The sequence below is a fragment of the Carcharhinus amblyrhynchos genome, unplaced genomic scaffold, assembly GCF_965287045.1.
Source record: "Carcharhinus amblyrhynchos unplaced genomic scaffold, sCarAmb.v2.hapA scaffold_934, whole genome shotgun sequence".
NCBI classification, from domain to species: domain Eukaryota; kingdom Metazoa; phylum Chordata; class Chondrichthyes; order Carcharhiniformes; family Carcharhinidae; genus Carcharhinus; species Carcharhinus amblyrhynchos.
In genome coordinates this window covers 1-52,329 of record NW_027650674.1, presented here as the reverse complement: position 1 = coordinate 52,329, position 52,329 = coordinate 1, and the positions used below count along the sequence as shown (strand labels likewise).

General features: G+C 52.3%; 1 protein-coding gene across 3 annotated transcripts; it reads left to right on the top strand.

Annotated features, from left to right (window-relative positions):
- Positions 1 to 7,673: 7,673 nt before the first annotated feature.
- LOC145340328 (serine/threonine-protein kinase A-Raf-like) lies at positions 7,674 to 38,506 on the top strand. Of its 3 annotated transcripts, none has more exons than XM_080184781.1 (17): positions 7,674 to 7,792; positions 15,818 to 16,043; positions 16,602 to 16,705; positions 17,885 to 17,987; positions 19,087 to 19,232; positions 19,875 to 19,967; positions 20,389 to 20,518; positions 23,229 to 23,256; positions 25,228 to 25,361; positions 26,422 to 26,539; positions 27,900 to 27,984; positions 29,425 to 29,601; positions 30,918 to 30,964; positions 32,022 to 32,140; positions 32,729 to 32,860; positions 36,463 to 36,597; positions 37,855 to 38,506. In XM_080184781.1, exons 2-17 carry the CDS (start codon positions 15,849 to 15,851, stop codon positions 37,993 to 37,995), a joined length of 1,887 nt encoding a protein of 628 aa, XP_080040907.1. In that variant the 5' UTR covers positions 7,674 to 7,792; positions 15,818 to 15,848; the 3' UTR covers positions 37,996 to 38,506. The 3 variants fall into 3 exon arrangements, with proteins under 3 accessions (XP_080040907.1, XP_080040904.1, XP_080040905.1); XM_080184778.1 differs by having other exon boundaries at positions 25,228 to 25,436; XM_080184779.1 differs by lacking the exon at positions 7,674 to 7,792 and adding an exon at positions 14,440 to 14,719 and having other exon boundaries at positions 25,228 to 25,436.
- The last annotated feature ends 13,823 nt before the right edge of the window (positions 38,507 to 52,329 follow it).

The window sequence follows — 52,329 nt, the reverse complement described above, 5'->3', positions numbered from 1 at the left end:
GGTCTGTTGCTGTATAACACTGGGATACAGTACTGGTGGGGACGGGTCTGTCATTGTATAACACTGGGGTACAGTACTGGTGGGGACGGGTCTGTCACTGTTTAACACTGGGGTACAGTACTGGTGGGGACGGGTCTGTCACTGTATAACACTGGGGTACAGTACTGGTGGGGACGGGTCTGTCACTGTATAACACTGGGGTACAGTACTGGTGGGGACGGGTCTGTCACTGTATAACACAGGGGTACAGTACTGGTGGGGATGGGTCTGTTGCTGTATAACACTGGGATACAGTACTGGTGGGGATGGGTCTGTCATTGTATAACACTGGGGTACAGCACTGGTGGGGACAGGTCTGTCACTGTATAACACTGGGGTACAGTACTGCTGGTGACAGATCTGTCACTGTATAACACTGGGGTACAGTACTGGTGCGGACGGGTCTGTCACTGTATAATACTGGGATACAGTACTGCTGGGGATGGGTCTGTCGCTGCATAACACTGGGGTACAGTACTGGTGGGGATGGGTGTGTCACTGTATAACACTGGGGTACAGTACTGGTGGGGACGTGTCTGTCGCTGTATAACACTGGAGTACAGTACTGGTGGGGACAGGTCTGTCACTGTGTAACATTGGGGTACAGTACTGATGCGGACAGGTCTGTCACTGTATAACACTGGGGTACAGTGCTGGTGGGGAGGGACCTGTTGCTGTGTAACACTGGGGTACAGTACTGGTGCGGATGGGTGTGCCATTTGTATAACACTGGGGTACAGGACTGGTGGAGATTTGTCTGTCACTGTATAACACTGGAGTACAGTACTGGTGGGGGCGGGTCTGTCCCTGTATAATACTGGGATACAGTACCGGTGGGGATGGGTCTGTCGCTGCATAACACTGGGGTACAGTACTGGTGGGGATGGGTCTGTCACTGTATAACACTGGGGTACAGTACTGGTGGGGATGGGTCTGTCACTATAACACTGGGGTACAGTACTGGTGGGGACGGGTCTGTCGCTGTATAACACTGGAGTACAGTACTGGTGGGGATGGGTCTGTCACTGTACAACACTGGGGTACAGTACTGGTGGGGATGGGTCTGTCGCTGTATAACACTGGAGTACAGTACTGGTGGGGATGGGTCTGTCACTACAACACTGGAGTACAGTACTGGTGGGGATGGGTCTGTCACTGTATAACACTGGGGTACAGTACTGGTGGGAATGGGTCTGCTGTATAACACTGGGGTACAGTACTGGTGGGGACGGGTCTGTCGCTGTATAACACTGGAGTACAGTACTGGTGGGGATGGGTCTGTCACTGTACAACACTGGGGTACAGTACTGGTGGGAATGGGTCCATGTCACAACATTGTATATGCATGCTTTCCGTTCCCTGCTCGGTTACTATTAAGGTGTAAGAAATAAACCTTACACTAAGATGTGCGTTGTGAACACATTTTCAACATTTTGAATTTTATTATCCTTCTTCCTGGTAATTGTACTTTGCTGAAGATTTCAGGCAAACTGCAGTGAACCAAATCGCTGACAATACAGCTCTGGACTGTTTGGTTTTGCATCAGAATGTCTGTTGCTGGGTGAAGCTCACAGATTTTAGATACGTCAGCACCACCTTAGATGTAGAGGAATGCCACCCGTCGAGGTGCAGTTGCCTCATTGAACGTAGCAGCCTCCCCTATCCTCTCCTTCCATTCTCTCACATCTTCTCTGATCTTTTCGGAGATCTGCGATCAGTTTACGTGACGTAATTTCTACTCATCTCTGCACTGTGCTGCCATGGGAATTCTGAGTCAGGGTCAAAATAGATTTCACTCAAATTTTTCACACTTCTCAAGCCAGTTTTCACGCTTAAACCCAGCCCTTCACAGCTCTTTCCCTGCATCTCACACAGGCAGGACCAGAAATTTTTAAAAACATGTTTCAAATACTCGGCAGCCCAAGCAGCATCTGATGACCTTTCATCTGATCTTCATGCTTTGCCTACCCCGTAGTGTTTGATGGGGAACAGTGTAGAGGCAGATTTACTCTGTATCTAACCCTGTGCTGTACCTGTCCTGGGAGTATTTGATGGGGACAGTGTAGAGGGAGCTTTACTCTGCATTAAACCTCGTTAATGCTGTACCTGTCCTGGGAGTGTTTGATGGGGGACAGTGTAGAGGCAGATTTACTCTGTATCTAACCCCGTCCTGTACCTGTCCTGGGAGTATTTGATGGGGACAGTGTAGAGGGAGCTTTACTCTGTAAATAACCCTGTGTTGTACCTGCCCTAGGAGTGCTAATGGGGGACAGTGTAGAGGGAGCTTTACTCTGTATAAAACCCTATGCTATTACCAATTCTGGGAGTGTTGATGGGGACAGTGTCGACAGAGCTTTACTCTGTATCTAACCCCGTGCTGTACCTGTCCTGGGAGTGTTTGATGGAGGATAGTGTAGAGGGAATTTACTCACTGTATTTGATTTGAATTATTTAGTATTGTCACATGGATTAACATACAGTGAAAAGTATTGTTTCTTGTGCGCTATACAGACAAAACAATCGGTTCATAGAGAAAGAAATGAGAGAGTGCAGAATGTAGTATTACAGTTATAACTAGGGCGTAGAGAAAAATCAACTTAATGTAAGGTAAATCCATTCAATAGTTTGACAGCAGCAGGGAAGAAGCTGTTCTTGAGTCAGTTGGTAGGTGACCTCAGACTTTTGTATGCTTTTCCAGAAGGAAGAATGTGCAAGAGAGAATGTCCAGGGTGCATGGGGTCCTTAATTATGTTGGTTGCTTTGCCAAGGCAGCGGGAAGTGTAGACAGGGTCAATGGATGGGAGTCTGGTTTGCGAAATGGATTGAGCTGCATTCGACCTGTTGAGGTTCCTTGCGGTCTTGGGCAGAGCAGGAGCCATACCAAGCTGTGATCCAACCAGAAAGAATGCTTTCTATGTTGCATGTTGGTGAGAGTCAGGGCTGACATTCTAAATTTCCTTAGGCCTCTGAGAAAGTAGAAGCTTTGGTGGGGCTTTCTTAACTATAGTGTCGTCATGGGCGGATCAGGACAAGTTGTTGATGATCTGGATACCTAAAAATTTTACGTTCTTGACTCTTTCTACTTCGTCCTCATTGTTGTGAATAGGGGCATGTTCTTTTTTACGCTACCTGAAATCGATGACAGTCTCCTTCGTTTTGTTGACATTGAGGGAGAAATTATTGTTGCCACACCAATTCACCAGATCCCCTATCTCATTCCTGTACTCTGTCTCGCCATTGTTTGAGATCTGACCCACTGCGGTGGTGTCATCAGCAAACTTGAAAATGGAATTGGCGGGGAATTTGGCCACGGTCACACGTGTATAAGGAGTATAGTAGGGGGCTGAGAACACAGCCTTGTGGGGCACTGGTGTTGAGGATGATCACGGAGGAGGTTTTGTTGCTTATCCTTACTAATTGTGGTCTGTGAGTTAGGAAGTTCGGGATTCAGTCGCAGAGGGAGGTGCCAAGGCCAAGACCATGGAGTTTGGAGATGAGTTTCATGGAAATAGTAGTGTTGAAGGCTGAGCTGCAGGCAGTAAATAGCATCTAACCCCACCCTGTATCTGGTCCTGGGAGTGTTTGATGGGCACTGTGTAGAGGGAGATTTTCTCTGCTTTTAACCCCTTGCCTTATCTGTCCTGAGAGAATTTGGTGGCAAAAGTGTAGAAGGAGCTTTATTTTGCAACTAACCCCATGCTGAAGCTGTCCTGGGAGTGCTGGTGGGGACAGTATAGAGGGAGGTTTATTCTGCATAAAACACCACGCTATAGCTATCCTGGGAATGTTAGGTGGGGACAGTGTAAAGGGAGCTTTACTCTGCATTAAACCTCGTTAATGCTGTACCTGTCCTGGGAGTGTTTGATGTGGGGACAGTGTAGAGGGAGCTTTACTCTGTATCTAACCCCGTGCTGTACCTGTCCTGGGAGTGTCTGATGGGGACAGAGTGGAGGGAGCTTTACTCTGTATCTTACCCTGTGCTGTGCTGTACTGTCCTGGGAGTGTTTGATGGGGACAGTGTAGAGGGAGCTTTACTCTGTATCTAACCCCGTGCTGTACCTGTCCTGGGAGTGTCTGATGGGGACAGAGTGGAGGGAGCTTTACTCTGTATCTTACCCTGTGCTGTGCTGTACTGTCCTGGGAGTGTTTGATGGGGACAGTGTAGAGGGAGCTTTACTCTGTATCTAACCCTGTGCTGTACCTGTCCTGGGAGTGTTTGATGGGGACAGTGTAGAGGGAGCTTTACTCTGTAAATAACCCTGTGCTGTACCTGTCCTGGGAGTGTTTGATGGGAATAGTGTAGAGGGAGCTTTACTCTGTATTTGATTTGAATGATTTGTTATTGTCACATGTATTAACAAACAGTAAAAATTATTGTTTCTTGCATGCTATGCAGATGAAGCAAACTGTTCATAGAGAAGGAAATGAGAGTGCAGAATTTAGTGTTACAGTCATAGCTAGGGTGTTGAGAAAGGTCAACTTAAAATGAGGTAGGTCCATTCAAAAGTCTGACAGCAGCAGGGAAGAAGCTGTTCTTGAGTCAGTTGGTGGGTGACCTCAGACCTTTGTGTCTTTCTCCTGAAGGAACAAGGTGAAAGAGAGAACGTCTGGGGTGTGTGGGCCCTTAATTATGCTGGCTGCTTTGCCAAGGCAGCGCAAAGTGTAGACAGAGTCAATGGATTGGGGTCTGGTTTGCGTGACGGATTGAGCTACATTCACGATCTTTTGTAATTCCTTCAGTCTGGGCAGAGCAGGAGTCATACCAAGCTGTGTTACAACCAGAAAGAATGCTTTCTATGGTGTATCTGTAAAAGTTGTGAGTCGTGGCTGACATGCTAAATTTCCTTAGTCTCCTGAGAAAGTAGAGGCATTGATAGGCTTCCTTAACTATAGTGTCAGCATGGAGGGACCAGCTCAGGTTGTTGGTGATCTGGACACCTAAAAACTTGAAGCTCTTGACCGTTTCTACTTTTTCTCCATTGATGTAGTCAGGGGCATGTTCTCCTTTACACTTCCTGAAGTCGATGACAATCTCCTTTGTTTTGTTGACATTGAGGGAGAGATTATTGTCACCGCACCAGTTCACCAGATTCTCTATCTCATTCCTGTACTCTGTCTCATCATCGTTTGAGATCCGATCCACTGCGGCAGCGTTGTCAGCAAACTTGAAAATCGAACTGGAGGGGAATTTCGCCGCGCAGTCAGAGGTGTATAAGGAGTATAGTAAGGGGCTGAAAACACAGCCTTGTGGGGCACCAGTGTTAACGATGATCGTGGAGGAGGTGTTGTTGCCTATCCTTACTGATTGTGGTCTGTGAGTTAGGAAATTCAGGATTCACAGAGGGAAGTGCCAAGGCCCAGACCACAGAGGTTGGAGATGAGTTTCATGGGAATAGTAGTGTTGAAGGCTAAGCTCAGACAATGAATAGTATCTAACCCTGCCCTGTATCTGACCTGGTCGTGTTTGATGGGCACTGAGGTGTGGGAGATTTACTCTGCATTTAACTCCATCCTCCCAATCAAACATTCCCAGGACAGGCCTGACTTTCCGGGGAGTGTTTGATTGGGACATTATAGAAAAAGTTTTATTCTGTGTCTAACCCCGTGCTGTGTCAGTCCTGGCAGTGTTTGATGGGCATGATGTGGATATGCCGGCGTTGGACTGGGGTAAACACAGTAAGAAGTCTGACAACACCAGGTTTAAGTCCAACCGATTTATTTGATAGTAAACTCTAGTCCCTTCGTCAAGTGAATGGAGAGTTCTGGCCTCAGACAGAGCATATAAAGCAAGACAGTTTACAGATTACTGTCTGCTTTCTTGCATCTCTGTAAAAACTTGATGTCTGTGTAGATATGCGCAATCTTCTTGGAGATCCTCTCCACTTGGATCCGGCAGTTTGCGGTGTCGATAGGTTGGACTAAAACGTGGTGTTATCAGACTTTTTACAGTGTTTCATGGAGACAGAGCAGAGTGAGTTTTACTCTGTATCTAACCCTATACTGCACTGTCCTGGGAGTTTTTGATGGAGACAGTGTAGATAGAGGGAGCTTTACTCTGTATCTAACCCCGTGTATACCTGTCCTGGGAGTGTTTGATGGCCAGAACTCTCCATTCACCTGACGAAGGGGCAAACCCCGAAAGTTTGTGAGTTTACTATCAAATAAATTGGTTGGACTTTAACCTGGTGTTGTGAGACTTCTTACTGAGTTTACCCCAGTCCAACACCAGCATCTCCACATCATGTTTGATGGGGACAGTGTAGAAGGAGCTTTACTCTGTATCTAACCCCGTGCAGTACCTGTCCTGGGAGTGTTTGATGGGGACAGTGTAGAGGGAGCTTTACTCTGTATCTAACCCCATGCTGTACCTGTCCTGGGAGTGTTTGATGGGGACAGTGTAGAGGGAGCTTTACTCTGTATCTAACCCCGTGCTATACCTGTCCTGGGTGTGTTTGATGGGGACAGTGTAGAGGGAGCTTTACTCTGTATCTAACCCCATGCTGTACCTGTCCTGGGAGTGTTTGATGGGGACAGTGTAGAGGGAGCTTTACTCTGTATCTAACCCCATGCTATACCTGTCCTGGGAGTGTTTGATGGGGACAGTGTAGAGGGAGCTTTACTCTGTATCTAACCCCATGCTGTACCTGTCCTGGGAGTATTTGATGGGGACAGTGTAGAGGGAGCTTTACTCTGTATCTAACCCTGTGCTATACCCGTCCTGGGAGTGTTTGATGGGGACAGTGCAGAAGGAGCTTTACTCTGTATCTAACCCCATGCTGTACCTGTCCTGGGAGTATTTGATGGGGACAGTGTAGAGGGAGCTTTACTCTGTATCTAACCCTGTGCTGTACCTGTCCTGGGAGTGTTTGATGGGGGACAGTGTAGAGGGAGCTTTACTCTGTATCTAACCCCGTGCTATACCTGTCCTGGGTGTGTTTGATGGGGACAGTGTAGAGGGAGCTTTACTCTGTATCTAACCCCATGCTGTACCTGTCCTGGGAGTGTTTGATGGGGACAGTGTAGAGGGAGTTTTACTCTGTATCTAACCCCGTGCTGTACCTGTCCTGGGAGTGTTTGATGGGGGACAGTGTAGAGGGAGTTTTACTCTGTATCTAACCCCATGCTGTACCTGTCCTGGGAAACAGTGATGTCTGAGTGAGCACCACCATTTGAAGTATCTCCTGTAAACCATTTTCCTCAGCCTCGATCTGCGGAAGATTGCCACAGCTGCCCTAGTTTGGTACCCCTGTGTCCCACCATATCCATTTGTGCCGCTCTCTCGAATTAAAATTGCTTTTATGAAATTAGCGGTCACTTTTCTGAGCCTGTCGTGGACCAGCTTCCCAGGAAATGAAAGAGTTGCATCTCAGCGGTGTTCTTGCATAGTTCACAGTTGTTGAGGAGCCTTCGTTGTGTTGTACAATTGGGCTGGGGCAGCTGAGATCCCACTGCAATCTGTAAAATGATGGAATTATCAAGTTTAGTCACGGTTCGGGAGGTTCTGTTTGGACAAAGTGAGGGAGATCTGGAGTTGAGCCCCAATCAAGCTTGGGCAGTCCTATGTCGAGTCCGAGCTCCGGTTCCCGTTAACAAGCCTCCCTTGTTTTTTTCTCCCCCCTCCCTGTTCCAGGAAGCTGTGGTTTTCCCCAATCCCAGTGGTCAATTCGGCATCGTTCGTTCCGGAGTGAAAGAGGTTGTGGAGTTTCCCTCACGGGCAGCCTGCTGTCGATACCATTCTCTTTGCTTTCTGCTGGTAAAGACCCCTCCCTGCTCAGTTTCCTGAACGGGATGGTGGGGGAGCAGGGGGGTTGTTGTAAGGTGCAGTTTTCCTCGTGTGCCCTCAGTTAGTTATATTCAAAAGGAGTTGTCACTCGTGCAGAGCCTTTTCCCTTCCTCAGGACAGCCCAAATCTACGTCTGTTTGAAATGCACTCGATGCCAAAGTGTTGGCAGCAGCTAAACTGCACACAGCAAGATCCCATAATGCAATTATGACCAAACTGTGATTTGTTTTGTATCTAACTTTGTCCCTGGACAATGGCGAGGGAGTCCCAGACCTCAACCAGTACCCACACCAGCCCTCCCCACTCCCGGTCTGTGCCCCACAACCCTACACACACACACCTATACACTTTTTCTGATTGTGGCCAAGGAATCTGTTACAGCCCCTCACAGGACTTGGTTTAACATCTTGTATGAAAGAGCAGTACGTCCAGTAATGCAACTCCGCGAGTGCTAGCCTTCTATATGTGAGGCATTGTTGTACTGTACATCAGATCTGGTACAGGCGAAGGATTATTGTACTTTACACTGTGTGTGGTCCAGGAGAGAGGCTATTGTACTGTACACAATGTGGTTCAGGCGAGGGGTTATTGTACTGTACACTGGGTGTGGTACAGGTGAGGAGTTATTGTACTGCACGCGGTGAGGTACAGGCAAGGGTTCATTGTACTGTACACTGGGTGTGATACAGGCAAGGAGTTGTTGTACTATACACAGCACGGTAAAGGCAAGGTGTTTATGGACTGTACACAGTGTGGTACATGCAAGGGGTTACTATGCTGTACATGGTGTGATAAAGGTGAGGGGGTTATTGTACTGTACAGTGAGTGTGGTACAGGCGAGGGATTATTGTATTGTACACTGGATGGTACAGGCAAGGGGCTATTGTATTGTACACAGTGTGGTACGGTGAGGTGTTTATTGTACATTACACTGTGGTACTGGTGCAGGGTTATTGCACTGTACATTTCTTGTGGTACAGGTGAGGGTTATTGTACTGTACACAGTGTGGTCCAGGCAAGGGGCTACTGTACACAGTGTGGTACAGGTGAGGGGTTATTGTATGATACACTGGGTATGGTACAGGTGAGTGGTTTATTGTGCTATAAACAGGGTACAGGTGACGAGTTATACTGTACATGGTGTGGTACAAGTGAGGGATTATCGTACTGTACATGCAGTACAGGTGAAGGGTTATTGTCTGTACATGGTGTGGTACAGGTGAGGGATTTGTGTGCTGTACACTGGGTGGTACAGGCAAAGGGCTATTATGCTGTACACAGCAATGTAAAGGTGAGGTTTTTATTGTACTGTACACAGTGTGGTACAGGCAAGGTGTTATTTACTGTACACGGTGTGGTATGGGTAACAAGTTCATTGTACTGAACACTGGGTGTGTTATAGTCAAGGGGTTCATCAAATCCCTACAGTGCAGAAGGAGGCCATTCGGCCCATTGAGTCTGCACCAACCACAATCCCACCTAGGTCCTATCCCCATAAGCCCTCAGATTTACCCTGCTAATTCCCCAACACTAGATTAATTTAGCAAGGCCAATCCAGCTAACCTGCAAATCTTTGGACTGAGGGAGGAAACCAGAGCAGCCGGTGGAAACCCATGCAGACACGGGGATAAAGTGCAGACTCCACACAGACAGTGACCCAAGGCCAGAATTGAACTCAGGTCCTTGGTGCTGTGATGCAGCAGTGCGAACCACTGTACTACCGTTCGTAGTGGAATTGTACACTGAGTGTGGTATAGGCGAGCGGTTATTGTGCTGTACACGGGGTGTGGTACAGGCCAGGGATTATTGTACTGTACATTGGGTGTGGTACAAACGAGGGCTATTTTACTGTTGACTGGGTGTGGTACAGGTGAGGGGTTATTGCACTTTACATTATATGGTAAACGTGAGGGGTTATTGTACTGTACACTAGTACAGGCGAGGGGTTATTGTACTGTACATGATGTGGTACAAGCGAGGGCTTATTGTACTGTACACAGTGCAGTACAGACGAGAGGTTATTGTACTGTACACTGGGAGGTGTAGGCAAGGGGTTATTGTGCTCTACAGTGTGTGTGGTACAGGTGAGGGGTTATTGTACTGTACACGGTGTGGTTCAGGCAAGGGGGTTATTATACTCTACCTTGGATGGTTTGGGGAGGGGTTATTGTATTGTACACGGTGTGGTACAGGTGAGGGGTTATTGTACTGAACACTGGGTATGTTACAGACGAGGAGTTATTGTACTGTATGCCCTGGTACAAGCAAGCCGTTTATTATGCTGTGCATTGCGGTAAAAGTGAGGCATTACTGTATTGTACACAGTGTGGTACAGATGACGAGTTACTGTACTGTACGCAGTGTGGTACAGGTGACGAGTTACTGTACTGTACGCAGTGTGGTACAGGTGACGCGTTACTGTACTGTACGCAGTGTGGTACAGGTGACGCGTTACTGTACTGTACGCAGTGTGGTACAGGTGACGAGTTACTGTACTGTACGCAGTGTGGTACAGGTGACGAGTTACTGTACTGTACGCAGTGTGGTACAGGTGAGGGATTTATTGTGCTGTACACTTCGCTACATGCAAGGGCCTCTGCAGTGCAAGTTTTGAAACTTATGTTCTGGCCGTGTCTGCCTTTATCTTGCACTTCTCGCTTGTCTGGTGCGCATTCTTCTCAAAATACTTTTAGAACAGCCAACAGGGCTATTTTTGGAGTCACTTCGTACTTCCTGTATTGCAGAAGGTCACGAAGAGGCATCTGAACTCCGGAGAGTTGGAGTGAAACTTGTGACAGCTTGGGGCTGATTGCTCAATGTAGGCCACAGTGTGGTAAATGTTCGATCCTCGCCTTTGGTCTGATTTAGTCTTCCTGCTTCCCGTTTACAAACTGAACCAGTGAGATCAAAACCCGCTTCGATTGCAAAAGATCTTAGCATAATTCCTTGGTAGAAGCTGAAGTGAATAAGGAGCAGTAAGTTTTTGTTCTTAAAGGCAAATTTCACTCCATTTTCTCAGTTGAAGACAGTTTCCAATAACATCCTTCAGGCTTTCAGAGCTGACCCTGAACTTGTGCCACACTCATCCTGAAGTCCACCAATTGTCCATGATGTGTCCTTTAAGCAGCACAGCAACCTGAATGATCCCACACAGGCCAATCCCATTCAGTAACTGCACATGCCACGTGCAAATCATGCCAGAAATTTAACACAGGCATCAAGCTTAAACAATATTGAAAGTCAGGGCTGAGGGAGCGCCACACTGTCAGAGGGAGAGGGCTGAGGGAGCGCCGCGCTGTGGGAGGGTCAGTGCTGAGGGAGCGCCGCGCTGTGGGAGGGTCAGTGCTGAGGGAGCGCCACGCTGTGGGAGGGTCAGTGCTGAGGGAGCGCCGCACTGTGGGAGGGTCGGTGCTGAGGGAGCACCGCACTGTGGGAGGGTCAGTGCTGAGGGAGCACCGCACTGTGGGAGGGTCGGTGCTGAGGGAGCGCCGCACTGTGGGAGGGTCAGTGCTGAGGGAGCACCGCACTGTGGGAGGGTCGGTGCTGAGGGAGCACCGCACTGTGGGAGGGTCGGTGCTGAGGGAGCACCGCACTGTGGGAGGGTCGGTGCTGAGGGAGCACCGCACTGTGGGAGGGTCGGTGCTGAGGGAGCACCGCACTGTGGGAGGGTCAGTGTTGAGGGAGCCATCAGTCTGGATGAGATGTTAAACTGAGGGTCCCATCTGCTGGAATAGGTCAATGCAAGATGTCTCGCAGCCTTTTCTGAGCAAAGTGGGGATAATACAGGCAGCGGTTGTGCCAACATTTATCCCTCGTGTTATCTGCCCATTTTACCTCCGCCCTGTTTGTGGGTGCCTTGATGTGCTGAAAATGGTTTTTGTACATTGTATTTACAGGAAAGTACTTCATTGGCTGTGAAATGTTAGCTTGTGAAAGGTGCATTCGCAAAGCAGGCCATTATTTTTGAAACTAGAAACCCAGAAGCAGGAGGAGGCCATTTGCCCCTTCAAACCTGTTCCGCCATTCATCTTAATCATGGCAGATCATCCAATTCAATATCCTGATTCCCCCCGCCCCTTCCCCTTATATCCCTAGATTCCTTTATCCCCCCACCACCCCCCTCCCCGCCAAGAGTTTACCTAATTTCTTCTTACTGCTAAGAACTCAAGACTGTCCGATGCATAGAGTTTGCACTGTCCTGCCTGTGCACCCACCCCTCTTTCTATAATCTCTGTTTGCCACCAAAAAGCCTCCTTCAGTCTCCACACCTTCCTGGCTCCGCCTCATACGCCCCTGATACCCAACTCTCCTGCTCTCGGCCAGTGCATCTCCGGCATCCTTGGCCCCCTTTATGTCAGCCCTTCCCTCTTCCTCCAGTTTTCCCCAACCTTTTTGACCAAGCATTTGGCCATCTTTCTAATCTTTTGCTCCAATGACCACTCTGGCTCCAGGCCTCTGAAGGCAGTTCTCCTGTGCTGGCATCATTTTCTGGGGTGTGGGCGTCACTGACCAGCATTTATTGCTCACCCCAAATTTCCCCTTGAGAAGATGGTGGGTGAACCATCATCTTGGACCACTGCAGTGGCACACTGATTAGCATTGTTGCCTCACAATGCCAGTGGTTTCATCTTGGCCTTGGGCCACTGTCAGTGTGGAGTTTGTATGTTCTCCCTGTGTCTGTGTGGGTTTCCTCCCAGTGCTCTGGTTTCCTTTCACACTAACAGTGCTGCAGGCTAGGTAGATTGACCACTCTAACTCGTCCCTTAGTGACCAAAGATGTCCAGGTTAGGTGGATTGGAAATAGAAAATTGCCCCTTAGTGTCCAAAGATGTGCAGGTTAGGTGCATGGGCCATGCTAAATTGTCCCTTAGTGTCCAAAGATGCAGTAAGTAGCCTTATAACACCAGGTTAAATTCCAACAGGTTTATTTGATAGCACAAGCTTTTGGAGCACTGCTCCTTCACCCGATGAAGGGGCAGCATTCCAAAATCACGTGCTGTCAAATAAACCTGTTTAACTTTAACCTGGTGTTGTGAGACTACGTACTCTGTCCAACACCGACAACTCCACATCATGGCCAAAGATGTCCATGTTAGATGGATTGGCCATGCAAATTTGCCCCTTAATGTCCAAAGATGTGCCGGTTAGGTGGATTGGCCATGGTAAATGTGTGAAGTTACAGGGATAGGGTGGGGTGTGAAGTGGTGTGTGGGTAAGTGGGCGCAGATTTGATTGGCCGAATGGCCGCTTCCTGCACAGTAAGAATTCTAGTGAATCTATAGTGTAGGTACACCCATGGTGCTGTTAGGGAGGAAGTTCCAGGATTTTGACCCAGGGACAATGAAGGAACAACCAATATATTTTCAATTCATGATGGTGAGAGACTGGGAGGGAAACTTCCAAATGATGGTGTTCCCCTAGATGGCAGCAGTTATGGGTTTGAAAAGTGCTGCCCAAAAACCTTGACGCATTCATGCAATGCAACTTGTCGATGGTACACAGGGTTGCTATGGCGATGGAAGTGGAACAGTGTTGCTTCTTTTAAAAACGTGCTATTGGGGCAGGTGGAGGTCGTGGGCTAGGCCAGCGTTTTTATCCCCAATTCCTAATTCCCCCTTGAGAAGGTGGCGGGTGAGCTGCCATCTTGAACCACTGCATTGCTGTGTGGTGTAGGTACACCCAAAGTGCTGTTGGGGAGGGAGTTCCCCTCCTAACAGCTTGCCATTCTAATGCAGAAATATATCGCCTTCCTTCACAGTCACACACACACACACACACACCCCCCCCGCCGGGCTATCAGGCTGTTACCACCCCCTAGCTCTCCAGTATCTCCTGATGATGCAGTCAGTGCACTGTCTCCCTCTTTATTATCGGAGCTGAGGCAATGTAGAGTGGACAACTGGGTTTGTAGGAGGCTTCCCCACCCTTCTTACTACCCCCACATATCTGTCCTTGTGACATACTGACCGAAATGCAAAAAAGTTCATAGAATCATATAATCCCTGCAATGCAGAAGGAGGCCATTCCGCCCATCAAGTCTACACCAATCACAATCCCGCCCAGGCCCTATTCCTGTAACCCCACATATTTACTCTGCCACTAGGATCAATTTCGCGCGGCCAATCAGCCTAACCTGCACACCTTTGGACTGTGGGAGGAAACCGGAACACCCGGAGGAAACCCACGCAGACGCGGGGAGAACATGCAAACACCACACAGACAGCGAGCCGAGGTCGGAATTGAACCCGTGCCCTGGCGCTGTGAGGCAGCAGTGCCAACCATGGTGCTGCCAAATCAAAGGTGTGCATTTGTCAATCTATTTTGAGGAAGATCATAAGCATTCCTCTTCAGAGTGGAAGAAAAGCATTGTCGAGCAGGCCCTTGAACCCTGGACCCTCGGATTAACAGTCTAATGCTCTACCAACTGAGCTATCCAGGCTCGTTCAAATATGCTCAACTGTCAGCTAAACATTCCTCCCTCCCAGCATCACTTTCTATACTTTTTATACCTGGTAATGAGAAATGTTCACAAATGTTTTTAAGAAAGCACTTTTTTCTGCAGGATTACAGGCAGCCATGTCCTGGAGATTGATTCTTTTTTTTTAATTTTTTTAGTGCCAGAAGTAGGCTTACGCATTACACTGCAATGAAGTTCCTGTGAAAATCCCCTAATTGCCACACTCCGGCGCCTGTTTGGGTACACTGAGGGAGAATTTACCATGACCATTGCACCCTAACCAGCACGTCTTTCGGACTGTGGGAGGAAACTGGAGCACCCAGAGGAACCCCACGCAGACACGAGGAGAACGTGCAGACTCCACACAGACAGTGACCCAAGTTGGGAATCGAACCTGGGTCCCTGGTGCTGTGAGGCAGCAGTGCTGCCCACTGAAGGAGGTGACAGAGATAGGGACAGTTGTCAGGGCTGCAGGTGGTTACGTAGGTTGGATTGTTGGGGCTGGAGAAAGTTATAGAGGTTGTCGGGGCTGGAGGAGGTTACAGAGATGGGGAGGGTTGTAGGGGCTGGAGGAGGTTACAGAGATGGGGAGGGTTGTAGGGGCTGGAGGAGGTTACAGAGATGGGGAGGGTTGTAGGGGCTGGAGGAGGTTACAGAGATGGGGAGGGTTGTAGGGGCTGGAGGAGGTTACAGAGATGGGGAGGGTTGTCGGGGCTGGAGGAGGTTACAGAGATGGGGAGGGTTGTCGGGGCTGGAGGAGGTTACAAAGATGGGGAGGGTTGTCGGGGCTGGAGGAGGTTACAGAGATGGGGAGGGGTGTAGGGGCTGGAGGAGGTTACAGAGATGGGGAGGGGTGTAGGGGCTGGAGGAGGTTACAGAGATGGGGAGGGTTGTCGGGGCTGGAGGAGGTTACAGAGATGGGGAGGGTTGTCGGGGCTGGAGGAGGTTACAGAGATGGAGAGGGGTGTAGGGGCTGGAGGAGGTTACAGAGATGGGGAGGGGTGTAGGGGCTGGAGGAGGTTACAGAGATGGGGAGGGTTGTCGGGGTTGGAGAAGGTTACAGAGATGGGGAGGGTTGTAGGGGCTGGAGAAGGTTACAGAGATGGGGAGGGTTGTAGGGGCTGGAGGAGGTTACAGAGATGGGGAGGGTTGTAGGGGCTGGAGAAGGTTACAGAGATGGGGAGGGGTGTAGGGGCTGGAGGAGGTTACATATTTGGGGAGGGCTGTCGGGGCTGGAGGAGGTTACAGAGATGGGGAGGGTTGTAGGGGCTGGAGGGGGTTTTGAGTGGAGGTGTTGCCAGACTTGGAGTTGATGCGCGATAGGCGGTGTAGGAACAGTATTCGGAGTGACTGGATGGCAGCCACAGAATCCTCGCTGGGGTTGTTCTGGGGAAAAGAATGGGGGTGATATCTCTCCGGTAGCGTGGGGCCAGTATGCCTGCTCTGCTGGTAGCCAGCAGTCTGCAGTTTGGTGAGTGAGTGTCATGGTGCTGCTTCAGACAGCGCAGTGTCTTAATGGGTTGGCTGTTGCTTCACAGGGTGGAACACGGCAAACGTCTCAAAGGCTGAATGAAGCGGGGCTCGGCATCTTCCCCGGCTCTGAGCAATGGCTTTGGTCTCCCCAGCCTGACCATCAGTGCTGCGTCCCCCTCCCCAGGCGGGGCCCAGGAGCAGCAGCCTTACCAACGCACACACAGTCCTGGTGAAATGCCCAGAGCCACGGGCACTGTCCGCGTCTACTTGCCCAATAAGCAACGCACCGTGGTAAGTCATGTCCGCGTTGGAGGTGGTGGGAGGGTAGCGGGGCTCGTCAGTGGGTTCCAGGTGCCTCCCATCAGCTACAACAGGCTTCTAATGGTCAGCAGCTTAGGATAAGGCCTTTTGGAGGCCCACAAAACATTAACATGTCAAAAAAACACAAATGAGCTTGATGAAATCGGGACAGAATCATCAAACACTCCCAGGACAGGTACAGCACGAGGTTAGATACAGAGTAAAGCTCCCTCTACACGGTCCCCATCAAACACTCCCAGGACAGATACAGCACGGGGTTAGATACAGAGTAAAGCTCCCTCTACACTGTCCCCCATCAAACACTCCCAGGACAGGTACAGCACGGGGTTAGATACAGAGTAAAGCTCCCTCTACACGGTCCCCGTCAAACATTCCCAGGACAGGTACAGCACGGGGTTAGATACAGAGTAAAACTGGCTCCTTATTTTCTTGCTCAGTATTACTGGCAATCATTGTGCGATGATGTTTGATTTTCTGACAATCATCATTCTCTGCGTTATATCAGACATGTGCTGTGATTTTCCACAGGTAAATGTGCGTGAGGGGATGACGGTCAATGACAGCTTAGATAAAGCACTGAAAGTCCGTGGATTATCCCAGAAATGCTGCGCGGTCTACAGATTCATCGATGGGTGAGATCTTCACAGCAGTGTTTGTGTCTGAGAGAGATTGTGGAAAGCAACTAATTGGGGAGTTTACTCAGATAACCCAGTGTCCACAGATATAAGGCTCAATCTGGATATGCAGTACTACACTTACAGAATGAGAATGTGCAGAGTGTGGAAAAGTAAAGCATCAGTGCTGAATATGTGTTACGAGAGGGACAGTGCAGTGCTGACTGTGTGTTATACACAGGGACAGTGCAGTGTGGGCTGTGTGTTATACACAGGGACAGTGCAGTGTGCGCTGTGCGTTATACACAGGGACAGTGCGCTGTGCGTTATACACAGGGACCGTGCGGTGTGCGCTGTGCGTTATACACAGGGACAGTGCGGTGTGCGCTGTGCGTTATACACAGGGACAGTGCGGTGTGCGCTGTGCGTTATACACAGGGACAGTGCGGTGTGCGCTGTGCGTTATACACAGGGACAGTGCGGTGTGCGCTGTGCGTTATACACAGGGACAGTGCGGTGTGCACTGTGCGTTATACACAGGGACAGTGCGGTGTGCGCTGTGCGTTATACACAGGGACAGTGCGGTGTGCGCTGTGCGTTATACACAGGGACAGTGCGCTGTGCGTTATACACAGGGACAGTGCGGTGTGCGCTGTGCGTTATACACAGGGACAGTGCAGTGTGCGCTGTGCGTTATACACAGGGACAGTGCAGTGTGCGCTGTGCATTATACACAGGGACAGTGCAGTGTGCACTGTGCGTTATACACAGGGACAGTGCAGTGTGTGCTGTGCGTTATACACAGGGACAGTGCAGTGTGCGCTGTGTGTTATACAGAGGTAGTCACGATGTAGAGGTACTGGCGTTGGACTGGGGTAAACACAGTAAGAAGTCTCAACACCAGGTTAGAGTCCAACCATTTTATCTGATAGTAATCCCACAAGTTTTCGGAAACGGTGTTCCTTCATCAGGTGTGTGGAAGGTTCTTACCTTCCCCACCTGAAGAAGGAGCCTGAGACTCCAAAAGCTAGTGGTGTTTGCTACTAAATAAACCCGTTGGACTTTAACCTGGTGTTGTGAGACTTCTTACTGTGTTATACAGAGGACCAGTGCAGTGTGAGATGTTTAAATGTGAACGGGGTTTGATGGTCTGTGTGTTGTAACCGCTGATGTCCATGTATCATCCTTATCTTTCAGACACAAGAAGTTAACAGATTGGGCCACAGATATCACCCCTCTGGTTGGTGAGGAGCTGATGGTCGAGGTGTTGGAGGAAGTCCCCTTGTCCATGCACAACTTTGTAAGTGTGGGGTTGAATATGGGTGGATTGTCCACTGCAGGTTCTCAATGAGATCCTGAGTGGCCCAGTTAACTGGTGGTTACACCGCTGAGGTGGGGAAGCTTCTGTCCTTGGTGAGTTAGGATTTCCACTCGCTCCAGCCCTAGACCGATCCACTGTCCTTCGCTCTGAGTGAGAGGAAGGAAAATGGGGAACAAGTGCACAAAGCCCAGTTAAGTTTGTGTGAAGTGTGTTCACTGCTGTCTGCTACAGAAAATAACCCTCGGTCAGATCCCACAAATGGCAATGTGACATTGCTTCCTGGCTAAGTATTGGCCCCAAAGTGAACGGACCCTCCCACAGTGCAGCGCTCCCTCAGCACTGACCCTCCCATGGTGCGGCGCTCCCATAGCACTGACCCTCTGACAATGCGGCCCTCCCTCGGCGCCGGCCCTCCGACAGTGCGGCGCTCCGTATTAAACTTTTAAGTCCGGATTTAAGTTAAAATTTATCATCTGTTGTGTTAGGATTTATACCTGGGTCCTAAGAGAATTACTGTGGGTATGTAAATTACTAGTCCAGCAACAATACCATTGTACCCCACGTCCCCAGCACGTGTGTAAGTTGTACATGTCTGCATACATAAAGTGCATTCTCATGTTTGCAGCGCACCCACTGGATGCATGTATATTGTGAGTGTTTATAGTATGTGTGTACATCTGTAATGTGCGGATATGTCTATATGTGTGTATATGAAGTATGTATTCGTGTATGTAAAGTGCTCACATGGATATAGTGTATGTATAAGAAGTACATATGTGTGTATGTATAGTGTTATGTGTATAGTGTGTGCGCATAGATATGTGTGTATATAGTGCACGTGTAGAATGCATTTGTGAGTAAATCATGTGTGTATATGTGGTACATGTCTATATATAGTTGTGCATGTCTGCCTACAGGGCATTATGTTTGTGTGTGTGTTTTGGTGTGAGGATGATGTGTGATCGTGCTGCTGCTTTTTTACAGTATGTGAGATGTCAGGGTGATCTGGTGCCAGTCTGACCCAGCCCTGGGCAGGGTCGATTCAGTAACCCTTCTGCTGCTTACTCACTCACTGCAGGTACGGAAAACCTTCTTCAACCTGGCGTTCTGCGACTTCTGCCTGAAGTTTCTGTTCCACGGCTTTCGCTGTCAGACCTGTGGGCACAAGTTCCATGAGCACTGCAGCAGCAAGGTGCCAACAGTATGCCTGGACCTGGGCAAATAGTGAGTATGATGTAGAGATGCCAGCGTTGGACAGGGATAAACACAGTAAGAAGTCTCCCAGTGAGTACCCAGGAAGAGTGACGACGGAGGGAGGGAGGGAGTCAGGAACGAACGTGGGGGGAGTGTGAGTACGGTAAAATGGAGTGAGGGGAGAGTGAGTATACAGGGAGGGAGGGAGCGAGGATGGAGTGAGTATACAGGGAGGGAGTGAGGGTGGAGTGAGTATACAGGGAGGGAGTGTTGAGGAAGCAAGGGGAGAGTGAATATGGGAAGGGGGGGAGTGAGTATAAAGGGAGGGAGCGAGGGGAGAGTGAGTAGAGGAAGAGGGTCTGAGGGGGGAGTGAGTATAGAGGGAGGGAGTGAGGGGAGAGTGAGTACAGAGGGAGGGAGGCAGTGGGGGTAAGGGAGTGAGCAGTGAGGGAGGGAGGGAGTGGGGGTAGGCAGCAGGTTAAGAGGGAGCCAGGGGGTGGTGGGGTAACGAGTTGGGGGGGAGAGGGCAATGATTACACAGAGTTGGGGGGGGAGTGAGTACGCCAAGGGAGCAAGGAGAGAAGGGAGTGAGTTTGAGGGTAACAGTCTAGGTTGCTGTTCTTTTTCCCCTGACACTAATTAACACTGCCCTCTCTCTGTCTCTTGTCACAGCCCAACCTCTCCCGATCTCTACGATGATGCTTCACTGTCACCAATGCCCACGCCCCAGACCGGCCAACTGCTGACCCCTCAGCCGCCTTCAAGGTGAGCCAGTGTAACCCGCTGCTGGACCGTTGTTGTTCTCTCCCCCCCTCCCCCTTTCCAGCCTGGCCTCTGCGTTCCTCTGTACGTCCTCCTGAACTGGAGGCCGGGTGGGAAATCTCTCCTGAAGCAGGAAAGTGGGAGTCACCTTCAACAGTATCCACTTTACCATGTGCTCCTGTCGGTCACCAAGAGATTATCTGACGGGGAGCTGCTGTCGTCTTGTGCTTGGCAGGGGAGCCAGAATGTGAACAGCAAGCTCCCCCCCACCACACAGCATTGCAAAATAGCAGTGCAGGGATACCCGCCCCAGGGCCTCGTTGCTTTGCCGGATAAAGATTGGACACTGCGGGAGACTGCCCTTCGTGTAAACCCCACCAGGGGCACTGACCCTCTGACAGGTTCTTTCCCTGTGCTCCTGCAGGCTAGTACCGCCCGCCTTCACCTTCCCGTGCCCGCCTGCCGAAGGACAACTGCAGAGACAGCGATCGACTTCCACCCCCAACGTTCACATGTCCAGCACCACGGCGCCCGTTAACATGAGTGTCATAGAGGTGAGGATTTCACCACCTACACACGCAACCACACCGGGGACACACGGATTCCGTGTTACTGAGTATTGGGATTCAGGGGGACAGTGTGATCCTGTGTTACTGAGTATTGGGGTTCAGGGACAGTGTGATCCTGTGTTACTGAGTATTGGGGTTCAGGGACAGTGTGATCCCGTGTTACTGAGTATTGGGATTCAGGGGGACAGTGTGATCCCGTGTTACTGAGTATTGGGGTTCAGGGACAGTGTGATCCTGTGTTACTGAGTATTGGGGTTCAGGGGGACAGTGTGATCCCGTGTTACTGAGTATTGGGGTTCAGGGACAGTGTGATTCCGTGTTACTGAGTATTGGGGTTCGGGGACAGTGTGATCCTGTGTTACTGAGTATTGGGATTCAGGGGGACAGTGTGATCCCGTGTTACTGAGTATTGGGGTTCAGGGACAGTGTGATCCCATGTTACTGAGTATTGGGATTCAGGGGGACAGTGTGATCCCGTGTTACTGAGTATTGGGGTTCAGGGACAGTGTGATCCCGTGTTACTGAGTATTGGGATTCAGGGGGACAGTGTGATCCCGTGTTACTGAGTATTGGGGTTCAGGGACAGTGTGATCCCGTGCTACTGAGTATTGGGGTTCAGGGACAGTGTGATCCCGTGTTACTGAGTATTGGGGTTCAGGGACAGTGTGATCCCGTGTTACTGAGTATTGGGGTTCAGGGACAGTGTGATCCTGTGTTACTGAGTATTGGGGTTCAGGGACAGTGTGGTCCCGTGTTACTGAGTATTGGGGTTCAGGGACAGTGTGATCCTGTGTTACTGAGTATTGGGGTTCAGGGACAGTGTGATCCCGTGTTACTGAGTATTGGGGTTCAGGGACAGTGTGATCCCGTGTTACTGAGTATTGGGGTTCAGGGACAGTGTGATCCCGTGTTACTGAGTATTGGGGTTCAGGGACAGTGTGATCCTGTGTTACTGAGTATTGGGATTCAGGGGGACAGTGTAACCCCGTGTTACTGAGTATTGGGGTTCAGGGACAGTGTGATCCCGTGTTACTGAGTATTGGGGTTCAGGGACAGTGTGATCCTGTGTTACTGAGTATTGGGGTTCAGGGACAGTGTGATCCCGTGTTACTGAGTATTGGGGTTCAGGGGGACAGTGTGATCCCGTGTTACTGAGTATTGGGGTTCAGGGACAGTGTGATCCTGTGTTACTGGGCATTGGGGTTCGGGGACAGTGTGATCCCGTGTTACTGAGTATTGGGGTTCGGGGACAGTGTGATCCCGTGTTACTGAGTATTGGGATTCAGGGGGACAGTGTGATCCCGTGTTACTGAGTATTGGGGTTCAGGGACACGCGGATTCCGTGTTACTGAGTATTGGGATTCGGGGGACAGTGTGATCCTGTGTTACTGAGTATTGGGGTTCAGGGACAGTGTGATCCTGTGTTACTGAGTATTGGGATTCAGGGGGACAGTGTGATCCCGTGTTACTGAGTATTGGGGTTCAGGGACAGTGTGATCCCGTGTTACTGAGTATTGGGGTTCAGGGACAGTGTGATCCCGTGTTACTGAGTATTGGGATTCAGGGGGACAGTGTGATCCCGTGTTACTGAGTATTGGGGTTCAGGGACACGCGGATTCCGTGTTACTGAGTATTGGGGTTCAGGGACAGTGTGATCCCGTGTTACTGAGTATTGGGGTTCAGGGACACGCGGATTCCGTGTTACTGAGTATTGGGATTCAGGGGGACAGTGTGATCCTGTGTTACTGAGTATTGGGGTTCAGGGACAGTGTGATCCCGTGTTACTGAGTATTGGGGTTCAGGGGACAGTGTGATCCTGTGTTACTGAGTATTGGGGTTCAGGGACAGCGTGATCCCGTGTTACTGAGTATTGGGGTTCAGGGGGACAGTGTGATCCCGTGTTACTGAGTATTGGGGTTCAGGGGGACAGTGTGTTCCTGTGTTACTGAGTATTGGGGTTCAGGGACAGTGTGATCCCGTGTTACTGAGTATTGGGATTCAGGGGGACAGTGTGATCCTGTGTTACTGAGTATCGGGGTTCAGGGACAGTGTGATCCTGTGTTACTGGGTATTGGGGTTCGGGGACAGTGTGATCCCGTGTTACTGAGTATTGGGGTTCAGGGACAGTGTGATCCCGTGTTACTGAGTATTGGGATTCAGGGGGACAGTGTGATCCCGTGTTACTGAGTATTGGGGTTCAGGGGGACAGTGTGATCCCGTGTTACTGAGTATTGGGGTTCAGGGACAGTGTGATCCCGTGTTACTAAGTATTGGGGTTCAGGGACAGTGTGGTCTCGTGTTACTGAGTATTCGGGTTCAGGGGGACAGTGTGATCCCGTGTTACTGAGTATTGGGGTTCAGGGACAGTGTGATCCCGTGTTACTGAGTATTGGGGTTCAGGGACAGTGTGGTCTCGTGTTACTGAGTATTCGGGTTCAGGGACAGTGTGATCCTGTGTTACTGAGTATTGGGGTTCAGGGACAGTGTGATCCTGTGTTACTGAGTATTGGGGTTCAGGGACAGTGTGACCCCGTGTTACTGAGTATTGGGGTTCAGGGACAGTGTGATCCTGTGTTATTGAGTATTGGGGTTCACTGGGCCAGTGTAGTTGTCTAGTTTATGACCTATGCATTTAGTTTAACTTGTCTGTGCTGAACCTTTTCTCTCTGGCTGACAGTCTCACGTTCCTTTGCAGGATGCACTGAAATCACAGGGCCCTGGCGGTGAGTTCCCTCGCACATCGCTATGTCACATTCAGAGTCTGTCCCACGTCCTGCAGCCCTGGACTCCTCTGGAGCCAGAGCGTGCTGATGGGAAGCTTTGCAGTACGGCGCAGACTGGGGTGCAAGGTTATGGGGCAGGTCTGAAGGTTGGGCTAGCTGATACAGTGTGTGGATTCAGACTGTGAGGGGCGCTAGCGGGCTGAGTAGGTACCATTGCCACTCAAATAGATGGGATAGTCAGTTGCAATAATGAAATAAGTAGTTTACAACTGGATATCAATATGGGTAAGAATGCAAATGTAAATTCTCATCTCAATGGAGAGAAACCTCTGCATTGTTGGTGCAGAGGGAGAGGCGACTGGGTATCCTTGTGTATGAATGGCAGAAAACTAGGATGCAGGTACAGCAGGTAATAGGGAATGCACATTCCCAGAGTGGAAAAGTCAGTTCTGGGGGGCAGAGGTTTAAGGGGTTTAAAGGATATGTATGAGGCAAGTTTTTTTACCCAGAGGGTGATGGGTGCCTGGAACGCGTTAGCAGGGGAGGTAGTGGAAGCAGATACAATATTGACTTTTATGGAGCGTCTTGGCAAACGTATGAATAGGGCGAGGGTCGAGGGATCTGGTCCCCGAAAGGGTAAGGGGTTTTAGTTCAGTTGGGCAGCATGGACAGTGCAGGCTTGGAGGGCAAAACAGCCTGTTCCTGTGCTGTAATTTTCTTTTTATTTTTTCACATGGAATTTTGGCATTTATTACGAAAAGGACGGAATATGCAAGTCGGGAAGGGTTGCTGCTTCTGTATAAAGCATTAGTTGGGACTGCACTTTGATTTGATTTATTATTGTCACATGTATTGGTATGCAATGAAAAATATTGTTTCTTGCACACTATACAGACAATGCGTACCGTTCATAGAATACATAGGAGAGAAGGAAAGGAGAGAGTGCAGAATGTAGTGTTACAGTCATAGCTAGGGTGTAACAAAAGGTCAGCTTAATATAAGGTAAGTCCAAACAAAACTCTGATGGCAGCAGAGAAGAAGCTATTCTTGAGTCGGTTGATACATGTCCTCAGACTTTTGTATCTTTTTTCTGATGGAAGAAAGTGGAAGAGAGAATGTCTGGGGTGTGTGGGGTCCTTAATTATGCTGGGTACTTTTCCAAGGTAGCAAGAAGCGTAGACAGGATGGGAGACTGGTTTAAACCACAGACTGAGCTACATTCACGACCCTTTTGTAGTTCCTTGCGGTCTTGAGCAGAGCAGGAGCCATGCCAAGCTGTGATACAACCAGAAAGGATGCTTTCTATGGTGCATCTGTAAAAGTTGGTGGAAGTCGTAGCGGACATGCCAAATTTCCTTAACCTCCTGAGAAAGTAGAGGCATTGGTGGGCTTTCTTAACTACAGTGACAGGATGGAGATACCAGAACAGGTTGTCAGTGATCTAGACACCTAGAAATTTGTGTATGGTTTTGGTCCCTTTGCCCGAGGAGGAATGCAATGACATCAGAGGCGGTTCAGAGGATGTTGATTAGATTGATTCTAGAGATGAGGGTTTTGGCTTATGAAGTGAGATTGGGCTGTTCAGGCCTGTGCTGTGTAGAATATGGTTAGCACTGCTGCCTCACAGCGCCAGGGACCTGCGTTCAGTTCCCAGCTTGGGTCACTGTCTGTATGCAGTTTGCTCATTCTCCCCGTGTCTGCGTGGGTTTCCTCCCACAGACTGAAAGACGTGCAGGTTAGGTGGATTGGCCATGTGAAATTGTCCCTTCGTGTCAGGGGGACTAGCAAAGTAAATGCATGGGGTTATGGGGATAGGGCCTGGGTGGGATTATTGTTATATCCTTACTGGGAGAGGGTAGTGTGCAGGGATGGTGCTGACGTGTGGTACTGGGGATGGAATTTGTTGAATTGCAGACCTCGGCTATGTGACTCTCTGATCCCCTGCCCCTTTCGATTCTCCCCTCCCCACAGGGTGCCGGAAGCAGTCGCCCAGCCCCCCGCACTCGGCATCACCTCACGGACCCTCGACTCCACAGCCCAAGTCTCCGGTGACGCCCAACCGGGAGCGGAAGCTGTCCTCCTCCTCAGACGACCGCAGGAAAGTGGTGAGCAGAATGACGGGCGCACGGGTCGTGGGCGGGCACGGGCATCAGGACCCCGAAATATTCCCAACACTCCAGGTATGCAGCTGCTGCTCCTTACTTACACTGAGCTCCCTTAGCGCCCGCTGAGAGGAACGAGACAGGAAGCCAGTGACGGGGCGGGGGGCTGGGGGGTGGCGATGGGAATGGGTGACAAAGGGCAAGGGAACAGGAGCTGGCTGAATGGCCACATCCTACTCCTACTCCTTTGGGTTGTCGGTGGGGATCTAAATGTGGAGTGCATCACAGAAGCTAACAGTTCGGTGTGCATAATGCGGTGGGACGCATGAGCAATGCAGTCCAGGGCGTGACGCATGGGCTAACGCAGTCCAGGGCATGACGCATGGGCTAACGCAGTCCAGGGCGTGACGCATGGGCTAACGCAGTCCAGGGCGTGACGCATGGGCTAACGCAGTCCAGGGCGTGACGCATGGGCTAACGCAGTCCAGGGCGTGACGCATGGGCTAACGCAGTCCAGGGCGTGACGCATGGGCTAACGCAGTCCAGGGCGCGTCCTGTGGGCTAACGCAGTCCGGGGCGCGTCCTGTGGGCTAACGCAGTCCGGGGCGCGTCCTGTGGGCTAACGCAGTCCGGGGCGCGTCCTGTGGGCTAACGCAGTCCGGGGCGCGTCCTGTGGGCTAACGCAGTCCGGGGCGCGTCCTGTGGGCTAACGCAGTCCGGGGCGCGTCCTGTGGGCTAACGCAGTCCAGGGCGTGTGTCTTAGCTGACCAAGCCTTTAGTGCTTCATGTTGGTGTCACAGCCTGTTCTGTTTCACGGGTGCTAACGTGCCCCAGGGTGTCTCACAGGCAAAACATCTCAGTCTCTTGTTAACTCCACACCGTCAGTTCAGCTGACATTGTAAGGAGTGGGGGAGAGAATGATGTTCAACCTGAAAGAAATGTACTGCTTTGAAGAGCTTGTCTTTGTGAGTTTGGGTTTGGGGGGTCGGGGGAGGGGGGGGGGAGGGTGGGTACTCAGCCTTTTTGGCTGGAAGGATTAACGCCATCTTGCTCGGATTTCCAGCGAGCGCGGCCTTATCGAGATTCCAGCATTTACTGGGAAATCCACAGCAGTGAGATAAACATTCTGAAAAGGATTGGGGCAGGATCGTTTGGGACGGTGTACAAAGCCAAATGGCATGGTAAGCACAGAGTCCCGAGTACAGCACAATGGTCAGTACAGGCCGGCCTCTCTGTCCCCAAGCTCTGTTTTCCTCCACTTCACCACCCCCCAGCCTCGCCGTCCCCCCCTTCACCCACCCGCCTCACCCTTCCATCTCCCCCAGCCTCGCTCCCACATCGTCCCTCTGCCCATTACCCCCCCCCCCATCTCGTCTCCCCGCCTCGTGCCCTCATTGCCTCGGCCCCTCGCCTTGATCCCCAGCCTCGACCCCCCTGCCTCGCCGCCCCCACTGGCCTTGCATCCCCACCAACCCCCTAACCATGGCCTTGCATCCCCACCACCCCCGCCATGGCCTTGCATCTCCCCACACATGCCACCCGCCCCCACCCCCCCACGGCCTGCCCTCTCCTCTGCCCCAGCTGACCTCCCCCCCTCCACCCATGGCTTCAGCTCCCCCCCCCGACCCTCGCCCCTTGCCTCGCCCCCCCCCCCCGCCCCCCCCCCCCCGCCCCCCCCCCCCCCCCCCCCCCCCCGCCTACTTGCTTCCCTGTGTCTCTCACTCCTTACGCTGTCTTCCATGTATGTATGTGACCAGTTACTGTCTCTGCTTTTCCCTCACAGAGTGGTAGATCTACATTGAAATCACTGTAATAATCCACCTCCATCCTTCCTGTCTGCTCTTACTTTCCTTCTCCGTCTCCCAGTATTACTACTTTCTTTCCCCATTCCCCTCGAGCTCTCTCCCTGCTTCTCATCGCCCGTCTCCTCTAAAGAAAAACACAGCACAGGAGCAGGGTCTCCAAACCTGCGCCAATTGTGATGGCCTAACTAAACTAAAATAAACCTCTGCCCTTGGTCGGTCTGTACCCCTCTATTCCCTCCCCGTTCGTGCACTCATCCAGTGGTTCTTAAATGCTGCTAATGTGTCTGCTTTCACTCCCTCTGGCAGCACTCTCTGAATGAAAAATGCCCACCCCCCCCACCCATCTCCTGTAACCTTCCCCCCCTCTCACCTTGAACCTGTGCCTCTTTGTAATTGACACGTCCACACGCCGAATAGAGGAAACACCTCTGACTATTCACCCTGTCTGTGCCTCTCGTAATTTTGTAGACCTCTATCAGGTCTGCCCTCAGCCTTCCATCTTTCAGAGTTTATTCAGCCTCTCCTCATAGTCAACACTTTCGATTCCAGGCAACGTCCTGGCAAACCTTCTCCCCAAAACTTCCACATCCTTCTGGTCGCACGCAACGCTCCTAACACAGCCTAACCAGGAGTTGAAGAGTGTGTGCTTTCTCCAGTCTGTAACTCGTGTCTGTCCATGCCCCTGTACCTCACTCTCTGATGTCTCTCTTTCTGCCCCCCCCCCCCAATCTTGCAGGTGACGTAGCGATTAAGATTTTGAAAGTGACTTACCCGACTCCGGAACAGCTCCAGGCGTTCAAGAACGAAGTGCAGGTCCTCAGGTCAGACATTCGCTGTATTCCCGGCTCAGGAAGTGCCACCGGAACTGAAATCTGAAAAAGACCCCCACTCTGAGTCTTGTGGTGCTGCATCCATCTTACAGCATAGCTGCAATAAACAGCTATCGACAGCAGGAGCAGGAGTTAGACCACTCAGGCCTTTGAGCCTGATATCCTTTAGGGAATGAAATCTGCTGTTATTACCTGGTCTGACCCAACTGTGCTTCCAGAGCCACAGCAATATGCTTAAATACCCTCAGAGATGGGTAATAAACGCTGGCCAGCCAGAGAAGCCGATGTGCCTTGACCCAAAATAAGATCATGGCTGATTTTCTAGATCAATACCACATTCCTGCCCTCTCCCCACACCGCTGGAACCTTTTAGAATCTAGAAATCATGGAATAGGATCCCTACTGGGCAGAAAGAGGCCATTCAGCCATGGAGTCTGCACCGACAACAGTCTCACCCTGACCCTATCCACGTAACGCCCATGTGTTTACCCTGCTGATATCACTGAGGCTAAGGGACAATTTAGCATGGCCAATCTACCTAACCTGCACAGTGAATTTGGGGGAGTCAGGAAGTGGGGCGTGAAGTGGGTGGGGGTCGGGGACAGAGAGAGGGAGTCGAGGAGTGAGAGACAGGGATGGAGAGGAGCAGGATGGAGCATTTTGAGCGGGATGGGGTTGGTGAGATTTCAAGGTGCAGCATGTTGAGCAGAGAGGGGATGCAGAGCTTTGTGGGGAGGGTGGTGATACTCCCCCAGTGTTGTGTGTGTCTGCTCTGGGGAGGGAGGGGTGGGGGGTTACTCTCCAGGATTGTGTGTGTGTCTGTTCTGGGGAGGGGGATTACTTCCCAGGGACTGTGTGTGTCTGTCTGTTCTGGGGAAGGGACGGTTACTCCCCAGGGTTGTGTGTGTCTGCTCCAGGGAGAGGTTGTTACTCCCCGGGGCTGTGTGCGCGCACGCTCTGGGGGAGGGGGTCACTCCCCAGGGTTGTGTGTCTGTTCTGGGGAGGGGGGTTATGCCCCAGGGTTCTGTATGTCTTCTGGGGAGGGGTTTTATTCCTTGGGTTGTGTGTATGTCTCCTCTGGGGTAAAGTCACTCTCCAGAGTTGTGTGTGTCTCTGTTCTGGGGAGGGGGTGTTACTTGCCAGGATTGTGTGTGTCTGCTTGGGGAAGGGGGGGGGTTATTTCTTGGGATTGTGTCTGCCTTCTCCAGGCGGGGGGTGGGGGGAGTGGGGGGGCGGTGGGATGTTACTCGCTGTGGGTTGTGTGGGTCACGACCCGGGTTGTGTATGTGTGTCTGCTGGGGGAGAGAGGGATTGGTGGGGTGGGGGGGTGTTACTCCCCCGGAGGTTATGTATGTCTGCTTTAGGGAGGGGCGTTACCCCTGCTCCCTCTAGTTCTCATGAACCAATCTCCTCCTATCTAAATTCTTGCAGGAAAACGCGACACGTAAACATCCTCCTCTTTATGGGATTCATGACCAAGCCACAGATGGCCATCGTCACTCAGTGGTGTGAGAGCAGCAGCCTTTACCGTCACCTCCATGTCCTCGAGACCAAATTCGACACCTTCCAGCTCATTGACATCGCTCGCCAAACAGCTCAGGGAATGGAGTGAGTAACCAATCGGAGCGGGGAATGGAGAGGTTAACCAATCAGAGCGGGGAATGGAGACAGTAACCAATCAGAGTGGGAATGGGGGGGATTAACCAATCAGAGCGGGGAATGGAGGGGTTAACCAATCAGAGAGGGGAATGGAGAAAGTAACCAATCAGAGCAGGGAATGGGGGGGATTAACCAATCTCAGAGCCGGGGATGGGGGGATTAACCAATCAAAGCGGGGAATTGGGAGGGATTAACCAATCAGAGCATAGCTTGGTGAAGCGATGGGAAGCGGAGAAGGTGCAAGAGGCTGCGATTGGAGGAGATTTCGTAGTGTTGTAGTAGTTCAAGGCATATACAGAGTGTTTTGGGCTGGAGGGGGTTACAGAGATAGGGAGGGTTGTAGGGGCTGGAGGAGGTTACAGAGATAGGGAGGGTTGTAGGGGCTGGAGGAGGTTACAGAGATAGGGAGGGTTGTAGGGGCTGGAGGAGGTTACAGAGATAGGGAGGGTTGTAGGGGCTGGAGGAGGTTACAGAGATAGGGAGGGTTGTAGGGGCTGGAGGGGGCTACAGAGATAGGGAAGGGTGTTGGGGCTGGAGGATGTTACAGAGATAGGGAGGGGTGTAGGGGCTGGAGGATGTTACAGAGATAGGGAGGATTGTAGGGGCTGGAGGAGGTTACAGAGATAGGGAAGGGTGTTGGGGCTGGAGTGGGTTACAGAGATAGGGAGGGGGTGTAGGGGCTGGAGTGGGTTACAGAGATAGGGAGGGGTGTAGGGGCTGGAGGAGGTTACAGAGATAGGGAAGGGTGTTGGGGCTGGAGTGGGTTACAGAGATAGGGAGGGGGTGTAGGGGCTGGAGTGGTTACAGAGATAGGGAGGGGTGTAGGGGCTGGAGGAGGTTACAGAGATAGGGAGGAGGTGTAGGATGTGGAGGAGGTTACAGAGATAGGGAGAGTTATAGGTGCTGGAGGTGGTTACAGATGGAGCTGAGTGCAGCGGGATGAGTGATGGGCAATGACTGATTAATGTGCAGTGAGTGCTGGATATAAGCAACCAATGGGTGTTTTGGGAGCTGATGGGTGCACACGCCACGCATGCAAGCACCCAATCAGACAAATGCTCACGTGCACAGACAAGCTCTCTCACACACACATACACACACACGGACACGCTCCCGCGCACACGGACCAAGGCCTTTACTCAATTTTACACTAATAAGGGATAGAAATGTTGCAAAAAAACACAAAGATAGGGACATCAAATGGAATTCCCTTCCTCCCAGCCTCCAACATACTTTCCCTTTAACCTTGTCTCCTTGTCTTTTAGTTATCTTCACGCCAAGAATATCATCCACAGGGATTTAAAATCGAACAGTATCCTTTTAGCATTTAATTCCCCATGGCAGGCTCTTCCCTTCTCGCTTCTGGTGGAAGGCACGAGGGCATTGGGCCTACTGGAGGCCCAAACAGCTCCTCTGCGATACCATCCTGTCTCCTGCAGTGACAACAGGAGGAGTGCACACCTCTCCTCCCTGACACTAGGGGGCACCCTCAACCTGTCCTGCAGGCAGGTATGGGGGACAGGACCTGATACAGGGGTGGGGGTATACCTGGTCTGCACTGGAGAGGGTGGTGGAAGGGTCAGTGCTGGAGAGGGGTGAAGGGTCAGCGCTGGGGTGAGGTGGTGAAGAGTCAGCGCTGGGGGTGATGGAGGATCAGTACTGGGGGGGGTAAAGGGTCAGCGCTGGGGTGATGGAGGGTCAGTACTGGGGGGGTAAAGGGTCAGTGCTGGGGGTGATGGAGGGTCAGTACTGGGGGGGGTAAAGGGTCAGCGCTGGGGTGATGGAGGGTCAGTACTGGGGGGGTAAAGGGTCAGCGCTGGGGGTGATGGAGGATCAGTACTGGGGGGGTAAAGGGTCAGCGCTGGGGGTGATGGAGGATCAGTACTGGGGGGGGTAAAGGGTCAGCGCTGGGGGTGATGGAGGATCAGTACTGGGGGGGTAAAGGGTCAGCGCTGGGGGTGATGGAGGATCAGTACTCGGGGGGGTAAAGGGTCAGTGCTGGGGGTGATGGAGGGTCAGTACTGGGGGGGGTAAAGGGTCAGTGCTGGGGGTGATGGAGGATCAGTACTGGGGGGGGTAAAGGGTCAGCGCTGGGGGTGATGGAGGGTCAGTACTGGGGTGGGTAAAGGGTCAGCGCTGGGGGTGATGGAGGGTCAGTACTGGGGGGGTAAAGGGGTCAGCGCTGGGGGTGATGGAGGGTCAGTACTGGGGGGGGTAAAGGGTCAGCGCTGGGTGTAGTGAAGAATCAGTGCTGGGGGTGGAGGGGTGTCAAGGGTCAGCGCTGGAGGGTGAAGGGTCAACACTGGGGTGGGGGGGTGGGGGCGGTGTGAGAGCCAGTTGAAAGGTTTCCCTTCACGACTGTTGTTCAGACATTTTCCTCCATGAGGGGTTGACGGTGAAGATCGGGGATTTCGGGCTGGCAACGGTGAAGTCGCGATGGAGTGGTTCCCAGCAAGTGGAGCAGCCCAGTGGCTCCATACTGTGGATGGTGAGTACAGCCGATCCGCGGCATCCTTTGGCATCAACACCCCTCCCAACTCCCATTCTCCCCCCCCCCCCCCCCCCCCCCCCCCCCCCCCCCCCCCCCCCCGAACCTGGGCCATCAATGCCTCCTCACACACACACCTCCCCCCCTCCCCACCACCACCGAACCAGGGGCATCAATATCACCACCCCCACCCCAGCCCAACGAACCCGGGGCAGAATATTGCCCCTGAATCTGGTAAGCCCTGAGCAGAAATATCACATTTGGCAATAATTGTGTGTGTGTGTGTCTATAAATGTCAGTTTTTGTGTATCTGAGTTCATGTATGTCTGCCTTTGTGTATGTGCCTGTATGCAGATGTGCCCGCATGCCCCTGCCTTGCCGTGTTCCCCTGTCTGCCTGTGCGCCCCTGTGCTTGTATGTGCCGTGTGTCTCGGCGTACCGGTGTAACTTTGCACACACATCTTGCCGTGTGCGTTTGCACAGGCCTGTGTTTGTCTGGTTAGTTTTGCGGGAGTATGAATCTGTGTCTCTCACACACACATCCCTGCCTGTCACTGAGTTTTCCTCTGCCCTTCCGTTCTCTCCCAGGCTCCAGAGGTGATCCGGATGCAGGACAATAATCCGTACAGCTTCCAGTCCGACGTTTATGCCTATGGAATAGTTCTTTATGAGATCATGACAGGCACACTGCCCTATTCACACATCAATAACCGAGACCAGGTATGGGCACGGATACACAGCAGCCAGGCTGGATAGAGAGTGCCTTCGAATGTGGCAATCACAGTACCAGACTTGGAACCAAGGAGGTCTACATCTGCTGAGGGAGTTGGTCAGTCAGTGAGAGACCAGGGAAAGAGTTAGTGATGGAGCAGAATCCAGGGAAAAGTTAGCATAAATGGGTCTTTTCCTGATCGGCACGCAGTAACTGGCGGGATTCCACAGGGATCTGTGTGAGGATCCCAACTGTTCACATTATGTATTAATGATTTGGAAGAGGGAACTGAATGGATTATCTCCAGATTTGCAGATGATACAAAGTTGGGTGGGAGGGTGAGCTGTGAGGAGGATACAGAGATGTTTCAGTGTGATTTGGACAGGCTGAGTGTGTGGGTATCTGCATAGCAGATGCAGTATAATGTGGATAAATGTGAGGTTATCCACTTTGGGAGCAATAATAGGAAGACAGATTATTTGAACGGGTTTAAATTGAGAGAGGTGGGTACTCAGCAAGACCCTGGAGTCCTCGTGTATCAGTCGCTGAAAGTAAGCGCACAGGTACAGCAGGCAGTAAAGAAGGGAAATGGTATGTTCTGTTTCATAGCAAGAGGATTTGAGGAGAGGAATAGGGATGTTTTGCAGTAATTGTACAGGGCATTGGTGAGGCCACACCTGGAGTATTGTGTGCAGTTTTGGTCTCCTTATCTGAGGAAGGATGTCCTTGCTATAGAGGGAGCACAGCGAAGGTTTACCAGGCTGATTCCTGGGATGGCAGGTCTGTCATATGAGGAGAGACTGAGTCGGTTAGGATTATATTCACTGGAGTTTGGAAGAGTGAGAGGGGATCTGATAGAAACTTATAAAATTCTAACAGGGTTAGACAGGGTAGATTCAGAAAGAATGTTCCCGATGGTGGGGGAAGTCCAGAACTAGGGGTCAGAGTTTGAGGATAAGGGGAAACCTTTTAGAACTGAGGTGAGGAGAAATTTCTTCACCCACAGGGTGGGGAATGTGTGGAAGTCACCACCATAGAAAGTCATTGAGGACAAAATGTGTGGTTTCAAGAAGAAATTACATATCGCTCTTGAGGCTAAAGGGTCAATGGATACGGGGGGTGGGGAGATGATCAGGATATTGAATTGGATGATCAGCCATGATCATAAGAAATGGTCAAATGGTTTACTCCTTTTAGTTTCAATGAAAAGGATCAGCGATGGACAGGGAAATGGAGAAACGTTCCCTCAGCACTGACCCTCCCACAGTGTGGCGCTCCCTCAACACTGACCCTCCCACAGTGCGGCGCTCCCTCAGCACTGACCCTCCCGCAGTGCGGCGCTCCCTCAACACTGACCCTCCCACAGTGCGGCGCTCCCTCAACACTGACCCTCCCACAGTGCGGCGCTCCCTCAGCACTGACCCACAGTGCGGCGCTCCCTCAGCACTGACCCTCCCACAGTGCAGCGCTCCCTCAGCACTGACCCTCCCACAGTGCAGCGCTCCCTCAGCACTGACCCTCCCACAGTGCGGCGCTCCCTCAGCACTGACCCTTCCACAGTGCGGCGCTCCCTCAGCACTGACCCTCCCACAGTGCGGTGCTCCCTCAGCACTGACCCTCCCGCAGTGCGGCGCTCCCTCAGCACTGACCCTCCCGCAGTGCGGCGCTCCCTCAGCACTGTCCCTCCCACAGTGCGGCGCTCCCTCAGCACTGACCCTCCCACAGTGCGGCGCTCTCTCAGCACTGACCCACAGTGCGGTACTCCCTCAGCACTGACCCTCCCACAGTGCGGCGCTCCCTCAGCACTGACCCTCCCACAGTGTGGCCCTCCCACAGTGCGGCGTTCCCTCAGCACTGACCCTCCCACAGTGTGGCGCTCCCTCAGCACTGACCCTCCCACAGTGCGGCGCTCCCTCAGTAGTGCACTGGTGCGCTAGTACTTCTGCTGGGGGATCTAAAATGGGACTTGAACATTCCACTATCCACTCGGGATAGTGCTCCCAGCTGAGCCAATACTCCCTGGAGAGGGTTAGAGTGCTTGTGGCTCTGCAGCGGGGACTCAAACACATGACCCTCTGTGTCAGGCCTATGTCAGACCCACTGAGCCAGTGGACAGAGTCTGTCAGTAGACTTCGAACTTTGGGAAAGGAATCCTTGACCACCAGGTATCAGGGAAGAAAATGAATGGAAGGGCAAATTCCTGTGGATTAGAGGAGGGAATCACCCAGGAGCCATGGAGGTTTATTTCAATCTATTCATGGAGCATTGTGCACCCATCCCTAATTTGCCCCCTTGAGAATGTGGTGGGTGAGTTGCCTTCTTGAATCACTGCAGTCCTGTGTGGTGTATCATAGAATCCCGAGAGTGCAGAAGCATTTGGCCCATCAGGGCAGCACAGTAGCACAGTGGTTAGCGCTGCTGCTTCACAGCTCCAGGGTCCTGGGTTCGATTCCCGGCTCAGGTCACTGTCTATGTGGAGTTTGCCCATTCTGCTCGTGTCTACATGGGTTTCCTCCGGGTGCTCCGGTTTCCTCTGACAGTCCAAAGATGCGCGGGTTAGGTTGATTGGCCATGCTAAAATTGCCCCTTAGTGTCCTGAGTTGCATAGGTTAGAGGGATTAGCAGGTAAATGTATAGGGATATGGGGGGGGTAGGGCCTGGGTGGGGTTGTGGTCGGTGCAGACTCGATGGGCCGAAGGGCCTCATTCTGCACTGTAGGGTTTCTATGACCTATGATCAAGTCTGCACCAACTCTCTGAGGAGTATCTTACCGAGGTCCTCTCCCCTGCCTCATCCTCAGTAACCCCATACACTTCCCATGGCCAATCCACCTAACCTGCACATCTTTGGACACTAAGGGGCAATTTAACATGGCCAATTCCCCTAACCTGCACCTCTTTGGACTGTGGGAGGAAACCAGAGTGCTCGGAGGAAACCCACGCAGACATGGGGAGAATGTGCAAACCCCACACAGACAATGACCCAAGCCGGGAATCGAACCCAGGACCCTGGCGCTGTGAGGCAGCGATGCTAAGCACTGTGCCACCCACTCTGAGGGAGGGAGCGCCAGGACTTTGACCCAGCGGCAATGGAGGACCAAGTGAAATATTTCCAAATCAGGATGGCAGGTGGCTTGCAGAGGCGGGCATCCAGGTGGTGGTGTTACTGTGTGTTGGCGCTGCCCTTTCCCCCTCTAGATAGAGGTGGCAGGATTGGGTGGCGCTGTTGAAGGAGCCTTGGCGAGTTGCTGCAGTGCATCTTGTAGACGGTACACACTGCTGCTGCTGTGCGTCGGTGGTGGAGGGAGTGAATGTCGATGGTGGTGGTTAGTGTGTCAGTCATTGTCCTGGAGGATGGCTGAGCTTCTCGCATCAGATGCACAAGGAGAGCAGAGTAGGTCGCACATCGGGGACCAAATCTGTGACGGACTGGGAACCCGGGGAGTGGGTGTGAGTGACCAGCCAGCGGTGGAAGCAGGACTGGGAACCGGGGTGGGGTGGGTGACAGACTTGGGTGGGGGGGACGCTGTGTGGAGGGTGGAGGGATGCTGATAGGAACCCGGGGCAGGAAGAAGAGACAAACGGGTATTAACACGATGCCTCTATCTCAGATCATTTTCATGGTGGGCCGCGGATATCTGACCCCTGACCTCGGTAAAGTCTATAGCAACTGTCCAAAGGCAATGAAACGACTGATTGTGGATTGTATAAAAGTGAAACGGGATGAACGGCCTCTCTTTATCCAGGTAAATGTCCAGCCCTCACCAGCACACAGGCAATTGTTTAAAGAATTATTCTCTGTCGGGATGTTAACAGTTGTGGTCTGCTTATCCTTACTTAAAGATGGATATATGGAGGCCATTCAGAGAAGGTTCCCAATTACCTGCTGAACTTGCATGCTGATGGGATAGGGAGACTGGAACTGTGCACAGTATTCCTGGTGGGATAGGGAGAGCGGAACTGTGCACAGTATTCCAAGTGGGATAGGGAGAGCGGAACTGTGCACAGTATTCCAAGTGGGATAGGGAGAGCGGAACTGTGCACAGTATTCCAAGTGGGATAGGGAGAGCGGAACTGTGCACAGTATTCCAAGTGGGATAGGGAGAGCAGAACTGTGCACAGTATTCCAAGTGGGATAGGGAGAGCGGAACTGTGCACAGTATTCCAAGTGGGATAGGGAGACCGGAACTGTGCACAGTATTCCAAGTGGGATAGGGAGACCGGAACTGCGCACAGTATTCCAAGTGGGATAGGGAGAGTGGAACTGCGCACAGTATTCCAAGTGGGATAGGGAGAGTGGAACTGCGCACAGTATTCCAAGTGGGATAGGGAGAGTGGAACTGCGCACAGTATTCCAAGTGGGATAGGGAGAGTGGAACTGTGCACAGTATTCCAAGTGGGATAGGGAGAGCGGAACTGTGCACAGTATTCCAAGTGGGATAGGGAGAGCGGAACTGTGCACAGTATTCCAAGTGGGATAGGGAGACCGGAACTGTGCACAGTATTCCAAGTGGGATAGGGAGATGGGAACCATGCACAGTATTCCATGTGGGATAGGGAGATCCAAACTGTGCACAGTATTCCAAGGGCAATGGGAATTGTGCACAGTATTCGAGGTGGGATAAGGAGACAGGAATCATGCACAGTATTCCACGTGGGATAGGGAGACAGAAATCATGCACAGTATTCCATGTGGGATAGGGAGATGGGAATCGTGCACAGTATTCCATGTGGGATAGGGAGATGGGAATCGTGCACAGTATTCCATGTGGGGTAGGGAGACGGGAATTGTGCACAGTATTTTGAGTGGGATAAGTAGACTGGAATCATACGTAGTATTCCGAGTGGGAGAGGGAGATGGGACTCGTGCACAGCGTGGTCTAGCCGAGGTTAGGTACACATCCCAAGTTAACAGGGATGTTTCTGTGTCTGTGTTCTTTGCTGCTGACCTCTTTGTGAATGAACTTTGAACCCTAGTCTGACCTCTTGCATTCTCCCTGTAGATCCTGGCTTCCATCGAGATGCTGCAGCACGCCCTTCCAAAGATCGAGCGGAGTGCCTCGGAGCCCTCGCTGCACCGGGCTGTGCAGGCTGAGGAAGTCAACCCCTTCGTCCTGACCACATCACGCCTTGTGCCTTCGTAAGAGCTGACCCCCCCCTCCCACCTCACCGCACCTCCAGCACCCCCTCCGGGCAGGAGGGAGGGGCATAGGAACTATCTCACCGAGACGGGGGACGCCTTTGGCTGGAGAAAGGGCAGCTCTCGAACCTCACTCGTGTAAATTTTATGATCAGTGACATTGACTGCAGGAGGCGGGACGTTCTAATTTAGCACCGGATGACCTGTCCGAGGTGAAGGGGGGAGCCTCGAGGGCGACCTTTAGTCAGTTATTGTTATTCCCTTTTACGTATACTTCCACCCAGCAGAGCAGCAGCCATCTCTTCCTGAGGGATTTTGGTCTTCCGCCTTTGTCAGGTACCTCTTAAGGATCTGAGAACTTTGCCCCTGGGGCTGGGGCTGGAGTGGGGAGGGCAGGGACAGGGGCTAGCTGCTGGGAGTGTGGCCGCTCCTCAGGGAAGCCCTCTGCCAGTTTCCTGTGCCACATTCATTCTCGGTGTTGGATTCAGCTGGAGATCACCACCACCCCACCGCCCCCCCCCCCCCACTTCCCCCCACCCCCAGATAATCAGAGACTAGGGACTTCTTACCCCCATCACCCTGCACCACCAGACTCAGACATTGTAGCCCTCTTCCCCCACACCACAGCTGGAGACTGGGACCTCCCCCCCCACCACAGCTGGAGACTGGGACCTCTCCCCCACCACAGCTGGAGACTGGGACCTCTCTCCCCCACCACAGCTGGAGACTGGGTCCTCTCCCCACACCACAGCTGGAGACTGGGACCTCTCTCCCCCACCACAGCTGGAGACTGGGACCTCTCCCCCACACCACAGCTGGAGACTGGGACCTCTCTCCCCCACTACAGCTGGAGACTGGGACCTCTCCCCCACACCACAGCTGGAGACTGGGACCTCTCCCCCCACCACAGCTGGAGACTGGGACCTCTCCCCCACCACAGCTGGAGACTGGGACCTCTCCCCCACCACAGCTGGAGACTGGGACCTCTCCCCCACACCACAGCTGGAGACTGGGACCTCTCCCCCACCTCAGCTGGAGACTGGGACCTCTCCCCCCCACCACAGCTGGAGACTGGGACCTCTCCCCCCCCCCACCACAGCTGGAGACTGGGACCTCTCCCCCCCCCCCCCACCACCACAGCTGGAGACTGGGACCTCTCCCCCACACCACAGCTGGAGACTGGGACCTCTCCCCCCACCACAGCTGGAGACTGGGACCTCTCCCCCACGCCACAGCTGGAGACTGGGACCTCTCCCCCACCACAGCTGGAGACTGGGACCTCTCCCCCCCACCACAGCTGGAGACTGGGACCTCTGCCCCACACCACAGCTGGAGACTGGGACCTCTTCCCCACACCACAGCTGGAGACTGGGACCTCTCCCCCCCCCCCCCCCACCACAGCTGGAGACTGGGACCTCTCCCCCCCCCCCTCCCCCCCCACCACAGCTGGAGACTGGGACCTCTCCCCCCCCCCACCACAGCTGGAGACTGGGACCTCTTCCCCCCCCCCCACCACAGCTGGAGACTGGGACCTCTCCCCCCCCCCACCACAGCTGGAGACTGGGACCTCTCCCCACACCACAGCTGGAGACTGGGTCCTCTCCCCACCACAGCTGGAGACTGGGACCTCTTCCCCCACCACAGCTGGAGACTGGGACCTCTCCCCCACACCACAGCTGGAGACTGGGACCTCTTCCCCCACCACAGCTGGAGACTGGGACCTCTCCCCCACAACAGCTGGAGACTGGGACCTCTCCCCCACACCACAGCTGGAGACTGGGACCTCTTCCCCCACCACACCTGGAGACTGGGACCTCTCCCCCACAACAGCTGGAGACTGGGACCTCTTCCCCACACCACAGCTGGAGACTGGGTCCTCTCCCCACCACAGCTGGAGACTGGGACCTCTCCCCCACACCACAGCTGGAGACTGGGACCTCTCCCCCACCGCAGCTGGAGACTGTAGCCCTGTCCCCCACACCACAGCTGGACACTGTAGCCCTGTCGCCCACACCACAGCTGGACACTGTAGCCCTGTCACCCACACCACAGCTGGAGACTGTAGCCCTGTCGCCCGCACCACAGCTGGAGACTGTAGCCCTGTCGCCCACACCACAGCTGGAGACTGTAGCCCTGTCCCCCACACCACAGCTGGAGACTGTAGCCCTGTCGCCCACACCACAGCTGGAGACTGTAGCCCTGTCGCCCACACCACAGCTGGAGACTGTAGCCCTGTCGCCCACACCACAGCTGGAGACTGTAGCCCTGTCCCCCACACCACAGCTGGAGACTGTAGCCCTGTCCCCCACACCACAGCTGGAGACTGTAGCCCTGTCCCCCACACCACAGCTGGAGACTGTAGCCCTGTCCCCCACACCACAGCTGGAGACTGTAGCCCTGTCGCCCACACCACAGCTGGACACTGTAGCCCTGTCCCCCACACCACAGCTGGAGACTGTAGCCCTGTCGCCCACACCACAGCTGGAGACTGTAGCCCTGTCCCCCACACCACAGCTGGAGACTGTAGCCCTGTCCCCCACACCACAGCTGGAGACTGTAGCCCTGTCGCCCACACCACAGCTGGAGACTGTAGCCCTGTCGCCCACACCACAGCTGGAGACTGTAGCCCTGTCGCCCACACCACAGCTGGAGACTGTAGCCCTGTCGCCCACACCACAGCTGGAGACTGTAGCCCTGTCGCCCACACCACAGCTGGAGACTGTAGCCCTGTCGCCCACACCACAGCTGGAGACTGTAGCCCTGTCGCCCACACCACAGCTGGAGACTGTAGCCCTGTCGCCCACACCACAGCTGGAGACTGTAGCCCTGTCGCCCACACCACAGCTGGAGACTGTAGCCCTGTCGCCCACACCACAGCTGGAGACTGTAGCCCTGTCGCCCACACCACAGCTGGAGACTGTAGCCCTGTCGCCCACACCACAGCTGGAGACTGTAGCCCTGTCGCCCACACCACAGCTGGAGACTGTAGCCCTGTCCCCCACACCACAGCTGGAGACTGTAGCCCTGTCCCCTACACCACAGCTGGACACTGTAGCCCTGTCGCCCACACCACAGCTGGAGACTGTAGCCCTGTCCCCCACACCACAGCTGGAGACTGTAGCCCTGTCGCCCACACCACAGCTGGAGACTGTAGCCCTGTCGCCCACACCACAGCTGGAGACTGTAGCCCTGTCGCCCACACCACAGCTGGAGACTGTAGCCCTGTCCCCCACACCACAGCTGGAGACTGTAGCCCTGTCGCCCACACCACAGCTGGAGACTGTAGCCCTGTCGCCCACACCACAGCTGGAGACTGTAGCCCTGTCCCCCACACCACAGCGGGAGACTGTAGCCCTGTCCCCCACACCACAGCTGGAGACTGTAGCCCTGTCGCCCACACCACAGCTGGAGACTGTAGCCCTGTCGCCCACACCACAGCTGGAGACTGTAGCCCTGTCGCCCACACCACAGCTGGAGACTGTAGCCCTGTCCCCCACACCACAGCTGGAGACTGTAGCCCTGTCGCCCACACCACAGCTGGAGACTGTAGCCCTGTCGCCCACACCACAGCTGGAGACTGTAGCCCTGTCCCCCACACCACAGCGGGAGACTGTAGCCCTGTCCCCCACACCACAGCTGGAGACTGTAGCCCTGTCCCCCACACCACAGCAGTTCTGTCTCTGCAACATTAGATTCTCCTTCTTGAAGGGACCCCAGCAAATTCCTGTCTTTCTTCTCGGTTTGGATACCAGATTTCTCATTCCTAATTTGCTGGAATTAAAGAGTTATTTTAAAGTTAGCTGTTGAAGGTATACAGCATATTACTGAATGTCCGCATCACCTCCTCACACAACAGTAACTGGATGCCCAGTGACCAGTCAGAGCTGGTCCCAGGAGGACTCGCTACTCCCCTTATCATATCCACTTCATCCCGGTATTCAACTCAACTAACTCCTCAACCCCTCGTTATCCAGAACAAATACTCTTAGGACAGGGACCGCACGGGGTTAGATACAGAGTAAAGCTCCCTCTACACTGTCCCTATCAAACACTCCCAGGACAGGTACAGCACGGGGTTAGGTACAGAGTAAAGCTCCCTCTACGCTGTCCCCCCATCAAACACTCCCAGGACAGGTACAGCACGGGGTTAGGTACAGAGTAAAGCTCCCTCTACACTGTCCCCATCCAACACTCCCAGGACAGGTACAGCACGGGGTTAGATACAGAGTAAAGTTCCCTCTACACTGTCCCCCATCAAACACTCCCAGGACAGGTACAGCACGGGGTTAGATACAGAGTAAAGCTCCCTCTACACTGTCCCCATCAAACACTCCCAGGAGAGGTACAGCGCGGGGTTAGATACAGAGTAAAGTTCCCTCTACACTGTCCCCATCAAACACCCCCAGGACAGGTACAGCACGGGGTTAGATACAGAGTAAAGTTCCCTCCACACTGTCCCCCATCAAACACTCCCAGGACAGGTACAGCACGGGGTTAGATACAGAGTAAAGTTCCCTCTACACTGTCCCCCCATCAAACACTCCCAGGACAGGTACAGCACGGGGTTAGATACAGAGTAAAGTTCCCTCTACACTGTCCCCCCATCAAACACTCCCAGGACAGGTACAGCACGGGGTTTAGATACAGAGTAAAGTTCCCTCTACGCTGACCCCCCATCAAACATTCCCAGGGCATTCTGGGAGGCGTGGTTAGCACTGCTGCTTCACAGCTCCAGGGTCCTGGGTTCGATTCCTGGCTCAGGTCTGTGTGGAGTTTGCACATTCTCCTCGTGTCTGCGTGTGTTTCCTGCGGGTGCTCCGGTTTCCTCTGACAGTCCAAAGATGTGCGGGTTAAGTTGATTGGCTTGGCTAAGAAATCGCCCCTTAGTGTCTGTAGGTTAGTGGGATTAAGGACCCGTGTTTGGTGCAGACTCAATGGGCCAAAGGGCCTCTTTCCGTACTGTAGGATTCTATGATCCTCGGTACAACACGGGGTTAGTTAGAGTGGATGTACATTTCTATCAGATCTGCAATGTCATTGCGTCTGTACACTTCAACCTCACATGGTGATAAGGTGCTGTCCTGTGGAACTTCTGCACCGCTTTGTGACCACGCGTTTTCTCTTGCAACGGGGACAGGATGAGTCAAAGATCGGCCATCCCACACAGAGAGCGTTCCCCCGAGAGCCACCCATCCCTAAACACTCGTCATAACGTCCGCAGCTTGCATTTTGATCGCACCGTAGCACAGTAAGATGTCCCCAGATGCTTCACAGGAACTTGGATATGACACAAAGCTGCCGAGAAGATAGCTGGATATGTGGCTGCAAACTCGAGGCAAAGAGGTAGGTTCAAAGGGCATTCTGAGAAGGAAAAGGAAGAGGTTTCAGGCCGGATTCCAGAACTTGGAGGCCCCCAGGCAGCACCACTGGTGGCAACCAGCAAAGGGAGGTTATCGAGCTGGAGAGACAGAGGTTATCCCCTTGACCTGGGAGGGCAGGTGAATCGGGTGGTGAACGAGGCATACGAGTCACTTGCCTTTAGCAATCTGGGCAGGGAAGTCCAGTTGGAGTTGTAGCAAACTTTGGTGAGGCCACCGCTGGACGACCGTGCTCAGTTCTGGAAGCCACATTTATAGAAACCCTACAGTGCAGAAGGAGGCCATTCAGCCCATCGAGTCTGCACCGACCAGAATCCCACCCAGGCCCTACCCCCATATCCCTCTGACCTACGTGTCTCAGGACTCTTAAGGGGCAATTTTTAGCATGGCCAATCAACTTAACCCGCACATCTTTGGACTGTGGGAGGAAACCCACGCAGACACGAGGAGAATGTGCAAACTCCACGTAGACAGTGACCCAAGCCGGGAATAGAACCCTGGAGCTGTGAAGCAGCAGTGCTAACCACTGTGCTACCCATATTATCAGAAGGATGTGATTGCAGTGGAGGGGATGCTGCCTGGAGTGAAACACTGAAGTTATGAAGGGGTTGGGTAGGCTTAGGTTGTTTTCATTGGAACAGAGAAGACTGAGGGGTGACCTGATCAAGCTGTACAGGATTATGAGGGACATGATAAGGATCAGTCACGAGGGAATATAGGTTCAAGAGGAGAAGCAGGAGGTTTGGGGGGGATGTGAGGAAAAGCCCTTTATATCCAGAGAGTGGTGAGGGTCTGGAATGTGCTGCCTGGGAGGATGGTAGAGGCAGGCACTATCTGAATGCACATTGGCACATCATAACATTCAGGGCTATGGGCCAAGTGCTGGTAGATGGGGGTTAGGTGGGAGGCCGGCTGTTTAATTGCAGGTTGGTGTAGACTGGAAGGGTCTCTGTATGATTCTGAGAGAGGAAAATGAGTGTCAGTAGGAGGAGCCAGATGACGAGGATCATCCCCACCTTCAGCCGAGCAATGGGAATGAGAGTGACCAACCGCTCTCCTCTGAGAGGCCAGGCATTTGGAAAAGCCCAGCGCCGGAGTTCCCACAGATCTGCACGTTCGGTGGATTGGCCATGGTAAGTCTGTGGGGATATGGTGCTCGGGTGGAGAAGGGGGATGCTCTTTCGGAGAGGTGGTGCTGAATAGCCTCATTTTGCCCTGTAGAGATTCTATCATTCTACAAACTCAGTCTGGTTCACTGATAGATAACCAAAGAACAGGAGTGGGCCAATCAGCCCCTTCAATAAGACCAATCTCAAATCTGCCATCCAGCCTAACTCCCGCCCGCGATAACCTTTCACCCCCTCGTTAATCCAGAATCCTTCTCTGCCTTAAAGATTCCAAGACTCTGAGGGAGAGAGATCCAGAGACTCAGCCCCCTGTGAGAGAAATCATTTCTCCCCATCTCCGTCTGCACTGGGCAACCCCCTGATTTTTAAACAGTGACCCCCACCCACACACCCACAAGAGGAACCATCCTCTCCACATCCACCCTGTCAAGAAACCCCCTCAGGATCTGAAAGGTTTGGATTGAGTCGCCTCTTACTCTTCTAAACTGCAGCAGGTACTAACCTAACCTGTCCGACCTTTCCTCATCAGACAACCCACCCATTCCAGGGATGGGTCTGGGAAACCTTCTCTCAACCACTCCCAACACATTTACATCCTTCCTTAAATAAGGAGACCCCGTACTGTACACAATACTCTGCGCGTGGCCTCACCCGCACTGTGCCCAATACTCTGGGCGAGGCCTCATTAATGCCTTGTAGAACTTCAGAATTCAATTTCCCTCACTAAAAGAGAACATTCTGTTAGCTTCCCTAATGTACTTGCTGTAGCTGCACACTAGCGTTTTGGCAGGGAAATCTGCTGTCCTTACCTGGTCAGTCTATGATTCCAAGGCCGTAGTGCGGCGTTATCTTTTAACCATCCCACTGAATTTATCCATCACCTTACTCACTCACACAAAACGGCGACAGAAAGGTTACTGTGGGTGTACCTACACCACGGGACTGCAGCAGGTTCAAGAAGGTGACTCACCCACCACCACCTGAAGAGGGTGAGTGCTGGCCTTGCAGACGCCATGTCTCATGAAGCAACGAGACACGAACAGCAGTCTGTTAAGAGGCAGGAGATGCTGCAGCATGTGTCGAAGGAGGAATTGTTCATTTAATGTGGTTGGAACAGAGAGAAGCCAGTTAACTGTGACAAGAGACTGGGAATCTGAAGTGAAAGTAGGCTGGAAATTCACGAATTGTAGGTTGAAGTCCATTAACCTGAAAATGTTATCTCGGTTATTGTCTCTCAATCTCCCTCAGCACACACACACCCTCTATGTGCCTCTCTTCCTCACCACCACCCCCCCCACCTCTCTCTTCTCTCACATTCCCATGAGAGTGTGTTTATCCCCCACCACTCTTCCACTCCATCCTCCTCACTCACTCTCGTCCCTTGTGTATCTTTTTGTCTGTTCCCTCTCTTTCACTGTGTATGTCTTTGTGTCTCTCCTCTCTCCCTTTCTATCTGTGTCTGTCTGTCTCTGTTACCCTACCCATTTTGGTGGCATTTGCAAACTTTCTGATCATCACCCCAGCCCCCACATAAGAACATAAGAAATAGGAGCAGGAGTAGGCCATCTAGCCCTTCGAGCCTGCCCCGCCATTCAATAAGATCATGGCTGATCTGTCATGGCTCAGTTCCACATTCCCGCACTCTCCCCATAACCCTTAATCCCCTCTCTTATCAAAAACCCATCAACCCGCGTCTTAAAAATATTTAGCGAGGCAGCCTCCACCACTTCAACGGGCAGAGAATTCCAGAGATTCACCACCCTTTGAGTGAAGAAATTCTTCCTCAACTCTGTTCTAAACCTCCCCCCCTTTATCTTGAGGCTGTGCCCCCTAGTCCTACTGTCCTTTCTGAGCGGGAAGAGTCTCTCCATCTCTATCCTATCCATCCCATTCATCATCTTATACGTCTCAATGAGATCTCCCCTCATTCTTCTAAACTCTAATGAGTACAAGCTTAGTTTATTCAGCCTCTCCTCATAGCTCAACCCCCTCAACTCCGGCATCAGCCTAGTAAACCTCCTCTGCACTCCCTCCAAGGCCAAAATATCCTTACATAAGTACGGCGCCCAAAACTGCACACAGTACTCCAGCTGCGGCCTCACCAATGCCCTATACAGCCGCAGCAAGACCTCCCTACTTTTATATTCAATCCCCCTCGCTATGAAGGCCAGCATCCCATTCGCCTTCCTGACCACCTGCTGCACCTGCAAGCTGGGTTTTTGCGACTCATGCACAAGGACCCCGAGGTCCCTCTGCACCATCGCCTGCTGCAGTTTTTCTCCACGTAAGTAATAATCCTTCCTACCATTATTCCTACCAAAGTGGACCACCTCGCACTTGCCAACATTAAATTCCATTTGCCATTTCCTGGCCCATTCGCCCAGCCTATCTAGATCCTTCTGTAGACTCTCCACACCCTCCGCACAATTTGCCGTTCCACCAATCTTGGTGTCATCAGCAAATTTCGACACCATACACTCGGTTCCCTCCTCCAGATCATCTATATAAATGGTAAAAAGCTGAGGCCCCAGCACCGACCCCTGGGGCACTCCACTAGTCACCAACCGCCAATCCGAATAGCAGCCATTGACCCCCACTCTCTGCCTCCCATTTGACAACCAATCCTCTATCCACGCTAACACCCTACCCCCAACTCCATGCCCCCTGACCTTCTGCAATAACCTCTTGTGAGGCACCTTGTCAAATGCCTTCTGAAAATCAAGAACACCACATGCACCGGCTCTCCTCTATCCACCGCCCTAGACACATCCTCATAGAACTCCAGTAAATTTGTTAGACACGACTTCCCCTTAACGAAACCGTGCTGCGTCTGCTCTGTCAAGCAATTCCCCTCAAGATGCCTTGCTATTTCCTCCTTGATGACGGATTCCAACATTTTACCTACAACAGACGTTAAACTAACCGGCCTATAATTCCCCGCCTTTTGCCTGGCACCCTTCTTAAACAACGGCGTAACATTAGCCGTTTTCCAATCTTCCGGCACTTCCCCGGAATCCAGCGACGTTTGGAAAATAACCACCGAGGCATCCACTATCACCTCCGCCATTTCTTTCAGAACCCTCAGATGCATTCCATCCGGTCCTGGGGACTTGTCCACAATCAGCCCCTCCAGTCTGTCAAGCACTGCCTCTCTAGTAACAGTAATGTCATTGAGACCCTCCAGTCCTACCACCTTTCCATCGCTAACACCCGGCAAATTATTCACGTCCTCCTCCGTGAAGACCGAAACAAAAAAGTTATTCAAGGCCTCAGCCATTTCCCCATCCCCTACCACTAAGTCCCCCTTCTCATCCTCTAAGGGTCCAACGTTCACCCTAGCCAGCCTCTTCCTTTTTATATATTTATAAAAACTCTTGCTATCCTTTTTTATATTAAGCGCTAACCCAGCTTCATAGTTTATCCTACCCTTCTTTATCTACTTCTTTGTCAATCTTTGTTGACATTTAAACCTCTCCCAATCCTCTTCTCGCCCACTACTCTTAGCTACTCTAAACGCCTCCGCTTTTAATTTAACACTTTCCTTCACCTCCTTTGTTATCCACGGCTTATTACCTCCCCTCCTACGGTCCTTTTTAACCATCGGAATAAATTTCTGCTGAGCACCAAGAAAGATCTCCTTAAAGATCCTCCACTGCTCCTCAGCAGACCTACCTTCCAACGCGCTCCCCCAGTCAACATTCGCCAATTCCTCTCTCATCCTACCGTACTCCCCTCTGTTCAAACAAAGGACGCGTGTCCGGGAACCCACTTTCTCCTCCTCCATCTGCACCAGAAACTCCACCATACAATGATCACTCTCCCCAAGAGGATCCTTCACCGCAAGGTCCCTAATTCTACCCGCTTCATTACATAACACCAGATCCAAAACAGCTCGCTCCCTCGTCGGCTCCAACACACACTGTTCAAGGAAACTATCCCGGCAGCATTCCAAGAACTCCTCCTCGAGCCCACCGCGTCCAACATGGGTCGACCAATCAATATGTAGATTAAAATCCCCCATAATTATGGCCGTCCCATTCCTGCACGCCACACTTATTTGCGCGTTAACAGCCCACCCCACCTCCAGATCATTATTTGGGGGCCTATAGACGACACCCACCAGCGTCTTCCTCCCTTTGCTGTTCCTAATCTCCACCCACAACGATTCCACGTTCTGCTCTTTGGTTCCTATATCATCCCTTGCTACCACCCTGATGCTATCCTTAATCAGCAGAGCTACGCCCCCTCCCCTTTTTCCTCCTGCCTATCCTTCCTAAACACTTGATACCCCTGGACATTCAGCTCCCAGTCCCTGTCACCTTGCAGCCACGTCTCTGTAATGGCCACCAGATCATATCCATTTGTGCTGATCTGCGCCACCAGCTCATCCACTTTATTCCGAATGCTTCGTGCATTCAGATAAAGTGCCTTCATCCCAGCCTTCACCTGGACCCTATTTGCCAGAACGCCGCCAACCATACTCATGCCCCCTACTCCCTTTATTATTGGGACATCCTCGGCCTCTACCCTTACCTGTACCATCTCCTTAACTTTAGACCCCGTAACATCACCTACCCTCGCACCCTCCCCCCCCCCCCCCAATTAGTTTAAAGCCCTGTCTACAGTCCTATTTACACGATTCGCCAGGACTCTGGTCCCAGCACGATTCAGACCAACCCCATCCCACCTGAACAGGTCCCACCTACCCCAATACTGATGCCAATGCCCCATAAATTCAAACCCATTCCTCCCACACCAATCCCTGAGCCACCCATTCACTTCCTTAATCTTATCAACCTTACGCCCGTCTGCACTCGGTTCAGGCAGTAGCCCAGAGATAACCACCTTGTCGGTTCTACTTTTTAATTCCATTCCCAGCTTTTCATACTCCCTCCCCAGATCCTCAGTCCGCATTTTGCCTACGTCGTTGGCACCCACATGTACCACAATGACTGGATTCTCACCCTCCCACTCCAGGTTCCTCTGCAGCCCAGATGCGACATCCTGTACCCGAGCACCAGGCAGACAACACACCCTTCTGTGCACTTTGTCATTGTGACAAAGGACAGTGTCAATACCTTTCACCCCACTATCCCCAATCACTACTACGTTCCTTTTCCCCTTCTCTTTGCCTATGTCCTGCTGCATCACTGTACCGTGTGCAGTTTGCTCACCAACCTCACCTCCCTCGTTCTCGTCCAGACTGGAAGCAAGAACCTCAAACCTGTTATGCAGATTGAGGCGCTGAGGCATCCGCTCCCCACCCCCCCTTCCTCCGCTCCCCAACCCCCTTCCTCTGCTCCCCACCCCCCTTCCTCCTCTCCCCACCCCCCCTTCCTCCGCTCCCCAACCCCCTTCCTCCTCTCCCCACCCCCCTTCCTCCTCTCCCTACCCCCGTTCCTCCTCTCCCTACCCCCCTTCCTCTGCTCCCCACCCCCCTTCCTCTGCTCCCCACCCCCCTTCTTCCTCTCCCCACCCCCCTTCCTCTCCCCACCCCCCTTCTTCCTCTCCCCACCCCCCCTTCCTCCTCTCCCCACCCCCCCTTCCTCCTCTCTCCTCTCCCCACCCCCCCTTCCTCCTCTCTCCTCTCCCCACCCTCCTTCCTCCTCTCCCCACCCTCCTTCCTCCTCTCCCCACCCTCCTTCCTCCTCTCAGCAGCCCCCTCTTGTTCCTGACCCTTAGAGTTAGCCAGTCTAGGGGGGGTGGATGTCACTCGCACGCCATTGACAATGGCACCCTCTCTCCCCCTGATGAGCCTCAGTGTCTGTAGCTCAGAGGCCAGCTCATCCACCTTGAGCTGGAGCTCCTCCAACAACCTGCACTTACTGCAGACATGGTCACTGGGAAGGACCCTGGAGTCCACCAGTTCCCACACATTCTCTTCTATACATTTATGTATATAATAAGGGACCCAGCACTGCACCACTGGGCACTATCACTTGAACAGCCCTCTATCCCCACTCCGTGTGTCTTATTACTGAGCCAGTTTCAGATCCATCTCTCCAAGTTTCCCTGCATTCCATGTGCTTCAAGCTTCTCAATCGATCTCCCATGTGGGACCCTGTCAAAGGCTTGGCTAAAATCCTGATAAACTACATCGACTGCACTTCCCTCATCCTTACACTCAATCCCATTTCCAAAATGTTCAATATTCATTAGGTGTGACCACCACCTTAAAATGTCATACTGAATATCCCTTCATAGCCCTCTTTTTGCTCTTCTAATTGCTTTCTCAAGTTCCCTCTTGTACTTCCTGTATCCCTCGATGGCCACCGTTGAATTATTCCTTCAGGACTTGCTGATCTCATTAAAACTGACCAAATTCCTCAAGGGACAGGGCAGTGTAGATGGAAGTAAAATCTTTGGCTGGGGAGATTAGAATCTCGGGGGTTAGATAGGGGGGACTTCAAAATGAGAAAGTCTCTTTGGACTGAGGTATACACAGAACAGGACAGGCCCTTCAGCCCTCGATGTTGCGCCGAGCTATGTCCGAATCCAAGATCAAGCTATCCCACTTTGTAACCACCATAGTGACCAAGATGGGGGGGCTAAACATTCTGGGGTACTTGCAATTAATCATTACAATTCGAAAGATCTAATTCAACTCATGGGCAGTAATTGTAAAGGAATAAACTGTCCCCCAGATCACTGACATTAACAAAGAACCATGGAATCTCTGCAGTGCAGAAAGAGGCCACTCTGCCCATTGCATCTGAGCCAACTCTCTGAAATAGCACCTCACACAGGCCCACCCACCCCATTTAGCATAGCCAATCCACCGCGCTTGCAAATCTTTGGACACTAAGGAACGATTTACAATGCCCAATCCATCTAACGTACTCATGTTTGGAAACTTGTTATGGTTCAGATTAGAAACTCCAGTGTCTTTTACGAAGCCCGTCTGATAAGTTTTGCACCTTGAATTTGTCCAGGATCAGCATGAGATGTTTCACTTCAGGTACGATTCAAGTGATCCACTAGGGAGCTTTTATCAAACAAAGTTTATTTCAATTTATTCTGGATTCACTCCAAACAGTTTGAAGACACGGGGTGGTACAATGGTTAGCACTACTGCCTCATGGCGCCAAGGACCCAGGTTCAATTCCAGCCTCAAATTACTTCCGTGTGGAGTTTGCACATTCTCCCCGTGTCTCTGTGGGTTTTCTCCAGTTTCCTCCTACAGTCCAAAGATGTGTGGGTCAGTTTGATTGGCTATGCTAAAATTGACCCAATGTCAGGGGGATTAGCAGACTAAATATGTGGAGTTACAGGAATAGGGCCTGGGTGGGAATGTTGTCGGTGCAGACTCGATGGGCTGAATGGCCACCTTCTGCACTGTGCTAGTTCTATGACTCTACAAGACAGCTTCCCAAAACACCAGAGAGACCCTGGTCCAGCCCCCCAACAACAGCAGATTTTCACTTCAGGAAAACAAGGTCTTGTTTTCAACGAACCAACAGGGAGAGAGGGAAAACACTTTAGCTTCCTGTCCCTTCTAAATCCGCAGCTCCAAACTGAAAACAACGATCCAAATACACGGGACAATACACGGGACAATACACGGGACAATACAGGACTGGAAACCGAATCCCAGAGCAAACACGAACGATCCCATTCAACCACGGAAATATCAAGAAAAGACGGTGACTCACTCATCACACAGGGTGGTTATTGGTTGGGAGACACAGCACGTGTAACAGCCATGAACCCCGCACCCCCCCCCACTCCTCCCCCCCCCACTCCTCCTCCCCTCCCCCACAACCACTCCTCCTCCCCTCCCCCACAACCACTCCTCCCTCCCCTCCAACTCCTCCCTCCCCCCCAACTCCTCCT

What these genes read in the sequence shown, in the direction of transcription:
- LOC145340328 (XM_080184778.1), top strand. Translation starts at nt 15,849, where the DNA reads ATGAAGCGGGGCTCGGCATCTTCCCCGGCTCTGAGCAATGGCTTTGGT. An exon ending in GAAATCACAGGGCCCTGGCG is followed by an intron (nt 23,257 to 25,227) that starts GTGAGTTCCCTC and finishes CCCTCCCCACAG; the next exon opens with GGTGCCGGAAGCAGTCGCCC. An exon ending in ACATCAATAACCGAGACCAG is followed by an intron (nt 32,861 to 36,462) that starts GTATGGGCACGG and finishes CCTCTATCTCAG; the next exon opens with ATCATTTTCATGGTGGGCCG.